Raw genomic sequence first — 72,089 nt, forward strand, 5'->3', positions numbered from 1 at the left:
AAAACTAATTACAGTCTCACTGAGAAATTCTCATGATTACAAGGAGTTTACCTTGGAGAGACTGTATGGCATCCTGAAAATTTATGAGCTTGAAATAGAGCAAGATGAGTGGATGGAGAAAGGAAGGATGAAATGAGGGTCCATAGCACTGGTTGTTGAGTTGGAAAAGGAGAAGATGGTGAAGGTAGAAGCTGTTGAGTCTACTTCAAGGGTCTGTGAAAACAAGAGTAAGGGGCTGCTAGCTGAAAATGAAGACAATTTGAGCCAAGATGACATGAATGATATTGATGAACATTTAGCATTTCTTTCCAGAAGATTTTCCAAGCTCAAGTTTAAAAAGAACTTTGGAGCAGCCAAGCCAAATAGAAACATGGTGGATAAATAAAAATTCAAGTGTTTCAAATGTGGCTTGGCGAGGCATTTTGCCAGTGAGTGTAGAAAGTCAGATTCCAGTAAAAAGAAGTTTGAGCGTGTTGATTATAAAAAGAAGTATTTTGAGTTGCTCAAGCAAAAGGAAAGGGCTTTCATTACACAAGAAAATGACTGGGCAGCTGATGGTTTGGATGAAGATGAAGATGTCAGCTATGTCAATCTAGCCCTAATGGCCAAGTCTGATGAAACAGAAACAAGTTCTTCAAGTAATCAGGAAATCACCACTAACCTAGCATATTTATCTAAAGCTGAGTGTAATGATGCTATTAATGACATGTCTATAGAATTATATCATTTGCGTGTTATACTTAAGTCCCTCACTAAGGAAAATGCTAAAATCAAAGAAAATAGTTTGTTTTTAAGTGAGAGGAATAATGTGCTAGAATCTCAGTTTATTGAATTTGAGAAATTGAGAATTGAGTGTAAGATTGCTGAGGATGAATTAACTGAGTCCTTGAAGAAACAAGAGATTTTGAAGAAGCAACTTGAACAAGAACAAGAGGTGATTAAGGCATGGAAATCATCCAGAGATGTTCATGCTCAAATCACTAAGGTTCAAGGTATTGAGTCCTTTTGTGATGCAGCCTGGAAAAAGAGTAAGGAAAAGCTGGAATCCAATTTGGTTGAAGGATTGCTAACAGATGTAGACTCGACGGATGATGAAAGTCATCCGTCGGATAATCAAAAGGATTATCCGTTGAGTGACATAAATCCTCATCCGTCGGCTGTGAGCAAACCTGTGAGCAAAGCCAAACTTGTCAAGTTAAATGAAAAATATGGATCAGTTTCCAAAAACTTCATTCTAGGAGAATCAAGTCAAGTGAAGAAGGAGAAGAAAGTGAATGTTGGTCATCTGTCCATCAAGCAACTAAAAGGAAAAACAATAGAAATGGGAAAGTAGGGATTAACAAACAGAACAACTACACACCTGATAAGTATGCTCCAAAAAAAATCTGTGTTAAGTGTGGTAGTATTAATCATTTTTCTGTTAATTGCAAACTTGTCATGCCTACTCCTACATCTGTACCATCTTCTTTTCCCTACATGAATGACATGCCTTCTATGCCTTTGAATGCAATGTCTGCTCAGAATATGAATGCACAATTTGCTAATATGCCATTTGCACCTAATCCTTATTATGTTGCATTTAGTATCCCTCAAATGCCATTTAGCATGCCTTACTGGAATAACATGTTTGCAAATAACATGCCTTTTCCTGTTAATCAAAATGTGCATGATAATTCTGTTTTAATGACTGGTTTCAAAGGTCCAACTCAGATGACTAAGGATGAATCAGATATCCCCAAGTCAAATGAGATCAAACCTAAGAAACAAAAGAAGAAAGCTAACAAGGCAGGACCCAAGGAAACTTGGGTACCAAAATTAACTTGATTTGGTTTTGATGTGTGCAGGGAAACAGAAAAAATCTTTGGTACCTGAATAGCGGTTGTTCAAGGCACATGAGTGGAGATTCTACCCTGCTCACAGAGTTCAAGGAGAGAGCTGGCCCAAGTATTACTTTTGGAGATGACAGCAATGGTTATACTGTGGGATATGACTTGATTTCAAAAGACAATGTCATCATTGAGGAGGTTGCCCTAGTGGATGGTCTCAAGCATAATTTGCTAAGTATCAGCCAGCTTTGTGATAAGGGCAATTCATTAACCTTCAATTCAGAAGCCTGTGCTGTGTCTAACAAAAGAAGCAACAAAGTGGTTCTCACTGGTGTGAGAAGAGGAAATGTGTATCTAGCTAATTTCAACTCATCAAATGCAGAATCTATTACTTGTCTTCTCAGTAAAGCAAGTCAAGATGAAAGTTGGTTGTGGCACAAGAAGCTATCACATCTAAATTTCAAGACCATGAATGAGCTTGTCAAGAAAGAACTGGTTAGAGGAATTCCTCAACTTTAGTTTACCAAGGATGGACTGTGGGATGCCTGCCAAAAAGGGAAGCAGATCAAAGCATCATTCAGAAAGAAGCTTGATTCAACAATTGAAGAACCTTTACAATTGCTACACATGGATCTATTTGGACCAGTCAATGTGTTGTCGATCTCAAGGAAAAGATTTTTCCTAGTAATTTTAGATGATTTCTCAAAGTTCTCTTGGACATATTTCCTAAAGTCTAAAGATGAGGCTAGTGAAATCATCATCAATCACATAAGGCAAGTCAACAATTATCCTGATTTCAAAGTAAGAAGAATTAGGAGTGACAATGGAACTGAGTTCAAGAATTCTGTGATAAGATCATTTTGTGAAGAAAATGGGACAATGCATGAGTTTTCTGCAGCAAGAACTCCACACAAAATGGAGTGATAGAAAGGAAAAACAGATCTATTATTGAAGCTGCAAGGACAATGCTTGAAGAATCAAAGTTACCAACATATTTCTGGGCTGAAGGTGTAAATACTGCCTGCGACACTCAGAATATTTATTTGGTTAATCAAGCAAATTGAATGACACCATATCAATAACCAACTCTAAATTTTCTTCATGTCTTTGGCTGCAAATGTTATATATTGAGAAATCAGACTGATCATCATGGGAAGTTTGATGCTAAAGCAGATGAAGGATATTTTATTGGATATGCTGTGGGAAAAGCATATAGAGTCTATAATCTAAGTACCAACATTGTTATGGAATCAATAAATGTTGTGTTTGATGATAAAAAGATTGAAGGACTGCAAGATGAAGATTCTCATGAGAGTCTCAAATTTGATAATGTGGAGATGGTTAGTGATGATAGTGATGGTGAAAGTGATCAGGAAACAATGGAAAAGGATAATGCAGAAAAATCTACTACTAATGAAGCATAAAATTCAACATCTATCGAGTTTTAAAATGCTTCATCCGTCGGGAGATAATCTGCTTTATCCGTCGGGAGATAATCAGCCTCATCCGTCAGAAAACAAAGTGCACCATCCGTCGGGTCTTCAAAAGAAGCCGAAAGTTAGAATAGTTCACTTACAGAAAAATCTCCTTTCTCAAACCAAAGATTCACAAACTCAGGGGGAGTTTCTAGTAATCAAAACTCAGTCACACATCAAGACAACAATGAGGCCTCTGCATCTAGAGCTAATCTACCTCAACAAAGGAAATGTACAAAAGATCACCCCTTTGAGCTCATCATTGGTGATGTATCTTCTAGAGTTCAAACAAGGAGAGCAACTCAAGAAGAATGTCTATATATCAGCTTACTATCTAAGGAAGAACCAAAGAAGGTAGAAGAAGCTTTGTTGGATCCTGATTGGATTTTAGCTATGCAGGAGCAGCTAAACCAATTTGAAAGGAATAAAGTATGGAAGCTATTACCCAAGCCTAAAGGAAAGAATCCAATTGACACCAAATGGGTATTTAGAAACAAGATGGCTGAAAATGACATAGTGGTCAGGAACAACGCTAGATTGGTTGCTAAGGCCTCTTGTCAACAAGAAGGAATAGATTTTGATGAAACTTTTGTTCCTGTTGCAAGACTTGAAGCCATCAGGATTTTCTTAGCCTATGCAGCTCATGCCAATTTCAAGGTCTATCAAATGGATGTCAAAAGTGCAATTCTGAATGGAGATTTGGAGGAGGAAGTCTATGTTATTCAGCCTCCTGGTTTTGAAGATCCAAATTTCCCAAATCATGTCTACTATCTTTTGAAAGCACTTTATGGACTGAAGCAAGCACCTAGAGCCTGGTATGACACTTTATCAAAGTTTCTTTTGAAAAATCACTTCACAAGAGGTGTTGTTGATAAAACTTTATTCTTTAGAAATGTTAATGGCTCTAATATACTTGTTCAAATTTATGTAGATGATATTATATTTGGCTCTACAGATGAAAAACTTTGCAAAAAGTTTGCCAAATTGATGCAAAGTAAGTATGAAATTAGCATGATGGGAGAACTAAATTACTTTCTTGGTTTGCCAGTTAAGCAAGTTAGTGATGGAATATTCATTAGTCAAACTAAATACATTCATGATCTTTTAAAGAAGTTTGATCTAATGGATTGCACATCTGCAAAAACTCCCATGGCCACTGCAACTAAGCTTGAATTAAACACTGCTGAAAAGTCTGTGGATATTTCAAGTTATAGGGGCATGGTTGGTTCACTTGTGTACTTAACAGCTAGTAGGCCAGATATAATGTTTGCTACTTGTCTTTGTGCTAGATTTCAGGCTGATCCTATGGAATCTCATTTAGTAGCTATTAAGAGAATTTTTAGGTATCTCAAGGGAACACCAAAACTTGGCATTTGGTACCCTAACGATTCTGGTTTTGATCTAACTGGTTATTCAGATACAGATTATGCAGGTTGTAAAATAGGCAGAAAAAGTACAACAAGAACCTGTCAATTTCTAGGAAACAAGCTTGTATCCTGGTTCAGTAAAAAGCAAAATTTAGTTTCTACTTCTACAGCTGAAGCTAAAAACATTGCTGCTGGTAGTTGCTGTGCACAGATTTTGTGGAGGAAAAACCAATTGTTGGACTATGGTCTACAAGTGGATTGAATTTCTATTTTCTGTGATAACACAAGTGCAATTGCCATCACTGAAAATCTAGTACAACATTCAAGAACAAAGCACATAGATATCAAGTACCACTTCATTAGGGAACATGTGATGAATGGTATTGTGGAACTTCATTTTGTTCCAAGTGAAAAGCAGCTTGCAGATATATTTACCAAGCCACTTGATGAATCCACCTTTTCAAGGTTGGTAAGTGAATTAGGTATGCTTAATTTTTCTTGAATCATTTCAGATATTTTGCAAGTTATTATGCAACTAGAAATTTAATTAATTTTTCTGTTTTGTATAAAATTTTGGCTAAGTCAAAACTTACATCCCGACGGATGATCATTATCCATCGAGTTTGCTCATCCGTCGGAATACAATTTGTCTATAAAAATTAATTATTTTTCTGGAATATTTTATAACTCGACGGATAACTGTTTTATCTTCATCCATCGAATTATCTCAATCCTAGCCGTTAATTCTCTGAACATTATCCATCGAGTATACTTACAGTTTGTAAGCATGACACGACAGATAAGTGATGGAATTTTTACAGTTTATTTATTTTTAAACGGCTATTTTGGGCAATTTTTATTGGTCCTTTATTTCACTTTATTACTTTTATCAGTTTATCTCTGAGATAGTATAAAGGCCAAATTATTTTTCATTCTTTTCTTTTATCATTCTCAAGATTCAATTGCTCTAACTTCTCTCTTCTCAAAAGAAAATTCTCTCTCTGTAAACTTTCAAATCTTTAGCAATGGCACCTGTAGTGAAAATCATATCTCAAACATGTTACATCTATGAGAAAAATAACTTCTCATCTTTAGTAAATAAGGAGATTCAGCAGTCTGGTGACTACCACAAAATGATGGATTTTGTGAAGAACTCCAAACTCAACTATGCCATGCTGGAATCACCCACCATTTACGGTGAGGTTGTAGAGGAGATGTGGACAACTGCAGTGTAAAACTCAACAGACAAGACCAACACTTTCACTCGAAAAGGTAAGGAGTTTTGCATAAGATAGTGATATTATCAAAGCATGCTTTAGGATTCCTGATAACACTGTAACTTCTCCACACACAGACACTGACATCGTTAACATGCTTAATTCTATGGGCTATACACTCACTACCTCTAAGTTAAGTGAAATTAGAAGGTTTGGTCTTAGGAAAGAATGAAGTTATTTGTGTGATGTGATAACTAAAGTGTTTTCTGGTAAGATTAGCAACTTTGATTCTATCAATATATCCATGCTCAACATGCTTTACATGTTAGTTACTGATAAGTATTTCAATTTCTTTGACTTGGTTTTGTTTGAGTTAGGCTTTAAGTTAGGAGAACTCAATAAGAGAGGTAAAAGTGTCTATTATGCTAGATTCTTTATGATGCTTGCTAACCATCTTGTTGAGAATATTGAGATTGAGAACCCAACCAACAAGCTGAATTGTTGGGTTCAAGAACAGAGGATAATTGCAGATTTAAATAGAGCAAATCATCACAAGGAGGTGCCCTTGTACGATTTTCCAGTAATGGAGGGACCTCAGGTAAGTTAGGTAAATTCTACTCTCTCTACTCTTCCAACCTCACACATTTCTTTGCCTTCTAGTGTAGCTATAGTATTTGTGCCAATGACCAAACAGATGCCTACCCAAGCTACCAAACCAACAAAAGTTTCTAAATCCAAAGCTAAGAAAGCCCCCTCTGATTTCTTTTAAAAGAAATCAGTTGTAAAATCTACTAAACCTAAAGAGGGGAGTGTGAAGGAGGGTAAGAAAGGTGAGGGACAGGGTGAAAATCAAAGAAGCCCTAAGGATAAGGCTGGTGAGAAGAGTGTACTCAAAGCTAGCCACACCACAGTTTCCCAACAAACTGTGGTTGTTAATAAGGATATTAGCTCATTACTGGTTTCATCCTCCCAAAAGGATGTTACCATCGAAACAAGCTCCCAACTAGGAGCACAGGCCAATAGGGGGTAGGGACACTAGTTCACCACAAACTTATGCTAGAAAGAAAAGATCAAAAACCCTTGGGGATGCATAGGGCTCACACACTGTGTAAACTAGTGCAAAAGAACCAGTCACTGCACCTTCTAAAAGTCAGGTTGACGTGGCTCCAATAAATATGGAGTCACAGCCGAAATCTCTCATAATTGAAGCACCTGGTACACCAAATTCTCCCACACACTCACTGGATGTTGACATGATACATCACTTCCAAATTATCCATCTTTAACTCTCTTGGAGAAGCCAAAAATCCAAGTGAGCATAATCTTTTAGATGATTTGTTGGCTCATTTACCATTTCTTTTTGAGGCCGTTGAGACCTCTATGCCTAAATTCTCATCAATCTGCACAGATTCTACAATAGTCTCTACTCCAAACTCAATTATTTCTTCTATCCCGATGGATATTTATCATCCGTCGAGTAGTGATTATATCCCAACGGATAAGCTTAATAGCAGTCATCTGTTGGATAGTCAAACTGCTAACCCGATGGATTTTCTAAATCCGCCGGGTGTCTCTGCACAACTTCAAATTTCATCAATTCTTACAAGTGCAGAGGACTTAGTAGTAGTGCAACCACTCTTAGGACTGAGGGAAGGGAGTGAATTGAGTGAGAGTCAGGGTTGCTCCCAGGAAAAAAGAGAGAAAAAGAATGAACAAATGCAGCCCATTTCTTCAGGACTGGCAAAAGTGAGTGAGAGGAGTCCCACCTTAGATGGTGAAGGTGAGGGTGTGAGGGTGGGGAGCCAAGGGGAGCCCTTGATGCAAAAAGAGAGAGAGAAAATGAGAGAAAAACAGGTACATGAGTGATAAGGATGGAAATCATTGCAAGTGAGTCTATGAGTGTCAATGAAGCAGAAAGGAAAAGTCTATTTCAGCAAGACTATCAAGATGCTATAGACTCTATTTCCCTAGATGCAGAGACATTTACTCACCCTTCTACAGCTTACCAAACTCTAGTTGTACAGGGAAATGAGGAGGATGAAAGGATGCTACAATTGGTGCACACTACACAATCTCTGCAAAGAGCAAAAGATGCAATCACTGCTATGCCTTCCAACACTGGCAGTGATTTTGCATTAGCTGAAGATTCATTTGGAGATGTTGGTGGGGATGATGAGGAAGACATCATAAGCATAGGGGGAGATGCAGACACTCCAGCCTGGATGCTAACAAAAGATTGTTCCTACTCCCATCTCCAATTAACCCTATTCAAGCTGATCCATGACACCCAAGTAGCAATTCAATCATCTCATAATGCTAGCACAAAGAAGCTACTTACAGCTCACCTTGAAGCACTTCAACTACACAAAATCCAAGCTCTTAATCACAGTCAAAGTGTATATGAAATCAAACAAGAAATTTCTGAAGTAAAATAGGATTTCATAGCAAGGTTGGATGCTAGAATGCCTGGAACTATCATGACTGAAATAGCTCATAAGCTAAGGAAGGAAACTGATCTCAATGGAAAAGTTGAGGCCATGGACTCAAGATTATCTGATGTAGAGAAGTCAATGGCCAAGATACTTACCAATCAAGAAACTCAAACTGCTCTACTCCAACAGTTGGTGGCTGCTCAACTCCCTTCCACTCAACAACTTAATGCTAACAAAAAGGGGGAGAAAAGCTCAAGTAAGGGGGAGAATGGTGAAAGTGAGGGGGAGATACAACTAAACATACAAGTCAACAAAGTGATTATTCCAACAATTGCTCTCACAAAGCCACCAGCCCTGGACAACATTGATATCATAAATTTGGCAGCAGCGAAACTGAACATAGATGACAAACTGCTAAAGATTGATATAGCAGCAGCTAAGAAGGAATTGAAAGAAAAGTGGAGAAAGATAGATGCAGAGATTCAACAAAAGTTTGGGCCAATTCAGAAACCAGATAAAGTCTTTAGTCATCACTCTCAAGTCATGAAAATCTCTGTGAATGACATAAGTATGAACTATCTGGAAAAGGGTCAAACTTCCTGCATCAAATCTCTAAAAGCAGATTTAATCATGAAGACTAAAAGAAACTATCCATGGTTTTCATACAAGAATCCTATGGATACTATGTATGAGACACCTAGGCCAGATGAGAAGAAGCTGTTGGCAAGGTCAATTACATTTTACAAGGATCCAGCAGATTCAGCACTTAAAAAGAGAATTGCTAAAATTTACAGAAATGGTAAGGAGATTTGTGTGGTGGTTGGACACCCACTGTTTGTGGAAGCTAAGAAGGAAGAGAAATAATCAAGCTAGAAAAGAAGCAAGCTGCCTTGGATGCTAAGAAGCACAGACAAAAGAAGGAGCAAGCTGCTATCTTGGGCAAACTTCAAGCTGTACAAACCATAACAAAAACTTTTGCACAACCATCTGAAATTGCTGAATCTCAAGATCTAAAGGTGTAAGCTGAACCTCAACAGACAAAGAAACCAAGATACAAGCAAAGAATCAAGAGAAAATTAGACTTCAGTGATGAGGAAAAGGAAGAATCTATTCCCAGGAAGCTTACAACTACAACTCAAACATCAAAACTCTCTGTGGTATTTAAAGAATTCAAAGTGGTGGATCCAACAAGGAATATTCATGGTGAGCCCATAATTCCTAAGGATGAACCAGTAGACTGGGATAGTTTGCCAATTCCTGAGCTGAACTTTCCTATCTTCAAGGCAAAGAAGACAAAGTTATGAGCAATCAAGAAAGTGAAACCAGTGTTTCTCAAATCCAAGATCTTAACCAAATCCCAACCCACAGTCAACATGAGAGATCTCATGTACATTTGTGATATTAAAGAGTTTTCAGACTTGAATCTCTACTTGGATGAACTGGAAGAAGTAAGATGAATTGATGCTTACAGACACCTTCCTGAAAGACTGGTATTTAAATACAAGGGAGGGAAAGAGATAACATGGTCTCTTCACAGGATTCTCCAAGAAAGCCAATCTGTTCTGATTAAAGTCTACACATCCTTCAAAAAGAACTTTGGATACAATGTGACTACAAGGAGAATAGTTTTTAAGAAGATTAAGGTGCTAAGGAGTGATAGAGCCAAAGATGCACTTCAAAAAACTCTATCAATTCCCTTCACAGCAAAGAGAGTGCATCTGAGGCCTTATTGGCTGATGAAATTCATGAACAACAAAGGAGTTAGAAGATTCTTCAGATTGGAGGACCAGTTGAGTATCTCTAGCAATGAGACTCTTTTGGAAATACAAGAAATGCCAAATCTCTTAGAAGTTGATAAACTTTAATTCCACAGACAACTCCAGAATCAAATAGAGGAAAATAACAGAAGATTTGGGAAGAAATCCAGACATTTAAGGAGATAGACTTATCTGCTCAGACTAGAGGAGCACCTTGAAAATTGATTGTAAGAACTCTTTGTACACTTTGCTTTGTTCTATTTTCAGTAAAATTTGCAGCACTTATTAGTTTTATCTACTATTTTTCAAACTGTATTTTTAGGATGTTTTGTTATCATCAAGTTTCTCTTAATTTATGGCTACAATTCCAGTAGACATAAATAGGGGGAGATTGTTAGGAATATGTTGTGTACTTGATGATAAGCTAATCAAAACACCTTAGTAGATTTAACTTAGTGAATTTTGTAGCACCCGATGGATGATCAATTATAGTCCTGACGAATGATTCAATATAGTCCTGACGGATGACTAACTGATATCCATCGGGTGAGTAGCTTATGTAACAATAAGTACTGTAGCACATTTCTGCAAACAACTTTGTATAGATTCTGTAGTAGCTTGTGAATCATGTAGACTGCTAGTAGATGTGCATAATAGGTTGATATATAAGATGTCTTGTAATTCTGCACAAATAAAATGGAGTCAAGTGATAAATGGCTACCCGACGGATGATCAACAAAGCTACCCGATGGATGATCAACAAGGCTACCCGACGGATAACAAGCATGTATCCGACAGATGATCAATTCAAATATCTGTTGACAGTGACAATACAGTCACATGCGTCGAGTGTTTTCAAAAGGATTGGCTGCCTGTTCAACATGGTTTTTGAGAATAAAAAAGCATTACCATTTCCATGCTATTATGAAGATATTCAAAGATGCCGGAATAGAGTAGTGAAGCAGCATGGAGTTAGACTTGATAGGTTTTGTTTTATTATCTTGTCTTGTTATCATGTAAACTTGGTAATATATAAACCAAGTGTAGCAAGTTGAACAACAACAAGACTAAGCGAATACATTCTCAGAGAAATATTTGTAAGCTGAATCATGTGGCATTTCTCTGTAAGTTTAATTGTTCATATTTGTAAGCAGCTATGAGCTATTCAAGCTTCACAGGGTTCTCACTCGATTATATATATATATATATATCTGGTGGATACATTCAAATCCACTAGAAAGTTTTAAAGACCTGAGTTTTTATTACTTTGTGTTTGATTTACTTAACTCTTTATTCCACACATTGCAAATCAAACAGTTAGATATAAATCGAGTTAGAACCATTTTTCATAAATCTTAAAAGGAGCCAGAATTACATTCAACCCCCCCTTCTGTAATTCTTGTTGTATTGTTAGGGAATAACAATTATTTTTTAAATTAATTCTAACAAGCTTGTGGGCCCAAGATGATAACTTACAACATACTGGTCGCCGTAAATTAAAGATAAAACAACGGAATATACCATCGAAAGTGTAGTTATTAGCTCACTAAAAGTTGGCTCCAGTTCCTTAACTTGCGACGTTTTTCTTAACTTTGTGATGAAATGAATACTTATGACGAAATGGTTACTTATGACGAAATATGTAGTTGTGACAAAATTGGGGCTTGCGACATAATTGATACTTATGATGAAATGGTTACTTGTGACCAAAATATGAACTTAAGACTTGAGCAAAAACGTCGAATATGTTTCATCGCAATTGGGTCAATTGTGACTAATTTTAGTGTAAAAATTCTGTCGCAAATGGGAATATTTCTTGTAGTGGTAAATCAGTATGCGTTTCGTTAATTCCAACTCATATCATATTTGATGTTTGATTGAAATATTTATTATTCCAAATCAATTACTCAAACTCCGGAGATATCATATTTTTGTACGTTCAGGGGAGGTTGGTATGATAAAGGGTATACGAATCAACTTTATTTTATCATTTCATCTTTATTTAAGAAACTAAACGTGCATGTTTAAAAAATTAAACAAAGACTCTATTAATGTAATAAATAAATTAATTAAAATTAAAGACTCGTAAATATTTTAACTCAAATATACTTATTATAGAAAATATATCAACATGAACAAAATCATTTAATTCTTTCTTTAATAATTTGAACCAAATTTCACTTTTGGGGCGCAACAAGAATTTACATATTTTAATGATATTGCGGTCAGTATAAATTTCCTTTATATCTTTAGTTATTTTATTCGCTAGTAAGGAAAGAAATAGTTAAATCACATAATTTATTATCAGTTTATTCGATATTTCCTTATGTTGAAGACAAATTTTCACATTTAATTAATGCGTTAGAGATACTACTATCCTATCCGGTCCATCTCGAAATATTAATTTAAACTCTTCTCCATAGGGTGAAAGATACTTCCTTTTTACATTTATTAAGATTCTTTTTCCACGAGTATTTAATTAGAATACTCCAAATAAAGCAAGTTCTTATTCTTATATATATATATAGGTTTTTACTGAAATAAGAACTTATGATGAGTGACATGGGTCAAAAATAAATTCTAGAGACATAATATATATTACATTAATTACAGTTGATTTTCATGTCAAAAATTTTAACATGAAAAATGTAGTTCGAGGCCCCTCATGGACAAAAATGTAGTTCTAGGCCCACAACGTCCATGAACGAGAATGTTCGTGGTCAAAATCCAATACGACATAAATCCAAGACACATCGTCCAATATAGAAACTAACTCTTCCAAGTACGGATCAAGAATTCACCGCCTTACAAAAGTCCTTATTGCCTTCTAAGTTGAAGACTTGTCCACCAAATCTCTCGACCGAAGTCTAAACCGTAGACTCAACATTTATATAAAGGGCTCTGCCCCTTAATCTAAAACTACCTTTTTGGCTTAATTCTCTAGAATACATAGATACATAGGCATCTTGCGAATACCGATAGTTACGAATGCAAAATAGGCATTAAAACTCGAAACTCACAAACCCTGGCATTAAATACAAATGACACCCTAATTTTTATTCCACAATATTTGACGGTGTCTGTGGGAATAGAACTCTCGTGCACAATTGAGATCCCAGTTTACTTAACCTAGACCACCCAAAGAGGAGAAGGAGCTTATGTGGCAAAAACTGAGACATAAACTCAAGGGACGAATCCCCCAACTAAAGATCATCATATAGAGATGAACCCCTAGATCTGCTTATGGAGACGAAACCCCAACTTCAACCATTGCATGCGCCGTTGAAAATCCGACTTATTAGATATAAGATGTTTACAATTATGAAATCAGGAAACTAATCCCCCTTACGAAATGCCCTTGTATCCTGAGGTTGGAGATAGTGACCTCTCGCTCCAAGGAGGAGGAAAAATGTCCTAATATATCCATGGATTGGCCCCCATCCATGGAGAACATGACTTTTATGGACCTTACTCAGAAAATAATTTAGATTCATCAGAAGAAGAGAACGCTCTAAGCAAGAGGCGTGCTAGCAAGGAGTCTAAGCTAAGAAGCTACCGTCAATCTCGAAGGACTTAAGCTATGATTCCCTAAGATATCCAAGAGATGATAAATGCTCACAAATCATAGATCCAAAGGATGAAGCATGACATGAAGATGCATCATTCACCAAGGCCCATACCGATCAGAAGATCAAGGAATTCCCCCCATCATATACTTAGAAGGTCCTACACCAATGCAAAGGGTTGTCACTCCAAGGGCCGATCCAACTGACTTAATGCTTCTAAGAGATCCTGATGATCCAAAACCCTCGTTCAAAGAAGAGATTTTAAATGCACATATCTCAAGGAAGTTCAAGTTGTCCACTATAGAGATGTATGATGGTACTAACGACCCGTCAAATTATATTAGGACATTTTTCAATGCCTTGTTGCTGCAGCCTATGAACGAAATTATTAAGTGTTTGGCATTCTCTCAAACCCTAGCTGTTATGGATCAAAGATGGTACAACTGTCTACCCCCCAACATGATTGGGTCTTTCTAAGATTTGAGTTATGCCTTCATTAGATAATTCATCAATGGAAGAGTGTATGAAAAAATTTTGACTTCTTTTATGAACCTTCAATAAGGAATAAAAGAATCCTTTAGAGACCACCTAAAATTGGTTCACGAAGGAAGTCTTGAAGGTGTCAAATTTTGATGATAAAGTGGTCATGATATCCGTACAACAAGGAATAAAGAATGAATACTTCAAGATGTTCTTAGCCAAGCGTTATAACGACTCATGTATTTTTATTTTATTTGGAAGTGTATGAAAGGTTTAAGTAAATAAATAAAATGTGTGTATTGGTTTTTGGCAGCAGTATTGACTTTTATTTAATTATTTATGATTTATGATTGTTGTTAGTGGATTGAATTGTGTTATTTACTAATGAGTTATATGATTTAATTTGACTTGTGATAGTGATTTTATTGTAGTTTTAATTCCATAAATATTTGAATTGTCTTTAAAATTTATTTTCTAATTTTATAATTTCAATAATTATTTTTAGGACTTTATAAAATTGAGAAATCAATATTTCGTTGATTATTTATTTTTAAATAATTTTTTGAGTGTGCTTATTGGTAAAATCCATATTTAATTCAGAAATTCTTTAAAAGTCACGAAAATTTTATTTTATCAAGTTCGTATTATTCTGAGAATTTTAAAATTATTTTGGAAATTTTCGGAAATCGTTTTACCCGCGCGTTGTTTCGTTATTCGTTAAAAAAGCGGGTATAAAGCGTACCTTAAAATTGTTTTAAAATTTCGAAACTTATGATTTAAATAACTTCGGGATATTTGTATCATATTAAGCCTATTTTGGCGATGTTCTGATTAATACTTATTTATGAATTGTACCCTTAAAAATAGATTAATACAGCGTGTCGGGCTTGCAGTCAGTTAAAACGAAAATAAAATGACACGTATCCAACGTAGTTGGACACGTGCCGTGCGTTGGTTAATTCAGGAGGGTGAGTAATCAAATTGGGGGAGGGGATAAACATCATTTTTCTTTGTCTCTCTCTCTCGACTGTATCTCGATTCTCTCTGTTCTCTCTCGAATACTTCGAGTTTTGCTCAGTTTTTTCTTCTCGGCTATCATCTTCTTCCTTTTTGCTTCCCTGGGCTTCGTTCCTCTTACAGTTTCTTTTCGTCTTGTTTTTCCGGTGAGCCTCCGCTGTTCTTCAGTTTGGCTTGGTTCAATTTTGCTCAGTTGGTATACATATATATATATACATACATGTGTGTGCTCTGTGTGTGCATATGTGATGTGTTGTGTGTGTTGTGCTGTGTGCGGTGTGTGTGTGTGTGGGCGGCGCATGGCCGTGTGTGCTGCGGTTGCTGCTCTGTGGTTTCTCTGTTGGGCCTGTGCATTCGGGCCTTGGTCTTTGTTGTTGGGCCTTACGGTTATGTTGACTGTTGGGATGGTGGTTTGGATTTTGGGGGCTATTCATGTTCTGTTGGGTTGGATTATTGCAAATTTTAATTTTTTTAAATTCCTTTTATTGCAGGGAATTATTGAGTAATATTCGTAATATTATTTATTCGTATTGGAAATGGTTTTAAAATATTTGGTAGAATTTACGATGGAAACCCCAAATTAATCTGGTACCCGTAAAATTTTACCGCCGTTGATGATGAACTTCGGTGAGGCAACGGTGGACGGTGATGATGATGTTCTGAATCCTAAATTTTATAAATAAATAAAATAAAATAATTATGTAAAATATGTTCGGATTTAAATAATTAATTTTGATTGGTGTTGGGATGTACATTGTATAAATGGTGGAATAATATTGTGGATTGTTGTGATTTTTGACGTCGCTCGTAATCGACGGGTAGTCTTATAAACAAATAAGATGCTGCCAAAATTTTCAAAAAATATGTTGTAAATGTACATAACTATATTCTATGTGTTACCCCTATTTATGTTCGGAATATTGTGATTACGTGATTATGTGTATAATATTAATAATACGAGTCGGGTTATCAGATTGAGTTGTTAGAATTTGAGGATATCAAGCATGTCGGTGTAACTGATTAGGGTATTCTTTATCTGTAGATTCCGACCGAGTTTTCCCAGGATTAAAGTTAGCGTGAAAGCTACTTAGGGTTTTGTAAAGCGTTGCAAGGCAAGTACCCCTGACCATTCTTTTATGGTTCAGTACATATGAATAGCTAAATGTTTTATTCTCGTAATGGAACAGAAACGTTTTAAGTTACGTACACCTATAGTTATAAATCACTGTTTTCAAATGATTTAAGGGAAAAGTAACTTTGAAAGGTACCTATCTCGAATGAAATGATTTGCGAAAGGGATTTTATATGTGTGCTGGTTAAATAAATGATTTTGAAAATGAGATAGGTACAAGTGTTTTGAAAAATGGATAAAACGGTCAGATATGGGATACATTGGGGCCATAGTAGGCCTATTGAGGTGGCGTAAGAGGCTAATTCGGTTGCGCGCACTATAAAACCGATTAGTCCAGCAGGTCAGAGACCTAGCTAGTCTCTGAGTTCCGGAACAGGTAAATGGGATGGCAGTTAGAGCTGTCCGGTGTTGATAGCCTGATCAGCTGTCTTCACATATCCGCTATGTATCTGATTGGGATTTGTGATTTACATAAGAGCATAAGTAGTTGATATAGCGGTTTTACAAAATGATTAGCATGCTAAAATTGGACTCTGGTATTTACACAGCACACTACTATGTTGTTTTAATCAAGCATGCTAGTTAGTGATATCCAGTTATCCCTGATTTTCATTATGAAATGTTGATATCATGATTACAGCTCTGTTCCTATTATTGTTACATTATTGTTTTATTCTGTTATTCATATTTTGGTACTGCTGAGCGATTATGCTCATCCTTGCAAACTGTTATGTATATCTCGTAGATGCCTAGAAGACCAGTCAGACCGACCCATGTTCCCGCCCCTACTGGAGCCGGCTCCTCTGAGGTAGTTTGTATCAGGCCATGAGGTCTAAGGAGTTGCTGAATAAAGTCAGTGTGTGTTAGATGTTGAATAAATAGTTTGTATTAGTGAGAACCTGAATTATACTTGAACCTGGATCAGATCTTGGTTTGGGGTCAAATTAGTATATCTTAATAATAATTCTGTTGTTTATATTTTTGATAATGGTGTATAGTGACGTCAACTCCTGACCCTGGGGTTGAGGCCGTCACAAGCGTGACCCTAAGAATATGCTATAGCTTTAAGAAAGGGCCGGAAAGTATATCAAGGTTGAGGAATGCATGTAGAGGACAGTTGCAAGTAATGAGGCCATGTGCAACAAGAAGCGAAAGATGGAACAAGTATATGATGCCGATGACAAAGATCCTCGAACCGGAAAGAGCTCTGATTCCACTTCCAAGAAGAATCAAAGACTGAGATCAACTGAATACAGAAGGTTAAACAGTTCATGGAGTCAAATCTTGTTAAAGATCGAAGAAAGATAAAGAATTCAGATGGTCGAAGCCACTAAGCGGAGTCCCCGAGAAATGAGAGAAGGGCCAATATTGTAGGTTTTACAAGGATGTTGGTCATGATACTAACGACTACAGATAACTCAAGGATGAGATTTGAAGGGCGTATCTAATCCGAAGAAGAAATTTAGGAAATTCACCGAGGGTGAATATGTTGGAGGCTTGAAGAGAAATAATGATCGAATGTGGTATTCATCGAGATCGTAACCCACAACCTTGAGGTTCAGTAATCAACATGAACTCAAGATGGCCAACGACCGCTGCAATAACAAAGAACTCTCGAAATGCCTATTCTAGAGAGGTGATGAGCATAGTTGGAGACACACCTAAACATGCTATGAAAGATGATATTTGAATTCGTCAACCCCGACTACGAGGCTCTGAAATTTTCCCATGATGATCCTCTAGTTATCACACCGATAATGGGAAATTGTCCTGTCAAGAGAGTCCATGTAAAAAATTGAGCTTTCTTGGACGTTCTGTTTCATGACACATTTCTAAGGATGAGGTAGAATGACTCCCAACTGACCCCTTCGGATGCACCCATCTACGGGTTTAATAGAGTGGAGTCCAAAGTCGAAGAAGCGATACAACTTCCCATGCCTATTGGAGAAGAGCGAGGAGAGGCCATGTAAATGTTAATTTCTAGGTTGGTAAGATAATCTCTATCTACAATGCAATCCTTGGAAGGACATGAATTCATGCATTTAAGGTCGTTCCCTCAACCTACCAAATGGTGCTCAAGTTCCCAACTAGACAAAGTGTCGGAGAAGAAAGAGGAGATCAGAAAATGCCTCAAAGTAGCTATGTGATCGTAAAATAGAAGACATGTATGTCCGAGAGAATGACGAATATCTAGGGAAACCAACTGAGGAGTTGGTCCCAATTCCTCTAGACTCCTTAGACCTGGATAAGGTCACCTACTTTGGAGCGTCCTTGGAGAAGCCCATAATGCGCCGATTGACAAAGTTCTTGTAAGAGAATAGTGATGTGCTTTTTTGGACGGAAGCTGACATGCCTGGGATTGACCCCAACCTTAGGACTCATACTTGAATGTCGAGTTAACTGGAAAGGCTCTTAAGAAGAAAAAGAGAACATATGCCCCTGATAGGCTGAAAACTATTAAATAGAAGGTTTAGAAGCTTCTATGAACTGGATACATTAAAGAAGTTCAGTTCCACGAATGGTTGTATAGCCTAATGATGGTCAAGAAATTTAATGGAAAATGGAGGATGTGTATCAATTTCACTAATCTGAACGATGTAAGTCTTAAGGATTGCTAACTCATACCAAATATTACACCCTGATCGATGCCACTACTAGGCATGGTAAGCTAAGCTTCATGAATGGCTTCAGCTGTTACAATTTTATAAAAATACACAAAGACGAGACCGAAAATATATCTTTTATAACTAGCTTTGGTATCTTTTGCTATCTTTTTATTACTTTTTGGCTAAATAATGCAGAAGCTACATATCGCAGATTGGTGAATAAGATATTTTCCCATAATTGGAAAATCCATGGAAGTCAAGTTTGACGACATGGTAGTTAAAATCCTAGTTAAGGCCGATCATAATAACCACCTTAGAGAGGTATTCGAAGTGCCGAGGCACCACAAGATGATGTTAAACCCCACCAAGTGTGCCTTTGGCATTGGGTTTGGAAACATTTTGGGTCACATGGTCTCGAAAAGAGGAATCGAAGAATACCCCAGAAAGATTAAAGCCATACTAGACATAGATCCACCACATCCCATAAAGGAAGTACAAAAACTAACAGGAAGAATTGTAGCGTTTCAAAGATTTATCTCCATGTCAGGGGATATATGTCTCCCCTTTTTCAAGATCTTGAAGAAGGTGAAGAACTTTTAGTTGACAGCTGAGAGCCTTGAGGCCTTTAAACATCTAAATAAATACATGAATAAAGTCCCGTTATTGGCCAATCCAAGTTCAGAGGACATCTTGTACTTGTACCTATACCTTGTAATTTTCTGAGCAAAAGTTAGTGATGTCCTAGTAAACAAAGAAAAGAACGTTCAAAAGCCTATCTATTACCTGAGAAAGGTGCTTCATAAATCCTAATTGAACTACTGTACCACTGAGAAATTTTCACTTGCCTTGATAACAGTATCGAGAAAGTTACGACCCTACTTCCAGCATACATAATTGAAGTCCTGAAGGACCAACCTTTGAGTAACATCCTTCATAGCCCAAAATCCATTAGAAGGCTCATCAAATGGGAAATTGAATTGGGGAAAATTCGACATCAAGTACTAGTCTCAGAAGCCATCAAGGCTCAGGCAATAGCAGACTTCATGTTCGAATGCACCATTAACGATGAAAAATTCGGGGGCAAGAGATAGTAACCCCAGAAGAAGTATAGAAAGAGAAAGACAAAGACTTGACTCTAAAAGACTATTGGGTTCTCCATTTTGACGTAGCATTCAAAACAAAATCTAGTGGCGTAGGTGATAAGTGGATTTTATATCTACTTGGAACGCTTCATTACAAGCTTAAGTTGGTGTTTTGGACTCAAGTTATTGTTATTTGTGATATGTTTTTGTGTTATTGCATTTCAGGCATAAGTTAAATGAAGAAAGGAGATTTTCAAAGAAATATGCTGAAAAGAGATCAGAATTGGAAGCCTATGCAATTCTCAACTTGTAGAGAATCTCGTTAGCTTAACATGGGCAATTGAATCGCCTAATTCTGACGAGCAGAACTCAAGATACGGCCAAAAGATTAATTGTCAGAAAATTTCCAGAAGGCCAACACGGCCGCGCCAGAACCAGCGCGCCCGCGCTCCTGAAATCACTATTCCAGCGCGGCCGCGCCCGAAAGTAGCGCGCCCGCGCCCTGTTTCTGTACAAGAATCCTGATTTTAGTCGAAATTGAAGATTTTGAGAGTCCTGATCATCCTGGAGCTTATATATATACCAACAAAAAGACGTTTTTAACAACAAGGAGACCAGGGAGAGCAATAAAAAGACCTAGAGAGCACGAGACGGATAGAGAAAAGAAGACTTTTATATTCTTCATTATAGTTGATACTTGGATGCTTGTTTTTGATTTATTCTTGAACCCTAGTACTCTTATATTATTTATTATCATGCTTTCATTGGAACCCATGGCGACGATGAGTTCGGTTATAAACTAATCATTATCGTGGTGTTCTAACGGATTTACTTATGGATTTCTATAATTAATTTGTTTCAATATCTTGGTGCATGGTGATAATTGATATCCTAGTATTGGTTGTGCTTATTCGTCTTATGTGCGTAGCTAACATATAAGATATCGTGTTAATCTCTATTGAAGCGACAGTGAATATAGAGATTTAGAACTTGTCATGCTAGCATAAGTTCATGTATTTATTATGCATGATTCGTAGGTAATTTTAACCATCATACTTTCTCTATGTAATCACGATAGATAACTTATTCATTAAACCTTTATGTTGTCAAATTCTATAGACATATAGGGTCTCAACATAATTGGTGTCTATTCAGCTTCTATCTCTTTTGTGGATGTCTGGTAGTATGGTATTTGTACAACGACAGTTGGCGTTTACTAGTTTCGTGTTATCTGATTAGTTGTCATCACCTTCACATGCTAAGGTTAAGAACAATATCTTTGAATGAAGTATTTAATGAAGTTAGAATCCCATATTTGTCTCATATAGTAAATTCAATCACTTTTATTCTTAGTTAATTGCATGTTAGTTTAAACTTAGTTATAAACAATTCAACTTGTTATTGTCTTAACATTAAACGATAACCATACATTGTGCATAAGTGCATAATCTGAACTTAACCTAAACCAGTCTCTATGGGAACGAATCTGACTCATATCTTATACTACTTGCGAACGCGTATACTTGCGTGTAATTTTAGCGCGTGTTTTCGCCATAACAAATTTTTGGCACCGCTACCGGGGACTTGGTATTAATTTTAGTTTATGTGCTTGACATCAGTGGCCGTTAAAGTTCACTGACTCGGATTCTTTTACTTTCAAGATTTACTTGTTTGTGTTTCAGGTACTCATTGTAATGGGAGAACGAGTAGCAAATCTGAAGCTTTGGTGGATTATTCTCAACCGAAGATCAATGACATTCAGTCTAGCATTGTCAGACCAGCCATCACGGCTAATACTTTTGAAATCGTGGCTAGCACGATTCAGATGGTACATAATTCAGTCCAGTTTGGGGGTTCTCCAACGGAAGATCCCAATATGCACATTAGGGATTTCATCGATATCTATGACACCTTCAAGTTTAATAATATTTTTGAAGATGTTATAAAGCTGTGGCTTTTCCCATTCTCTCTGAGGAACAAGGCTAAGAGCTGGTTACACTCTCTACCAGCTAGTTCTATCACTACTTAGGAGGATCTTGCTCATAAGTTTCTTACTAAATTCTTCCCTATGGAGATGACAACTGCCACTACTAAAAAACGTGCATTAGACATCGCCCTTTACACATCAGTTTCCAATGACACCGATGTTAAAAGGGCTCTTTTACATCGGCTGTATTAGAACTAATGTCTTTTACTAAACTGTGCATCGGTTTATCCTTCAACCGATGTTTAAAACTTGTCTTTAAAATTTTTAAGCGCGATCGCATTCTCTCCCCCCGCCTTAGACAAATTTTTATCAAATAAGTTTCCCCCAATACTTCCCGCTTCTCTGAAATAAAAACTTTGTTTTGCATCTGTCTTCCCCCCTTCTTTAAAAAAAACTTATTTCAGACAATAATTTAAAAACAAATAAAAAACACTAACATTTTATTTCTTTTTTGGTTTAACCTAACTTCTTTTCCTTTTTTTCTCATTTTGTTTTGTTCGATTACGCATGGATTTTAGGGATTAAAGGTTGGAGCTTTCAGTTTTAGGGATTAAAGGTTCGATTTACAACTTGGAGTTCATTTGGGTCGAGTCTGGGTTCGATTGGTTCGAGTTTTTCTTTGGATTGGTTCGATTTTGGTTTCAAATCGTTATTTACTAAGGTACATGCTTCCGATTTTTTATTCGATTGAGTGTTTATACTTGCATGTTGGTTTTTGTTCGAGTTTGGATTTGTTCTTTGTTTTTATACTTACATGTTGCTTTTGATTTTTTGTTCTTTGTTTTTATACTTGCATGTTTTTTTTGTTGGAGTTTGAATTTGTCATGCACAACTGTTATTTTAAAAAATTTATACTTGCAATTTAAATTTGAAATTTGAATGCTTGCAATTTGATTACTCACTGAAAGTTAAATTTTTGTTCGATTAAGAATGTACACTGTTTGGATGTTGTATAATGCTTGCAATTTGTTATACTTGAATGTTTTGAATGATTCATTACAGTGTATTATTACCTCATTATAGTGTAATCAACAATTTATGGTAGCATATTTTTACATTTTTAGGCAGTTAAATTAATGTATGTTATCATAACATGAGCTTATATATATATATGAAACCTGTATTTAATTATATTTTCGTAATGAAAATTAGGTAGGTCCTGTATAGATGGAACAACATATGGATAAAACATGGATCGGGAAAGACATGGACACATTAGAGTACGAAATTGGGGTTGAAATTTTTTTAATTTATGCCGAAGATAATAGTAAAGATCCTAAGAGCATACCTTGTCCATGTTCACGCTGCGGTAATTTCAAAAAGTTCTCAGTAAAAGTTATCAGGGATCATCTGTATGAAAATGGGTTTAGCTTGGGTTACATTAAATGGATTTGGCATGGGGAATCTAAGACTACTTCTAGGTCAACTGATGCTTCTAACACCAATCAGGCTCCTAATCCTAATCCTGATCCCACGGAAGCCTTTGGTGTTTGCGAAACAGCATATAATAATTCGGGGGCTGATGATTACGATAAAGATTCATATGAATTCAACCAGTTTGTAGATGATTCTCAACAACCTTTATATGAGGGTAGTGAATGCAATAAACTAGATTCAATGTTAAAATTGCATAACTGGAGGGCGCGATTTAATATTAGCGACAATGCATTTACTGACCTACTAACTTCCGTGGGTTCCTTACTTCCTGAGGATCATGTCTTGCCCGTTAATGCGTACGAAGCAAAGAAAACCTTATCTAATTTAGGCCTCGAATATATCAAATTCCACACATGTCCGAATGAGTGTGTTCTGTACAAGGGTGTAAACGAGAATGCTTCTGAGTGTCCCAAGTGTTGTTTATCTCGTTGAAAGCTGGGGAAGGATGGGAAATCTAGGGTTAATATTCCAGTGAAAATAATGTGGTACTTTTCAATTATTCCCAGATTTAAACGGATATTTAAATCTGCTTCAACCGCTAAACTTTTGACTTGGCACTCCGATAAAAGAATTCAAGATGGCCAACTGCGTTATCCAGCAGATTCACCTTCTTAGCGGAATGTTGATTATAGTTGGCCAACCTTTAGTAATGAGCTAAGGAACCTCCGCTTAGCTTTGGTGGCAGATGGTATCAACCCACATAATAACGGTCTAACTAATAGGTACAGTTCTTGGCCAGTAGTTATGGTAACTTATAATCTTCCTCCATGGTTATGCATGAAGAGGAAGTTTATGATGTTAAACATACTAGTCTCTGGTCCACATGAGCCTGGTAATAACATTGATGTATTTCTACAACCATTGATTGATGATTTGCTGAAGCTATGGGAAGAAGGTGAGACAAATGTATACGATGCTAGTACCAATTCTTTTTCACTTTAAGAGCAATGTTGTTATGGACGATAAATGACTTCCCGTCATACGAAAATTTATCAGGTTACGTGAATCAGAGATATATGTCTTATCCTATATGTGGTGATGACACTGTTGCTAAATATTTATCCCATAGTAGAAAGATGTGTTATCAAGGTCACCGTCGCTATTTGCCTAGGCATCATCCTTATAGAAGGAAAAAAGTGGCTTTTAATGGCGAACAAGAATTTGGACAACCACGTCAACCCCTTTCTGGAGAACAGGTTTTAAAGCAACAAGAGCAAATTAAATTTACTTTTGGAAAAGAAGTAAAGAAGGCAAAGAAGGTAGACTATCCATGGAAAGAAAAGTCAATTTTTTTGACTTAGAATATTGGAGATTTCATCATGTACGTCACTGTCTCGATGTTATGCATATTGAGAAAAATATGTGCGACAATTTGATTGGGACACTGCACAAGTCTAAAGACAGTGAAGCATCTCATAATGACATGATGGAAATGGGGATTAGACTTGATTTAGCTCCGCAAGTAGGTGTAAAGAAAACTTACCTACCTCCTTCTATTTTTACTCTTACAAAGGCTGAAAAACAGAAATCACTATTATCAATGAAACTTCCGTGTGGACACACATCGAATATTAAAAACTGTGTATCAATGGCTGATGCGAAGTTGTTTGGGCTCAAGTCCCATGACTGCCACATACACCTTCAATAGTTGCTTCCGGTCGCAATCCGGTCCGTACTCCCCAAAAATGTTAGGGTTAGCATTATCAGGTTATGTTTTTTTTACTCTATGTGTAACAAGGTTGTAGATGTATCAAAACTGGAAAAATTGCAAACGGATGTGGTACTAACTGTGGGAGCTAGAAAAGATTTTTCCTCCATCATTTTTTGATGTAATGATACATCTCACCATTCATTTAGTCAGAGAATTGCGACTATATGGACCTGTTTTCTATCGATGGATGTTTCCTTTCGAACGGTTTAATAAATTGCCCAAAAGCTATGTGAAAAACTGTTTGTATCTGGAATGTTGTATAACGGAAAGATATCTTGGAGAAGAATCCGTTAAATTTTGTGCAAAGTTTGCTAAACAGAGTTGCAAAACTGTCGGTCTTCCGAAGGACCATGGCAGCAAGCTTTCTGGTCCATTATCTACTGCAATAATAAAGTCGGTGGAAGAAAGAGAACGGGACGAGGCACATTTACATGTGTTTCCAAACAATCCTGCAGTTTATCCATATATTATGTAAGTCTGTTTTTTAATAAAAAAAATTAGCCGACATTTTTGTTGTTTTTAATTTAGCTTGTGCATTTTGTAAGGATGCATAAGGAATATCTTGAACATATCTATGAAGGGAGAAAGAAAACCATTCAGTGGCTGATTGGTGAGCACAATCGGCTTTTTGCAGACTGGTTTCAAATAAAGGTTTATGATGAAATAGAGAATGGTGAAATTGTTTCTAAAACGATAAGATGGCTTGCATGCAAACCGTCATTCACTGTTTTGTCTTTTGTAGGCTATCTGGTAGATGGGGTGCGTTACTTCACAAAAGACAGAGATAATGCAAGGGTTGTACAAAACAGTGGTGTCTCCTTAGTAGCTAAGATGGTCAAGGTTTCCTGTGTTAAAGATTTAAATCTCATGGAGTTTGATATGACCTTTTATGGAAGGATTGAATAAATATGGGAGTTGGATTATCGTGCATTTAAAGCCCCATTATTTTTGTGTAGATGGAAAGACAGCGACAAAGGAGTGAAGATAGATGATCTTGGCTTCACACTCGTGGACCTTAGTCGACAAGGACACAAAAATGATAAATATGTGTCGTTTGACCAAGTGAAGCAAATTTTCTATGTTGAAGATCCAGATGATTCTACATGGTCAGTCGTATTAACCTCAACGAGTCGCGACTATCATGAAGTGTATAATAATGATGAATTAGGAGACACGATCTTGGAAAATCCACCTTTTTGCTCTAAAATCCCTGCATTTGATATTAAATGCTTCCTTATTTTAATCTAAATAGAAGCAGATGACTTGTAGTAAGGAGATTTAATTAGAAATTAATATTAACTGCTAATTCTAGTAAGGAGATTTAATTTCATGTTTTAATCTTGCCTTGTGATTTAATCTTGCCTTGTGATTTAATTTCTACATCAAATAATATGTATCTTTTTAGCCAATTAAGAAGTTATTACCGAAAACTAAGAAACTAAATTTAATTCTAGTTAGGAGATTTTCCATTAAGTGATAAAAAAATTAAAAATTTAATATTAACTGCTAATTCTAGCAAGGAGATTTAATTTCATGTTTTAATCTTGCCTTGTGATTTAATATTGCCTTGTGATTTAATATTGCCTTGTGATTTAATATTTCCTTGTGATTTAATATTTCCTTATGATTTAATATATGTATAAAATATTGCCTTATGCTAAGCTAATTACATTTTATAGATATATTGAAAAATGGCAAAGAAGAGCATTGCGCGTAAAGTCAAATTTGTGCAAGATCGGAATAAGCATGAAGAGGTAAAAGAATCAGTAATACAAGAACATGAATCTAATGCTCCACAACATGAAGCATCGCATGAAGCACAAACAACAGAACCCCCCCTGGAGGAAACTTCTAAAGCTAAAGAACCAACACCAATAATAACTAGTACACACTACACAAAGAATTCATCTTATGGATCAAAAAGAAGTGTTTGTGCTATGCACAAAGTAGTCATGAAAAGAGCTCAAGGAAAGAAGTTCAAAGTGCGATGCAATGGCATTGAAATTCCAGATGGAGATACCAGACACACATTATAGTCCTACATTGGCATGCTAGCGAGGACAATGGTTCCAATTGATATTCCTAGTTGGCTCACAGTAGCAACGGAATTGAAATAAAATATTTGGAATGATATTGAGGTATGATCATCTTTATATTTTTGAAATTGCATTCCAATTTATTGTTAATGCATATAAACACACAATCAGATGGTTGAATCATGTCATATAGCAATTGATTAATTAAGATAATAATTATTGTAACTTGTTTGTTTGCCATTTAATTATATAGGATACCTTCAAGGTGCCTCCAGAACTTGAGAAAACATGTCTACAGTCAGCCGGTATGAAATGGAGGCAATTCAAGACCAAATTAACTACCGAGTATGTGATGCCGTATATTGGAAAAAGGAAGAAGCTGTATAAGCCTCCTAAGAAGTATGCATTCATCGGTAAGGAGTCCTGGAGACGGTTTGTTGCAGAAAGGACCAAAAAAAAATGGCAGGCATGTGCTAGTTTTTTTATTTTGCAGATCTTTAGTCTTGACATATTTTTTAAAAATCTAATGCATTTCTACGATTTATTTGGATGCAGAAAATAAATAAAAAGAAAAGTGAAAGAGTTCATAAGAGAAAGTATCCTCATAGACTGTCAAGAAAAGGATATATTGGTCTAGAAGAAGAAGAAGTAAGATTTTATTAGCATTATGTAATTTCGGCACGACATCATCTTCATTTTCTACTCACGATTAGTCAATTACTTTCTATACTTGACATCGTGAATGGGAGATATTTTTTAATATTAATTTACATTTACATTTTTAATATTTAATTTTTAATCAGGTGAAATCAGGGCGATTGAAGCTGGGAAAAAAACCTAATCGGGCAATTTTTTAGAAAAAGGCTCGTATGCCAAAGGACCCGGCGGTTGTGATTGATGAGGATCTTGCGAAGAAATTTGATAAAATTGTAAGGCCATCTGCAATGCTTCTTGTACTCTGTAGACATTGACAAACCTACTCTTCACAACCTGATAAATTGTTAGCGTGTTAACATGATTCTTTAGTCGAGATGCAAGAAAAAGGTGAATTCAAACCATCCGGAAGCAATAATATTCTCTCTACCGTACTAGAAACCCCTGAGCATTCAAGTAGGTTTCATGGGATTGGAAGTTTTGTAACCACAACAACTTATTTCAATTTACCGAGAGGGGGAAATAACTGAATTAGAAAAGATGAATTGATCGCCCGTGATAAAAAAAGGGAGGAGGAATTTGAGAAAAGAACGGAGGAATTTGACAAAAAATAGAAACTTTGATGTCAGAGATTGCAAAATTAAGGGCACTGATTGGGGCATCAAATCTTCACTTGTCACCAAAGTTTTCTGAGGGAGATATTTATCGAGGTGCAAAAAAAACGGCAGATGATTTGACTGCAGAGCGAGTAGCTGCAGAAGAGTTGATAGAAAATGAAGGTGCCAATGATTGTATTGCTGTTGATACAATTGACCCTCCACCTCCAGCACATGAAAAGGTAAAAAAATATATGCAAGTTTTATGTCCGGAGCATGCTCTTGTTTCAGTGGACAGAATTATTCAAGGAGTTGCCCAGGTTCCGGTACCAATAGATGGTGAGATAGTGACGGTCGAACAAACAGTTGGCTCTCTTCTAGCCTGGCCTCGAGATTTGATAATCTACGCTCCCTATGGTCCTACTCATGTTCAGATATATATTTTCTTAATGCTTCTTTATAATATTGATTTAAGGAACCTTGAAATTAAAGGAACCTTTAATCATAATTTTATATTTTTAATCGAGAAAGAGAAAAGTAAAGGAACCTGCAAAGAAGGGTGAGCTGCAAATTGTGCAAGACCTTTTTGGTAAGGTGGTGTAGAGTGATAACGTGCCTGAACGATACAAGATGTTGTATAAACATGCAAGCTATTTTATGAAAGCAACTGGAGCCTCCGTTCCAATTTCTTGTGATTTTGATGTGTTTGAAGTAGAAAGAACCATATTCTTATTGCATGAAAATATAATTGCACTCTCGGAATTTAAAATGTTAGGACAAGCAGTTATATCAACATATATGTCATAAGTTTCTTTTGTTTTTTATTGTCAATCTTGTCTCATTTTACATTTTTAAGGATAATTATATATATTATAAATGTATAAAACTTTTTTGGCAGGTTCTTGTGTACCATGGTTCATGACAGGAAGAGTTTGGACATGTACGCATTTGTTGATCCATCGAGATATAAGTTTAATGCTTAGTTTGAAACTTATATTGTTAGCAGACTAAATGATAGTGTTCTTCACTTCATGCCTTTTAATTAGAAGTATGTCAAGTGTTTCAATATATTTGTTTAATTTTTTTATTAATTTTTAATCCTCATATTGACCTTGATCTAATGACAACAGTATGCACTGGATGTTGGTCGTAATTTGGGAATCAGAAATTTTTTTCCTCAATTTATTGTCACATGCGACCCGTTTTCCAGGACTAGAAACTGCATTAACGGGGTAATTAATATTTTTTTAGCATAGGTATTTGATATTATTCTATCTCTACATCTTTTTAGTTTTTAATTTGACAATATTCTTAATTTTTGTCTATAGAGCAGTTAGGTCTTACAATGCTCAAAAGGGAAGGGTGATAAAAATCCCAAAATTGTAAATCTCGCTGTAAGTAATTTTGAACTTTAATTTAATAGGTTCTTTGTACTTTATTTTTTTTACTTTGTTGATTGATTATATATTTGGTATTATCGGAATAGGGCTGCCCTATACAGCCTGGTGGCACTGAATGTGGATATTATGTTATGCGATATATGAAAGATATCATGGAAGACAAATAAATGAACTTCTTTAAATTGGTAATATTTATTCATTTAATTTTTGTTACTTAACAGAGAAATGAATTGTTAAGTACCTATTTCTTTTACTAGAACAATTTGTTTACTATTGTTTTTTCTTTTTGTTAAATGTGCACAGTGGGCCAGCAAGAATCAGAAATCCTACAGCAGGAAGGATCTTGATGTTGTTCGTATGTAGACTCTTGGCTATATCGAAGGATTCATGTAGCTACCTTCTTTGCTTCTCTAAATTTCAAGAAATGAAACCGATGCTTATTAATTATATCGAAACATTTGTAAACTTATCATGATTGTTGTCGATATTATGGTCGTATAATTATGGTACTTTGAGGTTGTACACGCGTAGCGCAAGCTGTTGATATTGTTGTTATGCTGATGGCTACTGGTAATGAAACAATTTGATACTTTAAGGTTGCTATATGGATTTGGTGTTAGATTTAGATAGTATTGTTTTGGTTTGATCTTGTGTTGGCTTGCTGGTGATTTGGTTAACTTAGGTAGGCAGTTTTGTATGTTTTGGTTTAGAAACCATTTGTTAATTTTTTCCATTTGGAATGTTATGTGTTAGATATATTTGATAATGTCATGTGTAATATGATTTGTGTTTAGTTTTCAGATATTACCTAACAGGACAAATCAATACTTAACTGGAAATCAGCACTTATACTGAAGACAAAACTTAAGATATCAGAACTGAAGTTATCAGAACTTAAGTTATCAGAAGATATTTATCAGGAGATAATATCAGGACTTAAGATGACTTTCAGATAAGGCAGGCGGCTGATTGAAAAGAAAGAAGATCGAGACTAAGACAGAAAGAATTATGCATGAAGAAAGAATTCTATGAAGAATAGAATACTTGGAAGAAATGATAATTAGTTGATATATTTTAGGAAGTAGAATTATATTCTATATCAATTAGAATTTATCTTATAACTGTGTAGTATATAAACACAGACATAGGGTTTACACTATAAGTGTTATCATTATCGAAGTTATTATTCTTTGTAACCCTAGCAGCTCTCGTGATAATTTGTTCATCACTGAGAGAGGACAGTTCCATATTGTAACAGAGTTTATTGTGTTGAATAAAATCTGTTTTCTGTTACTTGAGTTCTTATATTCGATTTGATTGTGCTAAACACTGTATTCAACCCCCTTCTACAGTGTGTGTGACCTAACAAGTGGTATCATAGCGATCTGTTAACACACAAACAGTTTAAGAGCCAAAAACAATCATGTCTGAAGAAGAAACTCCAACCAAGCCCACCAAAACTAAAGAACCTCCAAAGAACATAACCCATAGTCGATATGAGACTATAAGAGTTCCTGTGTTGAAACCTTTGAGTATTCCATATGGAAAGTGAAGATGACTATATTTCTGGAAGCTACAGATCCAGAATATCTCGACATGATTAATGAAGGACCACATATGCCAGCCAAACTCTCTGTGGAAGTTGCAGGTCAGCCATCAAAGTCTGTACCAAAGGAGAAAAGTGATTACACTGCTGAAGATATCTCATCGATTGCGAAGGATGCAAAGGTAAGACACTTGCTGCATAGTGCCATTGATAATGTCATGTCAAATAGGGTAATTCAATGCAAGACTACAAAAGAGATATGGGATGCTTTGGAAACAAGGTGTCAGGGAACTGATTTCAATCAAGAAGAACAGGAAGACTATACTCACTCAAGAGTATGAGCACTTTGACTCAAAGCCTGATGAGTCATTAACTGATTTATATGACAGATTTGTCAAACTCTTAAATGATTTGTCACTAGTTGACAAAGAGTATGATATTGAAGATTCAAATCTTAAATTTCTGTTAGCTCTTCCTGAAAGATGAGATTTGAAGGCCACAATAATAAGAGACAACTATAATCTTGGTGAAACAACTCTTGATGAAATTTATGGGATGCTCAAGACTCATGAACTTGAGATGGAACAAAGAAGCAAGAGGAATGGAAGAAAGTCAAGGACTGTTGCTTTTATGGCTGAGGAGGAAAGTCCCAAAGTTTCGGCCTCAAAGAAAGGCAAGGGAAAGGCTCTCATCACAAAGTTTGATACCGAGTCATCAAGTTCTGATAGTGATGATGACTCAGAAACTGAAAGTATACCTGAGATGGACCCTGATGAGGAGATGATGAAGCTGTGTGCTCTTATGGTGAAAGGAATCACAAAGATTGCATACAGGAAATTCAGGAGAGGAAAGAAGTTTTCCAGGAAAGGTGCAAGTTATGATAAGAAAGGTTTCAGAAAATTTGAAGGCAAAGGAGGAAAGTCTGACAGAGGAGATTACTCAAATGTTAAATGCTACAACTATGGTAAGAAAGGCCACATATCTCCAGATTGCAGAAAAAGGAAGAGTGACAAAGGCAAGGCTCTTGTCACAAAGAAGAAAAGCTGGTCAGATGCTTCAGATTCTGAGGATGAGGAAAACTATGCCTTGATGGCAAATGCTGATAGCAGTTCTGATACTGCTGACTTAAAGGTACCTCAAACTACTTATGCCTTTCATACTGATGATATTACTGAGTTGAGAAGATATCTTAAAACCATGTTCATTAGTTATAAAGATCAAACTTTAACATGTGAAAGATTAACTTCTGAAAATCTTGCTTATAAAAAGAGGAATGATTATTTAGAAAAAGAGTTAGTCATGTTCCATCAAACTCAGAAAGATAGAGATGATGCCTTTTATGTTAGGGATGAAGTGCTAAAAATGAATGAATCTCTAAAAACTGAGTTAGAAAAGGAAAGAGAGATTATCAGGACTTGGACTAACTCTGGTATAACAACTCAGGATATTCTTAGTAGTGGAAACTGGAAAGAGGGCTTAGGTAATGGAGATGATAAGAACAGTAAGGGAACTGTAGAAACTAAGCCTATAGTTGTTAAACAAAACCAAAGGTATATCCTGTTAAGTTTGTAACTGCAAAGTCTGATATTGAGAAATCAGAAGTTAAGGAGAAAGTAACTTCTGACAAATCTAAACAGGATAAGCCAACTGAAGTTAACATAGGCTTAATGACTAAGAAGCAGCTTAAACATAAGCTGAAAGATGTTAAGAATGTAAACAAGGTAAAGCCACCTAGGAAAAATAGGAATGGAAAGGAAGGTGTGAACAAAAGTAACAATTATAAGCCTGTTCCTAATGCTCCTAGAAAAATATGTCATAACTGTGGAAACTCTAACCATCTGGCTTCTTTTTGCAGGAAGAATAAGAACATAAACTCCTTACCTTCAAAGTCAGGAGTTAAGAGTCAGTCTGTTAGATATAAGCCACAAAATCCTTATTTTCATTGTGGTAGTTTATGGCATTCCATTTATACTTGTAAGGAATATCATAGTTTGTAGTATGATTATTATCAAATAAAACCTTCTATAAAGAAAGTTAGCATTATTCCTTCTACTGTAAGTTCTGATGCAAAGTCTGATATTGCAAATTCTGATAAGAAAACTGTTAACATAACCTCTGATGCTAAATCCGCTACAAATGTTAACAAACTTAAAAAGGCCAAAGGATCCAAGCAAGTTTGGGTCCTTAAAACTAATTATTAGTCGTCTTTGTGATTGCAGGGCAACAGGAAAAACATCCTAGTTCTGGACAGTGGATGTTCAGGACATATGACTGGAAATAAAGCCCTGCTATCCGACTTTGTGGAGAAAGCTGGCCCAGGTGTTTCTTATGGAGATGGCAACATTGGAAAAACTCTGGGATATGGCAATATCAATCTTGGGAATGTCATCATTCAAAAAGTAGCTCTGGTCTCAGGACTTAAACACAATCTGCTGAGTGTGAGTCAAATCTGTGACAAAGGTTATCATGTGGATTTCTTTGAAGAACACTGTGAAGTTATAAGCAAATCTACAGGCAAAGTTGTTCTGAAAGGATACAGGCATGGTAACATTTATGAAGCCAAGCTTTCAACAAGTACTGATGGTTCTACAATCTATCTGTTAAGTAGAGCATCAATTGAAGAAAGCTGGGATTGGTACAAGAAACTCTCTCATTTAAATTTCAACAATATAAATGAACTAGTCAAGAAAGATCTTGTGAGAGGACTGTAAAAATCAGTATTTGCTCCTGATGGCCTTTGTGATTCTTGTCAGAAGGCAAAACAAAGAAAATCTTCATTCAAGAGCAAGACTGAATCATCAATTCTTGAGCCTTATCACCTACTATATGTTGATCTATTTGGTCCAGTTAATGTCATGTCTATTGTAAAGAAGAAATATGCTATGACATAGTGGATGAGTTCACCAGATACACATGGGTGTCTTTCTTGCACACAAAAAGTGAAACTGCATCTATCTTGATTGATCATGTCAAGCAACTGGATAAATTGGTCAAAGATTCTGTGAAGATCATAAGAAGTGATAATGGCACTGAGTTCAAGAATTTGATCATGGAAGAGTTCTGCAAAAACCATGGAATAAAGCATAAATTTTCTGCTCCTGGAACTCCATAGCAAAATGGAGTTGTTGAAAGAAGGAATAGAACTCTTATTGAAGCTGCACGAACTATGCTTGATGAATCAAAGTTGCCAGCCTACTTTTGGGATGAAGCTGTGCAGACTGCCTGTTTTACTCAGAATGCAACACTTATCAACAAGCATGGAAAAATACCATATGAGATGGTGAAGAAAAAGAAGCCAAATCTGAAGTATTTTCATGTATTTGGATGCAAGTGTTTTGTTCTTAAGACTCATCCCGAACAACTATCCAAATTTAATCTGAAAGCTGATGAAGGAATTTTTGTTGGATATCCACTTTCCATAAAAGCTTTCAGAGTCTACAATTTAAGAACAAGGGTTGTCATGGAATCTATCAACGTCTCTTTTGATGATAAGAAGATTACTGGAATTGAAGATTTCAATGATCATGATCAGCTGAGATTTGAAAATGAATTTTTAAATTCTGATTCTGTAACTCCTGATAGTCTAAATCCTGAAACTGCAAACTTTGATGGATTAAACTCTGATGTCATTGAAACTGTGGTGACTATGCCTAAGGAAGATGCACCTGTGCAGGGGGGGCATACTAAAGATCCAACCACATCTCAAGAAGCATCAGAATCTACAACAAACTCTTCAAGTTCTGATTCGTCAAGTTCTGATGGGTCAAGTTCTGATAATTCTGGAAACTCATGTTCTGATAATTCTGGAAACTCATGTTCTGATATTTCTAGAAACTCAAATTCTGAAGGATCCAACTCAGAGAGCATAATTTCAGGGGGAGCATCAAAGAATGTTGATGGAGACAACATGGATCATGGGGGAACATCCAGTTCTAGAGAAAACCTTCCATCTGCAAGGAAGTGGACTAAAGCACATACACTATAACACCCCCAAATCCGGGGTCGGGGATTCGGGTTATCACGAGTTCCATTTCCCTTATCAATACTTAATCTTAACAGTCAACCAACTACTGCGTACTGTGACCCCACAATATACACACACACACCACAAGTTATAGTCTCAGAGATGAATACCAAAAATAATACAAGTCATTTCATTCCACAATTATAGGCCATTTCACCTTAAAAAGGGTTTCTGATTAATTTACATATTCCTTGCCATTATTACAATTCATATAGATGCATAAGTCTAGAACACCAAAAGTTGAAAGCCTAGCCTATTGGTAATTCCTACCTCAGCTATTGCGGCATCAACGCCTCCAGAAAACTGCGGAACGTTTCCTAACCGATTGCGAATTGGGAGCTTGGTCCTGTTCATCTTTTCTATCTGTTGTTGTGTGATGAAAGAAGAAAGCAAGGGTGAGCAACAAGCCCACGGAAATAATATGTATTACAATTAATAATATATGAGAATTCTCATAGTACTCATGAAAGTCTTGGTCAGAAAGAAATGAACCAAGTTTGATATCTTAACGCGACCAAGTCGCAAAATATTCAGTATATATGTATATATACTCTTCAAAATCTTAGAATCCTCTTCCATGCATAATATACATAGAGTTCCAGTTTATAACTTGTATAAAAATATCGTTGCAAGGTGATCTCATATATCTAACCTTGTCTCAACGTTTTTCTGAAAATCTTTGTCATGCATAAGATAATCATTAACTAGATATAAGTTGAAAAGATGAAGTTACAAGATACTCCAATATACTTATATCTTTTCCGAATACTACTTAAACTACCACCGTTCAAGGTATAATCAGTTTCAAAAGTTCATCACATAGATGAGACTACAAGATAAGATTTGAATAGATTCAATCTATGAAATATCATTCAAAAGAAATGAAGTTACGAGATACTTCATTTAAGTCCCGATATATATATATATATACACCTATATATATATCTCATACATTCCCTGAAAACCTCTATCATGAAAAGTATGAGCAGATTTGTAATATCCAATGAATTTGGAAAGAAAAGAATTTTGGCATAAACCCGATATCTTGCTGATCACGCAAAGATACCAATAAGTAACCTTTTCTACTAGTAGATGGATAAATCCCCCACCGGTCATCACGCTGGCCTCATTAGGACCTTGTGCTGGACCGCCACCCGGCCTCTTACGCGTTGATGGGCTGCCACCCAGCCACTTACACTTTGATAGACCGTACCCCGGCCTGTCGCTTATGCCGACTCAATTAGATGGACTTACTTCCCGAACGTTGGGTAAGTAATCAATTCATTTATCAAAACAGCAACCTCGTTGCGAATATAAAATACACCACAGAGCCGGATCCCTAAATTTAAAAGCGAGTATTTAAATCCCCTTCGAAAGGAAGATCATAAATTTGAAAACGAGTTTTAGGATCCGCTCTAACTTTTAAAATCATTTTGAAGACTCGAAAACATTTTTAAGAATGTTTGGAGTAATGTTGATTTAATGAAATAAATTAGTCCCGATATATTAGAAAATATCTGAATATTATTATTTAAATAATATTCCCATAAGGATAATCCTTATAAAAATAATTGAAGTAGAAGTTTTAAAACTTATACTTGAAATGAATAATAAATAACCAAAGATATACTTATACGAAAGTACGATCTTTATTTGAATAATCAAAAATAAGTTTGATTATCAAAACATTATTCTTTAATAAAATAAAGAATATTATTTAATAAAAGAAGCGGAGTCATAAGTTCTCGAATGAATATTCAAAATAATATTCATTTAATACAATAAGCGGAGTCACAAGTCCTCGAATTAATATTCAAAATAATATTCCTTAAATAAAATAAAGTTATCGAATAAACCTTATTCGATTAATAGTTTTGAAAACTATATCTATATATATATATATAAATATATATATTATACTCGGGAACATCGACTCCCGGTTTAGAAAATGTTCACCTTTGGGTCCCCTATACTAAGGGTATACGCAACTACTGCTTATCTCTAGCATAGGTATGATGCAACTTATAAGCATTTGAATCAACAATTAGATATCAAGATTACAAAACATGCATGCATATATACCATATCAACATGCTCTAATATATCACAAAATTTGATAATAACAATCATACATTTATCACAAGATAATGCATATACATATATACATCACAACAATAATATAACGGGTAGAAAACTTGCCTGAGCGACTGGGGGTGATAAAAGGCCTGGGACGAGTCTGGTAACCTATAAACATCATATAAGTTGGAATTAAACCAAAGTCGCATAAGAATCTATACTTTAACCAATTAGACCCAAACGTTCGCTTTTGCGCTTAACGATTCACTTAAGTCGCTCGAGTACCCTCGGCTCCACCAGTTTTAATAAATTAACCATTAAGAATTTTAAGGCGATTCTTTTGCGAGTACTCTACCAACTGCCTAATACACTTTACATAATTGGTTCATACTCCAATTAGTCATTTAAGGGTCTTAACCAAGGTTTCAAAGTAAGGTGAGGGGTAATGGTTTGTTCGCTAAACACCGTTACTTAAAACGGTCGTTTCTCCTAAACCGTACATCGGATTCAAGCGAACCACATACCAAAATGAAGCTCGTAACATGAACTATCTAATCATGGCAATGGTCAAAACCTAACATTGAGTGCACGGGTCCTGAAGTTAAGAACAAAAGCAGTCTAAGGTAAATCGGGCATTACGACGGCTATGTTTACGCGATTTCCCAAATTTTACCATTCCAAATCATATCAATCCAACTACCAATCAACACCAACTCAAGATACACATCAATGCTACTGATTTTATTCATAATAAGCCCAAGAATATTAATTTAATCCAATGTCATACTATCTTCAAATTCAACCAAACTACTAAATCAAACAAGGTTCAATTCATGCTTAAATATTTAAACTAGTACTCCTCCATTAACAATCATCAACACCTCAATTAACATCCAATCACTACAAACCCAACCAAACTTTAAACACAAAAGTATCATGCTTCTCATGAACTATATTAATCAAAACCACTCCTAAATATTCAAAGTAAAACTAGGGTTTGAAATTTTATACCTTCCTTGAAGCTTTTAATCAATGAAAGATCCTTGGAATGCCCATGGAAGCCTCAATCTATGCTTAAGCTACCTTGACCTTACAAATAAAATCAAGAATCAAAAATTTGTTTTTGAAAGTTACTATTCAACCTAAACTAAAATGATTTATTTGAGCTAGCAAACCTTGGATTCAAGCACTCAAACTACTTACTCTTCTTAGTTATAAAATATAGAATCCAAGGAAACGAACCTCTTGAATTATGATTGAGTGGAGCTTGGGTTTGGAAATTTTTCTTCTTGTTTTTCTTCAAAAAACCGTGAGCAAGGAGATGGGGGGGGGGGGAGAAAAATGAATGTGTTTGCTTGGTTGCTTTCTTTTTGTTTGTTAATTAACCTTTTACCATGGTAAAAATTGTGTGGCTCACAATCAACCAACCAACCCTTCCCATTTGGTCATGCTTATGTCATCTACTTATGTCATCTTGTTACACTTGTCTTCCTCTTGTTGGTGTGATGACATCATCATCCACTAACCCCTTTGATTAACTCCTAATTACTTGGCTAATGATCGCTGATCTGTTATACGGTTCGCTTAACTTTCGTTCTCGTTTATCGTTTGAGGGATCATACCCGGGATCTTATTACTTGGGTTCCCATAAACCTTTCTCAATATTTTATATTCCTTTTATGATCCTCTCTTATGATCCTTGAATTAAAATCCTTTTAATCATGTTACCTTATACTCAATTCTTTCGGTCTCTGGTGGATTTTTAGGAAAAATCAAAGTGTTCGTATTTGGATTCTGACGATCTTTACATACACTTATATATCATAAAGAGCACTAATAAGATCTCAGAATATCCATAAAAGAACCCCTACATAGTGTGGCATGAAAATTTTTCTTATTCAGCATAATCGACAAAATCACTATTGATAAGGGTTACAAAAAGTCTAAAATATTTGGGGTTATTACAGTCTCCCCTCCTTAAAAGGATTCCGTCCCGGAATCAGATAGAAAACAGTTGGGGATGCTTTTCTAGCATTGTGCCTTCTAACTCTCAAGTCAATTTTCCCACATTGTGGTTCTGCCACAAAACTCTGCCTAGTTTGATAACCCTTCTCCTAAGCACTTGTTCCTTTTTCGATCTATAACCCTTCCCGGTTGCTCCATATAGGTTACGTCTGGTTGCATGTCTATGCGCTCATATGCCCCTATTTGTCTGGCATCCGGATTACACTTCCTTAATATTGATACGTGGAACTCATTGTAAACTTATTGCAGGTTCATGGGTAGGGAAAGTTCGTTTGATAACTTCCCAATATGACTTAATATATCTAACGGTCCAACAATTCGTGGGCTTAGCTTTCCTTTCTTTCCGAACCACATCCATCCTTTCCAAAGGAATACCTATAACAACACTAGGTCCCCTACTTCCTACTCATTGTCATTTCGTGTCAAATCAACATACTTTGTGTGTCCATCTTGGGCTACTACCAGCCGTCCTCTGATTAGACCTATTGTATCCTTGGTCCTTTGGACTACTGCGGGTCCGAGCATCTTGTGCTAGAGCAACTTCAGTCTAACATAAGGGAGATCGACATTGACTTCCCTCAAGGATCTCATAAGGAGATATCTCGATACCTGACATACGATCTATTGTCGTGAGAAAACTCAATCCGCGTTAAGTGATCATTCCAAACTCTTTCAAATCTATTGCAAAGAATCTCATCATAGCTTCTAGCACTATAGCTTTTGCTTCTCAATACCCATTCTTTTCCAGTTCATAATCGTTACTATCTTCCGTACAGGATACTATTCTAGATATACCTTTACTCGCTAGAGTTTCATAACCTCTTAATAATCGCGTCAACCTTAGTATCACGAACGCATTAGAATCAGAATACCACCGTACTTGGTACCACTTCATCTCTAGCTGCCTCCATCTTCGAAAGCTTGGTCCTTCGTATAGAAGTAAAAGAATTTATTGAGAGATCACTATGATCATGAACACTTGTTCTATTGCATAGTTAGTACAGAAGGTGGCCAGCCTTTAGTACTTGAAAAGCAATTAAACAACTTGTGGTATCCTACTAGGCTTCTATCACACAGATAGATAGTCATTCGGCAATACCTCCCCTTCTGGAAGGGTTGTTCTTCTCAGCTTATACAAAATGAAAAGGAGAGAAAAGAACGAATTGAAGAGAATTGTATATGAAAAAATACTGCCACAAATATCTGGCTTGGAATCTATCTCTGAACTATATAGGTTTGTCATAGGAGAACAAAACATATGTATCTATATCAATATCCAGTATTATGGCATCGCATTTCACATGCTTAAATATTTTTGCTATTCCGTCCATCATTCTATGGACCCATGCTTTTCCTCGAGCTTATACACAATCACCTTTGAAACTCCCTCGACATCAAAAATCGAATCTGGGATCTCATTCTAGACATCATCGTTACTAGAATTCTATGCTTGCACCGCAACCTTCCTCGTATAGTAATACGACTCTCTATTGATAAGAAGGTATAAGTATTCAATAGGTAGATAATCTACTTAATTAGTCTATCAATGATAACTTATACACCACCACGACCCGCTTAGTGGTACTCAATCTCAACATCCATTCCAATACAACTCTCACGGTTGTAAGTAATCGGCTCATTACTCGTAGAATCATTCCTGCATTACTATGGTCCACCGTTGACCTACTGTAGTCATTCGTTTCCATGAAATCTTAATAGCTAACCATCCGGATTCCATACATATCGTATCGAATCCTTCTAAGGAGGTAACATAATCACCATTCATGATCCATGAAGAACACTCCTGATCCTGACGTACATACATGACATGAAGCAGATAAAATTGCAGAAGAGTTTCAATGAAAGCAACGATAGCAGGTTAATACCATTATTAACCATATGTCTTTATTAGGAGACATGAAGCTCAAAGGTTCATTTAGTCCTTTCATAACATGGTCCTGGCTTATCTCAAGATATGACCTTATAAGATAGATAGCCTGCTCACGGTGATTACATAATTTAAATCTTTACCAAACTACTATCACGGTTGAGTATCACACAATCATCTGAAGGAATGTCAATCTTTCAAACCATAATACAATCTTCACGGCTTTAACTATTATCACTGTATTCCTCTGGCACGAGCGCCTATAATTGTCCTCTTACACTTAAAGTGTCAGCCATCTCTTTGGCCTTTCCTGATAGTAAAATTTCCTTACAATCAATGTCATTTTAACCACCTTCACTAAATTTTCTACCTCATTTCAAATCACTGCTTATGTGAAAATGCTTTTCCTTATGCTTTGGTGAGAGAAAAAATATATCACCATTTTCCAAAAGTTATTGCCTCGGTCTTTAGAGGTTAACATTGTCACGACTGACTCTCGATCATACTTAGGACGTCTCTTTCCTTGGGTCCTTCTTGTTTTCACCAATCTCGACCCTCATTGGGTCGATTTATACTTTCTTATGGTTCAACACGTTCCCCACCTGGCATTATTATAATTACGTCATATTTCCTTTATCAAAATTTCTATTCTTGAGAACTTTGAATATAACCTTTCTCCTTGTAAAACCTCTAAAGTTATCCTTAAATCCTTCATCAGGTACACCCTTGGTACATGGCATATCTGGATACCATTTACTAATACTAGAATCATTGTCTATATAGTTCTGAAAAATTTCTCCACTGATCCTTAAAGATTGTTGTTGCCTTAATCCTTCATTCCGTATTACCCAAACTCATAATGTCCCTATTAAGGGTGAAATGCCAACCTTTATGCATTCCTCTATGGTTCATCTCAAGTTATCGAGGTTCCATCCTTAATTCCACTTTTTTTAAAAAGGTACTTGCATCCTTCCATAGATAAATCAAGTCATGTATCCCTGATAAGGGTGTCTTATTCAATCATTCCCACCTCGATAGTCTATACCAAGTTTCACAATAGCATCCTTATTCAAGTTGAGGTCAATCCATATGGCTTCCAAAAGATAAAAATGGTTATCCAATTTTCTTTCCTGATTTGGTAATGATCACATGGATATTCTGAAAGATACTGGTCGTGTTCAACGTGAATTTACTTTTGTTGTTTATCTCAACAGTCATCTCAATGTTGGGATATCTTTCATACCTGGCGTCTCCCTTTCTGGGTATCATGCCCCCGGTCTTACACTTCACATTCTTGAAGGTCACTTCCTTCATCCAATTTTCCTAATTTCTTACTTTCTTGTCTCCTCAGTCCATCCATGTTTCCTTATTAATCAATCGATCTATCTCAAATTTTCATCGAATACTATCAACTTCAAGGGAATTAACTATACATATTGCTTACGCCTTCAAACCTTAAATTTATCTCATGATCAGTCACCATTGCGCTGATGATGACACACTTCTCTATATTTATTGCTAGGGTTTCTTAGGGTTTCCCATACCTAACTCCCTTATTACTTCTCAACTCTATTTCCTTTATATCCCTTTATACTCCTTCCCTTCTCAGTCTTTTATTTTCATTTCCATTACAACCATTACATGAACCAACACAACATAAGCATTGATTTCAAACATCCCGTCATTCTGGGATTCTAGTCCTCAGAACAAATCTTGACAACTTTTACAATCTTAGATTCATAATTTATCATACTCATCCGCCTTTGTTTCGGCTCTAAAGCTTTTACACTATCTCCATAACCTTGGGAATTACTTTCCCGAAAACAATTGACTGAACTTTAATAAGTTTATTCTAACCTCTGGCTCCGTGACTTTCTTGGTCTTTCACCAGCGTGTGGCCTCTCTCTTAGGAGGGTAAGTGACAAAAACAGTCTTTTGTGATTCGTCCATCATTTAGAATCTCAAATGATTCCTATATTTCCTTTAGCCAGGCTCTCGCCTCTACTGGGTTCGCTTGTTCCTTGGAACTCTGAGAGCTTAGCGACTTAAAGGTCCTGAAAGAATTTCCCACCGCACTGTCTCCTCAGGGTGGCAGTTGGGGATAATAGTCTAAGTTCTCTTTAGACAGGTCCATGAATTGCCGTATAGGAGTACCGTCTCGAGTCTCCTTCCCTTACTCAACTTTCTGTTTCCTTAGTATGAAATGTTTCATCCTTCTCCCATACTTGGGGTTATCTTATACGTTAAAATCCTTGTTTTCCACTTCATTATGTTATGGGCTCCTTCTTTCTTAATGGCAACCTCCCTGACTATCACATTCGGGATTTGCCGTAAATCTTATTCCGCGAGCTATGGATTTCATCTAAGATCCAGTCCTTAAGCTCTTAAACGTTTGGAACCCAAATTTTGTAGGAATACCTCGTTATTCCCTTATCATATTTCTTGGTATTAATCTCTTCTCCAGTCATTGACTCTCTGCCTTCATTCATCACTTTTTCTTGGCACAATATGATCTTTTTCGATAATTCGGGCTGTATTGCAATCTCAAACAGCGTTTCGGTACCAGCTCCGGTTACCTTCACTTCTATTTCCATTTTCTCAAAATCTCTTATCAACTCTCCCAAAGACATTTTCATCTTGAGTCTCTCCTTTATACTAAGGGCATTAGCCATCATTTTGGCTTTCCCTGGATGATAAAGAATCTCATAATCGTAATCCTTGATTAGCTCTAACCACCTCCTCGGGCGCATGTTGAGCTCTTTCTGCGTGAAAATGCACTAGAGCACTTATGGCTTGTGTAAATCTCGCACTTCTCTCCATACAAGTAGTGCCTCCAATCTTTAGGGAAAAACTATTGCCACGAGCCCAAGCTGATGGGTGGGGATATCGAATTTTACATTCCCTTAATTATCTTGACGCGTACACGATTACCTTGTGTTGTATAAGAAGCACCCTAATTCCTTATGCGAAGCGTCACTACAAATCACAAAATCTCCTTTTCCCTCTGGAAACGCCAACATAGGAGCCGTCACCAACCTTTGCTTCAGTTCTTGAAAGCTGTTCTCGCATTTCTCTGTCCATTCGAACTTCTCAGTCTTATGAGTAAGCCACGTTAAAGGGGCTACTATCTTTACGAACTTGAACGAACCTCCGGTAGTGACCGACCAATCCTACCTCTGGTAGTTTCCCAAATCATGGTTAACAATTCCTCAGTGGTCCTTTATTCATTCTTGTCAGGATTCCCCACGGGATCCTCCTCAGCAACAATCCCTTCTAGGATAACATCCTCAACCACTACATCCTCAATATGAACATCATCCAGTCCCTCGTTAGGATGCTCTATCGGATCCACAATCTGATCCCCAATATGTAGTAAAAAATCATCGCGCTGTTGCTCCTCAACCTCAGGGTTCAGAGTCCCGCTACCATATACGATAACAAACTACGCTTTTATCACGATATTTATAAGGGTTCCCATAAGGGTTTTAACTGTCATTACTACGTTAGGTAGTCCGACTAAGAACTTGGCAAGAGTTCTTATTATCTTAGTGAACTTATTATTTTAACGTCACATCATCTCTGAGGTTTATAACGCTTAGCTCTGATACCATTTCTGTAACACCCCCAAATCCGGGGTCGGGGATTCAGGTTGTCACGAGTTCTTTTTCCCTTATCAATACTTAATCTTAACAGTCAACCAACTACTGCATACTGTGACCCCACAATACACACACACACACCACAAGTTATAGTCTTAGAGATGAATACCAAAAATAACACAAGTCATTTTATTCCACAATTATAGGCCATTTCACCTTAAAAAGGGTTTCTGATTAATTTACATATTCCTTGCCATTATTACAATTCATATAGATACATAAGTCTATAACACCAAAAGTTGAAAGCCTAGCCTATTGGTAATTCCTACCTCAGCTACTGCGGCATCAACGCCTCCAGAAAACTGCGGAACGTTTCCTAACCGCTTGCGAATTGGGAGCTTGGTCCTGTTCATCTTTTCTATCTGTTGTTGTGTGATGAAAGAAGAAAGCAAGGGTGAGCAACAAGCCCACGGAAATAATATGTATTATAATGAACAATATATGAGAATTCTCATAGTACTCATGAAAGTCTTGGTCAGAAAGAAATGAGCCAAGATTGATATCTTAACGCAACCAAGTCGCAAAATATTCAGTATATATGTATATATACTCTTCAAAATCTTAGAATCCTCTTCCATGCATAATATACATAGAGTTCCAGTTTATAACTTGTATAAAAATATCGTTGCAAGGTGATCTCATATATCTAATCTTGTCTCAACGTTTTTCTGAAAATCTTTGTCATGCATAAGATAATCATTAACTAGATATAAGTTGAAAAGATGAAGTTACACGATACTCCAATATACTTATATCTTTCCGAATACTACTTGAATTACCACCGTTCAAGGTATAATCAGTTTCAAAAGTTCATCACATAGATGAGACTACAAGATAAGATTTGAATAGATTCAATCTATGAAATATCATTGAAAAGAAATGAAGTTACGAGATACTTCATTTAAGTCCCGATATATATATATATACACCTATATATATATCTCATACATTCCCTGAAAACCTCTTTCATGAAAAGTATGAGCAGAGTTGTAATATCCAATGAATTTGGAAAAAAAAGAATTTTGGCATAAACCCGATATCTTGCTGATCAGGCAAAGATACCAATAAGTAACCTTTTCTACTAGTAGATGGATGAATCCCCACCGGTCATCACCCTGGCCTCATTAGGACCTTGTGCTGGACCGCCACTCGGCCTCTTACACGTTGATAGGCTGCCACCCAGCCACTTACACTTTGATAGACCGTACCCCGGCCTGTCGCTTATGCCGACTCAATTAGATGGACTTACATCCCGAACGTTGGGTAAGTAATCAATTTATTTATCAAAACAACAACCTCGTTGCGAATATAAAATACACCACAGAGCCGGATCCCTTAATTTAAAAGCGAGTATTTAAATTCCCTTCGAAAGGAAGATCTTAAATTTGAAAACGAATTTTGGTATCCGCTCTAACTTTTAAAATCATTTTGAAGACTCGAAAACATTTTTAAGAATGTTTGGAGTAATGATGATTTAATGAAATAAATTAGTCCCGATATATTAGAAAATATCTGAATATTATTATTTAAATAATATTCCCATAAGGATAATCCTTATAAAAATAATTGAAGTAGAAGTTTTAAAACTTATACTTGAAATGAATAATAAATAACCAAAGATATACTTATACGAAAGTACGATCTTTATTTGAATAATCAAAAATAAGTTTAATTATCGAAACATTATTCTTTAATAAAATAAAGAATATTATTTAATAAAAGAAGCCGAGTCATAAGTCCTCGAATGAATATTCAAAATAATATTCATTTAATAAAATAAGCGGTGTCATAAGTCCTCGAATGAATATTCAAAATAATATTCCTTAAATAAAATAAAGTTATCGAATAATCCATATTCGATTAATAGTTTTGAAAACTATATCTATATATATATAAATATATATATATATATATATATATATATTATACTCGGGAACATCGACTCCCGGTTTAGAAAATGTTCACCTTTGGGTCCCCTATACTAAGGATATACGCAACTACTGCTTATCTCTAACATAGGTATGATGCAACTTATAAGCATTTGAATCAATAATTAGATATCAAGATTATGAAACAGGCATGCATATATATCATATCAGCATGCTCCAATATATCACAAAATTTGATAATAACAATCATGCACTTATCACAAGATAATGCATATACATATATACATCACAACAACAGTATAGCGGGTAGAAAACTTGCCTGAGTGACTGAGGGTGATAAAAGGCCTAGGACTAGTCTGGTAACCTATAAACATCATATAAGTTGGAATTAAACCAAAGTCGCTTAAGAATCTATACTTTAACCAATTAGACCCTAACGTTCACTTTTGCGCTTAACGATTCACTTAAGTCGCTCGAGTACCCTTAGCCCTACCATTTTTAATAAATTAACCATTAAGAATTTTAAGGCGATTCTTTCGCGAGTACTCTACCAACTGCCTAATCCACTTTACATAATTGTTTCATACTTCAATTAGTCATTTAAGGGTCTTAACCAAGGTTCCAAAGTAAGGCGAGGGGTAATGGTTCGTTCGCGAAACGCCGTTACTTAAAACGGTCGTTTCTCCTAAACCGTACATCGGATTCAAGCGAACCACATACCAGAATGAAGCTCGTAACATGAACTATCTAATCATGTTAATGGTCAAAACCTAACAGTGAGTTCACGGGTCCTGAAGTTAAGAACAAAAGCAGTCTAAGGTAAATCGGGCATTACGACGGCTATGTTTACGCGATTTCCCAAATTTTACCATTCCAAATCATATCAATCCAACTACCAATCAACAACAACTCAAGATACACATCAATGCTACTGATTTCAGTCATAATAAGCCCAAGAATCTCAACTTAATCCAATGTCATACTATCTTCCAATTCAACCAAACTACTAAATCAAACAAGGTTCAATTCATGCTTAAACATTTAAACTACTACTCCTCCATTAACAATCATCAACACCTCAATTAAAATCCAATCACTACAAACCCAACCAAAATTTAAACACACAAGCATCATGCTTCTCATGAACTATATTAATCAAAACCACTCCTAAATATTCAAAGTAAAACTAGGGTTTGAAGTTTTATACCTTCCTTGAAGCTTTTAATCAATGAAAGATCCTTGAAATGCCCATGGAAGCCTCAATCTATGTTTAAGCTACCTTGACCTTACAAATAAAATCAAGAATCAAATTTTTTTTCTTGAAAGTTACTATTCACCTTAAATCAAAATGATTTATTTGAGCTAGCAAACCTTGGATTCAAGCACTCAAACTACTTGCTCTTCTTAGTTATGAAATATAGAATCCAAGGAAACAAACCTCTTGAATTATGATTGAATGGAGCTTGGGTTTGGAAATTTTTCTTCTTGTTTTTCTTCAAAAAACCGTGAGCAAGGAGATGACGGGGGAGAAATGAATGTGTTTGCTTGGTTGCTTTCTTTTTGTTTGTTAATTAACCTTTTACCATGGTAAAAATTGTGTGGCTCACAATCAACCAACCAACCCTTCCCATTTGGTCATGCTTATGTCATCTTGTTACACTTGTCTTTCTCTTGTTGGTGTGATGACATCATCATCCACAAACCCCTTTGATTAACTCATAATTACTTGGCTAATGATCGCTGATCTGTTATACGGTTCGCTTAACTTTCGTTCTCGTTTATCGTTTGAGGGATCATACCCGGGATCGTATTACTTGGGTTCTCCTAAACCTTTCTCAATATTTTATATTCCTTTTATGATCCTCTCTTATGATCCTTGTATTAAAATCCTTTTAATAATGTTACCTTATACTCAATTCTTTCAGTATCTGGTGGATTTTCGGGAAAAATCAAAGTGTTCGTATTTGGATTCTGACGATCTTTATATACACTTATATATCATAAAGAGTACTAATAAGATCTCAGAATATCCATAAAAGAACCCCTACATAGTGTGGCATGAAAAGTTTTCTTATTCAGCATAATCGGCAAAATCACTATTCATAAGGGTTACAAAAAGTCCAAAATTTTTGGGGTTATTACATACACCTGACTTAATTATTGGAAATACTGATGCAGGTGTCAGAACTAGAACAGATACATCAAATGAATATCTCTATCATTCTTTCTTTCTCAGACTGAACCAAAGAAACTGGAAGCTGCCAATTTCTTGGAGGCAGATTAGTTTCTTGGTTTAGCAAGAAGCAGAAGTCAATTTTCACATCAGCTGCAGAAGCAGAATACATTGCTGCAGGAAGCTGTTGTGCACAGATTCTTTGGATGAAGAATCAGTTACTGGATTATGGGTTAGAATTTCTAAAATCCCTATTTACTATAATAATCAAAGTGCTATTTCTATGACAGATAATCCAGTTCAACACTCAATGACAAAGCACATCAACATTAGGTACCACTTTATAAGGGAACATATGGATGAAGTTACAGTGGAATTGCATTTTGTTCCAACAGATCAACAACTAGCAGATATCTTCACAAAACCACTGCGTGAAGCTACTTTTACAAGATTGGTAAATGAACTTGGAATGGTTTCAGGTTATTTCTCTAAATCTGCTTAGTTTATGTTATGATACATCAGACTTTATGATCAGTATTTATAGATATTACTATCTTTGTATATTCTGTGCTTAAATTGAAAATTGCTTAAGTGCTGATTATTTTCTGATGTGAATTTCTAAACTCTGATAGTGATATGAATATTTCTGTGACTATTCAATCCAATGAGGATAACTGTGCTAGATGCTGACCTAATAGTCTTTAATAAACTAAAGATCCCATGTTTGAAGTAATTGTTTATGTGGAAATCTTTTAACATAAGCAAATTCTGATATTGAGCTTAGTTAAGTTTACTTTGTCTATCTTATTACTAAGTTAAAAACTAGAATAATGCTTCTTATCTGTTAAGTTCTGATGTTAGTAAATCTGATGGATGTACTAACTGCTGATAAGCCTCACTTATCAAAAGAAAAAGAAAAGAAAAGAAATAAAAATCAGGTACTCCTTTGAGATCTAGAGTAAAAATGTGGAAGGAAAGACCCAAGTGCATTGCTGGTATTAAGTAATATGCATTAGAAAAGCAAAATAAAATTTTCTTGGTGACTTTTCACACTCTATGATTACTGGAGAAATACTCTAATAGCAGCATAAATTCTGATAAGCAGTCGTGACTCACTTATACTGAGAAGCCACTGTAAAATAGAATTTCAAAAGATGCATAAAATGAGCACAAAACAGTTGAGGTGGACTCATGCATGAACTCATTCTAAAGTAGACTTTAGAATAATGACAAATTTTGAGCAAAATTCTTAGTTATGCCTTATTTCTAAGATGTACTGAAGTGAATCAGACTTTACTCTTTGTCTGATATTTAGCTTAATGCACACACATACACTCCATATGAATGATGAAAATTACTGTGGTGATAAATGTTATTTTAGATGAACAGTTTATGTGTCAGATTGCATAAATTCTGAGGACAAGTTCTGATGGAAGTTCTGATGATTAAGTTCTGATGAAACTATATCAGTATTTATGTGAAGAATTACAGGAATAAATATTCACTTTTCGAGTTAAGGAGCCATATTCTAATGACTTTTAAATCCTAATAATAATCAAGTTTTGATGCTGACATGGCAGTATTTATTTACTTGGTTTATTTTTGGTCATTACTTGAACGATAATATTTTTTTACAGAATATTGGTCAATGTGAGATAAAACAGTCATAATCATTATGGGTTAGTGGTTAGCGTGTATGTATTGAAAAACCGCAGGCGCACAGTAATTACTATTATATCCCGTGCCCATTAACTCTGGCTTTAGGTCTTTTACTGACTGTTATTATTACACATCAGTCTAGGGAGTCGAGGGGTCATTATTTTTACTTATAATTTTTAACCAGTCCTCGCGTCCCTTGGTCTTCTATTGGCTATTTAAACCAACCATTCTTTCCAGCCAAAACATCTTTCATTTTCTCACAAACTCACTCTCTTTTTATTCATATAAACAAAAATGGTTTGTTTCAACATGTTCCTGAACTATGAAACATTTAACATCGAGTTGAGTTGTGATGGATGGCAACATGAGTGGCATGTCACCGCCATTCCTGATGAGCTTTGGAATACAGTTCCACAAGAGGTTCACACAGAACTCTTGTTCTTATCAATGGAGTATCACCTCCATCTTGATAGGTTGGAAGAGGAAAGGAGACAAGCTCTCCGTTAGCAAGAACGGATCATCCGTCTTGCAGTGCTCTTCATCAGCAGCAGAATAAGTAGTCGTTAGGTCTTCTTAGACTAGGACTAAGTCTGTTGATGTTAAAAATCGTAGAATATGACTATCTTGTATTTTTTGCATGTAATTGATAAATTTTATCAAATGTAATCATCTGATATATCAATGAAATTTTCTTTAAATTACAAGATTTGTTCTTTGTTTCTCAAATTATGTGACTGTGCATGTTTAATTGCAATTTATTAATCTTTACTTCATCGACTTTTAATTTTATTTTGTGATGAATATTTTGATTAAATTCTGTTGATTTGAGGAAACAACCGAGGAACAGGTTCCAGTATCAGAACCTGTTGTTGTAGAAGCTGAGAAGGTTTCTTCTCAGAAAGATATTATAGCTGGGAGTTCTAGGCCCCTGAAAAGGCTTAGAAAGTTAAATTCTGATGATAAAGCTCCTACAGTGTCTCCATCTTTGAAGAAGTTAAAGAAACAGAGAGCTCACAGGGACATAGTTGAGTCAGATTCAGAGGATGTAGTGGAAGCAGCTAAGGAAGGGGATCAGGAATCTCTGATCTCAACAGAAACAATTGTTATTGAATCACTTCCTTTTGCACAACATGAAAATGCTCACGACAAAATATCTACACCTTCTATGTCACCAATAGTTGATCCAGTACATACTGAAGAACCAGGTACAAGTGCTGAAATTGATATTCATAACTTGATTGTGCCTGAGGTTTTGTACTTGGAAGCTCCACCAATTCAACTCACTCCACCAACAATAACAATTTTGGATGTTGATCAGAACCTAGTTGCAGATCAGAATTTAGAGGATGATGTTGAAGACTCTATAGCCTCACATACTGCTATTTTATCAGAGGATGCTGATACTGCAGGATCTACAAGTTCTGATGCTGCCAATGAAGAAAATACCGGTGAAGCTGCTACTAATTTAGATGCTGATGCAGCTGGTCCATCAGGACATGTACCTCAACAAACAGTTAATAAAGCCGATTTAGTCAAGAAGTTTGTTACAGGGGAAGCACCAGTACCTTGGAGTGAAACTCCTAGAGGAAAGGAGTGGACTAAGGAATGGAACACAGTTAGTTTTGTTCCTTATGAAAAGATTCTTGCTGAGCATCTGGCAAAAGCTGATGAAATGTTGATAAATGATGATTTCAAGGCACAGCTGAGAGTTACTGCATTGAGTACTAGGCACCCTCAGGGTCAACACTCAACAACTCATGCCAAGGTGAATAAAATTCAAGAAACTTTGATCTAACAAGATATGAATGTGAAACTTGAAAAGAACAGATTTTTCAAGCCAGCCTTTGACAGAATTGCCTACATTGAGAAAACTCAGGAGATGCAATAAACTCAAATTGAAGAAATTCTGAAGAATCAAGCTTCTCACCAAAATCAACTCAATGAGATCCAATCCTCAGTGGAATTGCTTGTCTCTCTTCTTTTACCTGCTGATGCCAAAAAGGGGGAGAAAGTAATTAAGTCCAAATACAAATCCATTCAGACACTGAAAGGAAATGATGATGGAAATGATGACGAGGGAAACTCTAACAAGGGTAGAGGTCAAGGTCAAGGCAATGAATTTTCATCAAGTAAAGCTAGAGTTACAAGTCATGGAACAAGTTCTGATACTGGGAGAAGAATAAGTTCTGATACTGGTAAAAGGATAAGTTCTGATGAACATCTGGAACTTGATGAAGAGATTTCAAAGAAGTTATTTCTTAAAGAAAATCCAGGAATGGACTTTGAGAGTCTAAAGGAAGAAAAAGCTAGACTCAAAGCAGAAGGTGTCAAGACAAAATCTAAAGCTTATGTTGTTGAAAAGAAATTTCCAAAGCCTAAGGGTATTGTTATAAAGGAAAGAACAAGTTCCGAGGCAACCAAAGCCAAATCACAAGTGGAAATTGATCCAAGGTCCAAGGGCAAAGAAAAAGTTGATGAACTCGTAAAGGTTTATATGCCAGTCATGGATGAAGAAATAACTGTTGATGAAGAAGATGCTAATCTTACTCTAATGCAAAAGAAGATTTTTCAAACAACCTCTGACATGGCTCATGTTGTTCAGAGTCAAGATGTAGTAAGTTCTGATATGACAGTGAAGCAAGCAACCTCTGACATAGCTCAAGTTGGCTTCATATCAGAAGATAAGGAAAAGGAAACCTCTGACATTGCTCATGTTAAACCTTCAAAGATACTCCTACCAGGATTTACCAAAGCTAAACAGGCTCAACCTTTGAAGACTGGAACAAGTGATTTTGAAGCAAGAGTTATTACAGGAAAGGAAGCAAGAGATAAATCTGGATTGGGTAGTTCTGATGAAAGAAGAGTACATAACACTACAAATGATCCAACTTCCTTAAGTGAACCAGGTGTTGGAGCAACTTCTGAAAGATTGAATCGACTTGAATCTGTACAAATGGTTTACCATACCTTTTTGAAAGAACATATCTTGTTATATTTTATGACAGATGGAAGGGTATACCAGATTAGGCAAGATGCTATACCACTGAAGTATTTTGAGGAACCGGAACATATTCTATTCTTACTTCAAGTGAAAGACAGATTAACAGATAGTGCTGCAGGTTATTTAAAGTCACAAATTCAAAGAAAGAAGAAGCTTTATTCTGTAAAGTTTGACAGCACATACTGTCCCAAGTACAGAGATCACAAAGGTGATATTGTCAAAATGAAGCCTAACTCTGCTAAGATTATAACTACTTTTCTGGGTTATAAGGCTGTGGAATTCAATCTAGAGTCTGACAAGGCATATCTGATCAGACTAGATCAGGAGATAAGAAAAACTAAGATAAATGATCTCAGAGCAACTATTTTTTAAACTGGTGAAGATACAGCTGAATTGATAAATGCTAAAAGGATGATGATCAATGAACTTGAATATGCTGAGAGATGTTTGTTGAAGAACTATCTCAGAACAACTCCTGATATCAAAGAGATCAGAAATTGAAGCCAAGTTAAAGATCTACAACTCCTTAAATTCTGAAGTATATACAGACTGAAGCTGTTATCAGACCTTAAGATGGTAAAGCTGAAAGGACTGTAAGTTGTAGTTATCTAGTCAAATTCTCATGCATTTGTACTTAATGTTTTTGACATCATCAAATATCTGTTGAACTTGTATATTATGCTAATTTACAAGTTGGGGGAGATTTTTAGATATATTTGATAATGTCATGTGTAATATGATTTGTGTTTAGTTTTCAGATCTTACCTAACAGGACAAATCAGTACTTAACTGGAAATCACCACTTATACTGAAGACAAAACTTAAGATATTAGAACTTAAGTTATTAGAAGATATTTATCAGGAGATATTATCAGGACTTGAGATGACTTTCAGATAAGGCAGGCGGCTGATTGAAAGGAAAGAAGATCGAGACTAAGACAGAAAGAATTATGCATGAAGAAAGAATTCTATGAAGAATAGAATACTTGAAAGAAATGATAACTAGTTGATATATTTTAGGAAGCAGAATTATATTACATATCAATTATAATTTATCTTGAAACTGTGTAGTATATAAACACAAACATAGGGTTTACACTATAAGTGTTATCATTATCGAAGTTATTATTCTTTGTAACCCTAGCAGCTCTCGTAATAATTTGTTCATCACTGAGAGAGGAAAGTTCCATATTGTAACAGAGTTTATTGTGTTGAATAAAATCTATTTTCTGTTACTTGAGTTCTTATATTCGATTTGATTGTGCTAAACACTGTATTCAACCCCCTTCTACAATGTGTGTGACCTAACATTATGGCGGTGCATATAAAATAATTAGTGTCTATCCAATTTTTAGGCATATAGACATCAATTTCTGCACACATTCTTAAAAACTGTTGTTAAACTGCTACATGAACATCAGTTCTTAAACAAATTTGCAAAGCACCTGATGTAAATATCAAACAAATACATCGGCACATTTTTAAAAACTAATGTTAAAGAAGGTGAAAGTGTAGTACCTTTTACATCGGCTACAAAATGATGAGGCAGACATAGACAGACTACGGTTACGATAAGGAAACCAATGCTAAAAATCCATAACACATCGGGACAGAACCTAAAATCGATGTCAAAAAGAGGATTTTACATCGGTTTAAGTTCAAAAGTGATGTTAAAACCAAAATTGACATCAGTTCTATTTTTATAACCGATGTAAAACCTGATATATACTTTTTAAATTAATAGTTAAGCTACATAATTAGATCAAATTAAAGTTATTTAGAAAAGATTGTAATGCAGTTTCTGTTAAAAAATTGAGAATATACATCAGTTTTTAAGCTTAAACCGATGTTAAAGATGTTCCCAAACATCAGTTTATAAATGATGTCATATAGGGTACCTTTCTCTACATCTGCATAGACATCGATCAGGAAAATCTTTAACATCAGTTTTTGGCCGATGTCTATTGAAGGTTTTCTAGCGCGCGCTCTTACTCAATTTGTGCAGCAATAGAGAGAAACTCTATGTGAAGCTTGGGAGTGCTACAAGGAGATGCTTTGGAAGTGTCCTCATCATGGCATGCCTGATTGGATAATCATCAATTAGTTTTATAATGGGTTGGGAGCACAGTCTAGACCCATGCTTGATGCAGCATCAGGTGGAGCATTATGGGCAAAGAGCTATGAGGAAGCTTATGGTCTAATTGAACTGATGTCTTCTAATGAATATCAGTATCTAACCCAGAGATTGCCACAGGGCAAGGTAGCAGAAATTATGGAAGTGGATACAGCTACATCTATCACTGCTCAAATAAAGTCGTTGTCTATGAAGATCGATTCTCTGGCCAAATTTGGTGTTAATCAGATAACCAGTGTTTGTGAGCTGTGTGCAGGTTTGCATACGATGGGTCAATGCACTATATCTAGTGAATCAGCTCAGTTTGTGAGCAACTTTCAAAGATCGCAGCAACCATTTACAGAAACTTATCATCCTGAAAATTGGAATCATCCTAACTTCAGCTGGAGCAAAAATCAGAGTGCGAAGCAACAGCCTTATCAGCAGTATGCAGCAAAGCAATTCAACCCTCCTAGTTTTCAACAACCGCAATATGCATCAAGACAACAACTCCAACTTCAACAATAAACTCATGGAGGTGCAGGTCAATCTTTGAATGAAAAATCTGAATTGGAGGAGTAGCGGCTCATGTGCAAAAACCAGGCTTTTATATGCCAAAACGAGGCTGTTATTATTAAGAATCTAGAGAACCAAATTGGGCAAATTGTAACGCCTTATTGAATCGACTACCAGTAACGCTTCCTAGTGATACAGAAGCCAATCCAGGCAAGAGTGAAGTTAAATAACAGGTGAACACCATCACCTTGAGGTCTGGAAAGGTCGCAAGCCCACGAATTCAGCAAGACGAAGATTCTGAAGATTCTGTTCAGAATGCAAGTGCATCTGCACTTTTGCCAATTCCAGAAAATGAGATTGTTGTTGAAGAAGAGGTTCTGAAGGATGCTGAGGTGGAACCAAGGAAGAAAGCTGTTATCACTCCTCCTGATGGTAATACAGGGGAAATACATGTCTATCCTCCACCTCCTTTTCCTAAAAGGTTACAGAAGCAGAAGTTGAATAAACAATTTGCTAAGTTCTGGGAAGTTTTTAAGAAACTTCACATCAACATACCTTTCGCTGAAGCTCTCGAATAGATGCCTAGCTATGCGAAGTTCATGAAAGGTTTTCTCTCTAGGAAAGTGAAGCTCGATGACTTAGAGACCATTGCTCGTACGGAGGAATGCAGTGCTGTACTGCAACAGAAGTTCCCTCTGAAGCTAAAAGATCCTGGAAGCTTCATTATTCCTTGCACCATAGGAAACTTGTCATTCGACAAGTGTTTATGTGATTTGGGAGCTAGAATCAATCTAATGCCCTTGTCTATCTTCAAGAAGCTTGGTCTACCTGATCTAAAACTGACATACATCTCATTATAACTAGCTGATTGTTCCATCGCTTATCCGCGAGGTATAGTGGAGGATGTCTTGGTTAAGGTGGACAAACTCATCTTCCCTGCTGATTTTGTAATTCTAGATTTTAAGGAAGATAAGAAGATCTCCATTATTTTGGGAAGACCATTCTTGGCTATAGACTGAACTATAATCGATGTGCAAAAAGGAGAGCTTACGATGAAGGTTCAAGATCAGGAAGTCACTTTTAATGTGTTCAACAAAATAAAGTTACCCACGGATAAAGAGTAGTGCTTTAAAGTAGATTGGGTCGACTCTGTCATGAATTCAGAGCTTGAGCAATTGCCAAAGTCAGATACTTTAGAGAGATCCTTCATAGAGGAATCAGTTATTGACGATGAAGAAGGAGCAGAGCAACTGTAGGTTTTGAATGCACCTCCGTGGAAGAGGAAGTTGGATATGCCATTCGATTCTCTTGGGTTAGCAGAGCTGAAAATTTCTCAAGAGCGTCTCGAACCATTGATTGAAGAAGCTCCCACACTTGAGCTCAACCCACTGCCAGATCACTTGAGTTATGCATTTTTAGGTGCACCCCCCTGAAAAGGGGTTGGAATATATATATATTTATATATGATAATCTAAAAGGTGACCATCTGGTTCCTCCCGTACTTACAAATGATCCCTCTGGTGCACCACAGGCAGTTGATAGGTTTGGTCTTGGTGATGCGTAGTATAGAAGGTTGATTCGGCGTATTGAGGCCATGCATGACATCCACCGACATTTTGCTGAAGATTTGACACACGCTTTCAGTATTGTTTTCCGAAAAACTGGTGTTGAGGTTGATTGGCCACCTGATCCTCCACCCGAAGAGGGTGATCCTCCTGCTAACTTGGTATGCCTGAAATCCTTATTATTACCTTCAATGAGGACATTGAAAATTTTAAGTTTGGGGGTGATAATGTAAGGATTAGTTTGTGTGTGTCCATATAGTTCATATAGATTCATGTAGCATATTAAGGATTAGTTTATGTGTATCAATATAGTTCATATAGATTTATGTAGCACATTTAGTTGTAGTTCATTCATATTTTTGCATGATTGTTAATTTAGGACATATTTGTTTGCATAATTGTTGGTGTTTTATGTGAGTTCATGTAGTTGCACTTGCATGCATATAATATGATCCCTTAGGTTGAGCTATTTCCGATTGATTAGTCAATGTTAATTTGAGTGTGGTGATGACAAATAGAGGGTTGTTTAAGTCTAGTAAATTGATTTGCAGGCCCATGAAAAAAAAATCACAAGTCTTATAGGATTGCTTTTGAGCTAGATCATGATCATACTTGTTTATTTTTTGAGATTTAATCACATGTATATATCTAGAATTTTTGGTATTCTCTTAATGGAAAAGAACACTGAATTTTAATAGAGAAAAACTTGGATTTCATTATTAGTATGAATAAGGCTAGGCGTCAAATGGCTAGTAGCTGGTTCATAATTTATAAGTATTCTAGGGTTCAATGAGATGGAGCGAAACACACTCATTCAGATGTCATTGAAAAAAAGAAAGAAAAAAAGAAAGAAAAAAAATGTGTTTATACATAATTGATCAAGAGTGAGCTCTTTAATACTCGAGCAATTAAATTCTTAGGGGACTTTATGCCTAGTGACCTAAGGTTTTGATAGTCTGGGATCCGCTAACCTAATGCTCATTACATGGGTTATTGTATAAGTATTTTGGGAAGTCATTCATTGCACGATCAAATAAGCATCTTTGTTATGTGTTCAATAATAGCGTGAATCCTTGTATAACTCTAGTACAAGGAGGTGTTGTGAGTCATTATGCGTTTAACGTCTATTATGTTTATAAACTCGTGGTTGTTTTGATGAAAGATAAGTTATGGTTATTGATCTAGTGTCGAACGTATATCTGTTAAGCATCGACACACGCACGTTTCTGGTTGTGAGTTGGTTTGTGAAATTTATTCAAACTCTATTTAGAGTCATTGCATTCTGAGAGGCATTCACTTGTTGGTTGGTTATGGTTCTTCTGAGGAATCGATTGCATTATAATTTAGTTACATTCACGTAGTTGCATTCATGCATTAGGTTTATTTTATAGCTTTTGAGTCTGTTTATGTTTGAGGACAAAAATCGATTCAAGTTTGTGGGTGTGATAAGTGGATTTTATATCTACTTGGAACGCTTCCTTACAAGCTTAAGTTGGTTTTTTGGACTCAAGTTGTTGGTATTTGTGATATGTTTTTGTGTTATTACATTTGAGGCATAAGTTAAATGAAGAAAGGAGCTTTTTCAATGAAATATGCTGAAGAAAGATCAGAATTGGAAGCCTCTGTAATTCTCAAGTTGTAGAGAATCTCGTTAGCTTCATGTAGGCAGTTGAATCGCCTAATTCTGACGAGTAGAACTCAAGATACAACCAAAAGAAGAATTCTCAGAAAATTTTGAGAAGGCCAGCGCGGCCGCGCTAGAACCAGCGCGCTAGCGCTCCAGAAATCACTATTCCAGCGCTGCTGCGGCCGAAAGTAGCGCGCCTGCACCCTGTTTCTGCACTAGAATCCTGATTTTAGTCGAAATTGAAGATTTTGAGAGTCCTGGTCATCCTGGAGCCTATATATATCAATAAAAAGATGTTTTTAACAACAAGGAGCCCAAGGAGAGCAATAAGAAGATATAGAGAGCATGAGACGGATATGGAGAGGAAGACTTTTGTATTCTTCATTATAGTTGATACTCGGATGCTTATTTTTGATTTGTTCTTTAACCCTAGTACTATTATATTATTTATTATCATGCTTTCATTGGAACCCATGATGACGATGAGTTCGGTTATGAAATAATCGTTATCATGGGGTTCTAACGGATTTACTTATGGATTTCTACTAGTTAATTTGTTTCTATATCTTGGTGCGTGGTGATTGATTGATATCCTAGTATTGGTTGTGCTTATTCGTCTTATATGCATAGCTAACATATAAGATAATGTGTTAATCTCTATTGAAATGACAGTGACTATAGAGATTTAGAACTTGCCATGCTAGCATAGGTTAATGTATTTATTATGCATGATTCATAGGTAATTTTAACAATCTTACTTGCCCTATATAATCACGATAGATAAGTTGTTCATTAAACTTTATGTTGTCAAATTCTCTAGGCATATAGGTCTCAACGTAATTGATGTGTCTATTCAGCTTCTATCTCTTTTGTAGATGTCTGGTAGTGGGGTATTCGTACAACGATAGTTGGCGTTTACTAGTTTCGTGTTATCTGATTAGTTGTCATCACCATCACATGCTAAGGTTAAGAACAATGACTTTGAATGAAGTATTTAATGAAGTTAGAATCCAATGTTTGTCTCATATACTTAATTCAATCACTTTTATTCTTAGTTAATTGCATGTTTGTTTAATCTTAGTTATAAACATCTCAACTTGTTATTGTCTTAATATTAAACGATAACCATACATTTTTGCATAAGTGCATAATCTGAACTTAACCTAAACCAATCTCTGTGGGAACGAATCTGATTTATATCTTATACTACTTGTGAACACGTATAATTGCGTGTAATTTTAGCGCGTGTTTTCGTCCTAACAGCGGGCCTAGTCATGCAATATAATAACCCTAAAATTTTGGACTTTTTGTAACCCTTATGAATAGTGATTTTGCTGATTATGCTGAATAAAAAAACTTTTCATGCCTCACCTTGTAGAGGTTCTTTTATTGTTATTTTGAGATCGTATTAGTATTCCATAAAGTAAATACGTGTATGTAAAGATCGTCAGAATCCAAATTCGAACACTTTGATTTTTCCCGAAAATCCACCAGATACCGAAAGAATTTAGTATAAGGTAACATGATTAGAAGGATTTAAATTCAAGGATTTTAAGAGAGGATCATAAAAGGAATATAAAATATTGAGAAAGGTTTAGGGGAACCCAAGTAATAAGATCCCGGATATGATCCCTCGAACGATCATCGAGAACGAGAGTTAAGCGAACCGTAAAATAAATAAGCGACCAAGGATCAAGCTTATATAAGTAACCAAAGGATTAACCCAATAATTAAGCACTAATCAAAGAGATTAGAGGAGGATGACATCATCAAACCATAAGGGAAGGACATGTGGCAAAGGAATGATGCAAGCAATGAGATGTGTTAGTGATGTCATCACTTTATCATGATATTTGTTCAAAAATCTCCTCCACCAAGCATTTCTTTCTCATTTCCCAAGGAAAACCAAGCAAGGAAAAGCTCTCCCCCATTTCTTTCTTCTTCCATTCGGCCTTTTCAAGAAATTAAGAATTAGATTTTCAAAACTCAAGTTCTAGGCCATGGAAAATTATAAGGTTTGTTTCCTTAATTCCTATATTTCATAACTTAGTTATACCATGAGTTTAAGATCAAGATTCCATGGTTTTCTTAGCTAATCCACTCATCAAAGATGATGATGAATAGTAGTGAATAGTAACTTACTTTGATTTTATTGATTTTCATGAAATCTTACGGTTGATTAAGCATAGATCAAGGTTCCTAGAGGCTTGTTAGTGACTATCCACTCTTTAAGGAAGGTATAAACTCTTGGACCCTTAGTTTTAAGTTTGGTTTGTTTGGATGATAATGGTGCTTAGATGAATGGGTTTAGTTTGATGTTGATGGATGTTGGATTATTGTTGAATTGGTGATGATTTGTTGTAGTTTAAACTTTGGAAATCTTTAGGTTATAGCCGTCGTAATGCCCGATATTCTATAAACTGTTTTTTGATTAACTGTTGGACCCAAACACCCACTTCTATAAACTAACCACTTCCATTCTTAGATAGGTTATGTTTCAAGATTCATTTTGATATGTGGTTCGCTTGAATCCGATGTACGGTTTACGAGAAACGACCGTTTTAAGTAACGGCATTTCGCGAACAAACCATTACCCCTCGCCTTACTTTGAAACCTTGGTTATGGCCCTTAAATGACTAATTGGAGTATGACACAATTATGTAAAGTGGGTTAGGCAGTTGGTAGGGGACTCGCGAAAGAATCGCCTTAAAATTCTTAATGGTTAATTTATAAAAAATGGTGGAGCCGAGGGTACTCGAACGACTATGTGATTCGTTAAGCGTAGAAGTGACAATAAGCGAACATTAGGGTTCAACTGGTTAAAGTCTAGTTTATTAAGCGACCGGGGTTTAATTCCGACTTATGTTGTTGTTCATAGGTTATCGGACCCACTCTAAGCTTAAGTCTATCCGGGAACACTCAGGCAAGTTTTATACCCGTTATACAGGTGTTGTGATGTAAATATATGTATATGCATTATCTTGTGATAAGTGCATGATGTTATTAGCAAATCTTGTGATATATTGGAGCATGCTGATATGGTATATATGCATTTCTGTTTCATAATCTTGATATCTAATTGTTGATTCAATTGCTTATAAGTTGCATAATACCTATGCTAGAGATAAGCAGTAGTTGCGTATACCCTTGGTATAGGGGACCCAAAGGTGAACATTTTTCTAAACCGGGAGTCGATGTTCCCGAGTATAATATATATATATATATATATATAGTTTTCAAAACTATTAACCGAATAAGGTTTATTCAATAACTTTATTTTATTTAATGAATATTATTCTGAATATTCATTCGAGGATTTAAGACTCCGCTTATTTTATTTAATGAATATTATTCTGAATATTCATTCGAGGATTTAAGACTCCGTTTATTTTATTTAATGAATATTATTTTGAATATTCATTTGAGGACTTATGAATCCGCTTATTTATTAAATAACCTTCTTTATTCTATTAAAGAATAGTGTTTCGATAATCAAACTTATTTTCGATTATTCAAATAAAGATCATACTTTCGTATAAGTATATCTTTGGTTACTTATTATTATTCATTTCAGGTATGAGTTTTAAAACTTCTACTTCAACTATTTTTTATAAAGATCATCCTTTATGGGAATATTATTTAAACAATAATATTCAGATATTTTCTAATATATTGGGACTGATTTATTACATTAAATCAGCATTACTCCAAACATTCTTAAAAATGTTTTCGAGTCTTCAAAATGATTTTTAAAAGTTAGGGCGGATCCCAAAACAAATTTTTATATTTAAGATCTTCCTTTCGAAGGGGATTTAAATACTCGCTCAAAACCTGAGGGATCCGGCTCTGTGGTGTATTTTATATTTGCAACAAGGTTGCTGTGTTGATAAAAGAGTTTTTGATTACTTACCCAACACTCGGGAAGTAAAATTCTTGGAATAAGTTAATCCATTAACAGGCATCGCCTGGGAAATATCGGTGAGTTTTCCTTTCCAACTAGACACGACTTCTTGGTGGAGCCGTATCAACAAGTTTCTACTTGGGGAAGGGGGGACGAGCTTTACGTTTCAGAGTCATGGATTTCATCTGAACTAGGAATGGCGTAAGTGGTCGAGTGGCACCGGCCCAGCCTTGTTTATTGGCCCAAATGGCCGGAAGTTCCACTAAGACGGTCCATTCCTTAGGAGTCCAGTGTTCGGTTGACAAGTAAATCCGACAGGTTCTCCTCTACATGTAGAAAATGGTGGGGTTGCACTACTGCGACTGATCATCGTAAGTGGTCTTCCTGGCGCGGCAAACTCCCGTAATGAGTTCATCATCCAATTGGATATTTCTGCAACACTATCCAGATCACTTCGATAGAAAGGCTACGATTGGGCGATTGTTGAGTGTTGGCAGGGTCAAGTTTTCAAAATGATGTTTTCATCAAATGAAGTATCTCGTAACTTAATTTCATTTTGATGATATTTCAAAGATTGATTCTGTACATGTTTTGTCTTATAACTTCATTTGTGGGATGAACTATTTATACCTTGAACGATGGTAGTTCAAGTAGTATTCATAAAAGATATAAGTATATTGGAGTATCTTGTAACTTCATATTTTCAACTTATATCTAGTAAATGATTATCTTATGCATGACAAAGATTTTCAGAAAAACGTTGAGACAAGGTTAGATATATGAGATCACCTTGCAACAATATTTTTATACAGTTATAAACTGGAACTCTGTGTATAGTATACATGTCAGAGGATTTCAAAGGTTGTGAAAAGTATATATGTATATATATACTGAATATTTTGCGACTTGGTCGCGTTCAGATATCAACTTGGTTCATTTATTCTTGACCAAGACTTTCATGAGTACTATGAGAATGCTCATATATTGTTAATTATTATACATATTATTTCGGTGGGCTTGTTGCTCACCCTTGCTTTCTTCTTTCATCACACAACAACAGATAGACAAGATGAACAGGACCAAGCTCCCAATTTGCGAGCGGATAGCAACGTTCTGCAGTTTTCTGTAGGCGTTGATGCCTCTGTAGCTGAGGTAGGAATTACCAATAGGCTAGGCTTTCAACTTCTGATGTACCAGACTTATGTATCTATATGAATTGTAATAATGGCAAAGAAATGTAAATTTATTCAGAACCCTTTTGAGGTGTAATGACTTATAATTGTGGAATAAAATGACTTGTGTTATTTTTGGTATTCATCTCTGAGACTATAACTTGTGGTGTGTGTGTATATATTGTGGGTTCACAGTACGCAGTAGTTGATTGTTTATTAAGATTAAGTGTTATTAAGGGAAATGGAACTCGTGACAACCCGGATCCCCGACCCCAGATTTGGGGGTGTTATAGAAATGGTATTAGAGCTAAGCGTTATAAACCTCAGAGATGATGTGGCTTTAAGATAATAAGTTCACTAAGTAATAAGAACTCTTGCCAAGTTCATAGTCGGGCTACCTAACGTTGTACTGACAGTTAAAACCCTTATGGGAACCCTTATAAATATCGTGATAGAAGCGTAATTCGTTATCGTAGATGGTAGCGGGACTCTGAACCCTGAGGTATCGCGATGATGTTTTATTACTAATTGGAGATCGGATTGTGGATCCGATAGAGCGTCCTAACGTAGGACCGGATGATGTTCATATTGAGGATGTAGTGGTTGAGGATGTTGTCCTAGATGGGATTGTTGCTGAGGAGGATCCCGTGGAGGATCCTGACAACAATGAATAAAGGACCACTGAGGAATTGATGACCATGGTTAGGGAAACTACCAGAGGTAGGATTGGCCGGTCACTGCCGGAGGTTCGTTCAAGTTTGTAAAGATAGTAGCCCCTTTAACGCGGCTTACTCGTAAGACTGAGAAGTTTGAATGGACAGAGAAATGCGAGAAAAGCTTTTAAGAACTGAAGCAAAGGTTGGTGACGACCCCTATGTTGGCGTTGCCGGATGGAAAAGGAGATTTTATGATTTGTAGTGATGCTTCGTATAAGGAATTAGGGTGCTTCTTATACAGCACAACAAGGTAATCGCGTACGCGTCAAGACAATTAAGGGAATATAAAATTCGATATCCCCACCCATGAGCTTGGGCTCTTGGCAATAGTTTTGCCCTAAAGATTTGAGGCACTACTTGTATGGAGAGATTGCGAGATTTACATAAGCCGTAGGTGCTCTAGTACATTTTCACGCAGAAAGAGCTTAACATGCCCCAGAGGAGGTGGTTAGAGCTAATTAAGGATTACGATTATGACATGCTTTATCATCCCGGGAAAGCCAATATGGTGGCTAATTCCTTAGTAGAAAGGAGAGACTCAAAATGATAATGTCTTCGGGAGAGTAGATAAAAGATTTCGAGAAAATGGAAATAGAAGTGAAGGTAACCGGAGCCGGTACTGAAAGGCTATTTGAGGTTGTAATGCAACCTGAATTATGGGAAAAGATCATATTGTGCCAATAAAAAAATTGATGAATAAAGGCAGAGAGCCAATGACTGGAGAAGAGATTAATACCGAGAAAGATGATAAGGTAATAATGAGGTGTTCCTACAGAATTTGGGTTCCAAATGTTCAAGAGCTTAAAGATGAGATCTTAGATGAAAGCCCAAGTTTGAGGAATAAGATTTACAACGAACCCTGAACGTGATAGTCAGGGAGGTCGCCATCAAGATAGAAGGAACCCAAAACATAATGAAATGGAAAATGAGGATTTAAAACATGTTGGATGACCCCGATAATGGGGAGGAGGAGGGAACATTCAGACTAAGGAAACAGAAGTCGAGTAAGGGTATGGAGAACCCGGATGGTACTCCTATGGGGAAATTTCATGGACCTGCCAAAACAAAACTTATACTTTTACCCCAACCACCACCCTGAGGAAACAATGTAGTGAGAAATTCTTTCAGGACCTTTAAGTCGCTAAGCTCTCAGAGTTCCAAGGAACAAGTTGACCCGATCGAGGCAAGAGCCTGGTTAAAGGAAATAGTGGAATAATTTGAGATTCTAAATGATTGACGAAGCGCAAAAGAATATTTTGCCACTTACCTTCCCAAGAGAGAGGCCACCCGTTGGTGAAAGGCCAAGGAAGGCACGGAGCTAGAGGTTATAATAAACTGATTAAAGTTCAGTCAATTGTTTTCAGGAAAGTACTTCCCAAGGTTATGGAGGTAGTGTAAAAGCTTTAGAGCCAGAACAAAGGCCGACGAGTATGATGAATTATGAAGCTAAGTTATAAAAGTTGTCAAGATTCGTTCTGATGACAAGAATCCCAGAACGACGTGATGTTTGAAGTCAATGATTAATGGGTCCGTGAAATGATTGTAAGAGAGAGGTAAATAAAAAAACGGGATGGAAAGGAATGTAAAGGCAATAGAGTTTGAGGAATGATAAGGGAGTTGGGTATGAGGAAACCCTAAATACTCGTAACAATTGAAATAGAAAAGTATGTGATCTTCAGGATGAGGGTGATTCACCATGAGTTAAAGTTGATGATTGAAGGAATAAGAGATACATATATTTTATCCCCTTTAAGTTGGGAGGATTCGAGGAAACCTTGAGATAGTTCGAAGGATAAATAATGAGACGCGGATAGGCGGAAGAGACAAGAAAGTAAGAAATTAGGAAATTGGATGAAGGAAGTAACCTTAAAAAATGGAAAGTGTATGTAACACCTGTGACTTGATACCTAAAAGGGAGACACCAAGTACAAAAGATATCCCAACATTGAGATGACTGTTGAGATAAACAACAAAAGTAAATAAGGATTTATTAAGAAGAAGTTCATGTTGAACACGACCAATATCTTCCAGAACATCCATGTGATCAATACCAAATCAGGAAAGAAAAGCAGAAAACCATTATTATCTTTTGGAGGCCATATGGATTGACCTCAATTTGAATAAGGATGCTATTATGAAATTAGGCATAGACTATCGAGGTGGGAATGATTGAATAAGACACCCTTATCAGGGATACATGACTTGATTTTTCTATGGAAGGATGCAAGTACCTTTTAAAAGGTGGAATTAAGGATGGAACCTCAATAACTTGAGATGAACCATAGAGGAATGCATAAAGGATGGCATTTCACCCTTAATAGGGACATTATGAGTTTGGGTAATACGGAATGAAGGATTAAGGCAACAACAACCTTTAAAGATCAGTAGAATTTTTTTCAGAAGTACATAGACAATGGTTCTAGTATTAGTAAATGGTATTTTGATATGCCCTGTATCTAGGGAATACAGGAGGAGCGATTCAAGGATAACCTTAGAGGTTTTACAAGGAAAAAGGTAATATTCAAAGTTCTCAAGAATAGAAATTTTGATAAAGGAAATGTGACGTAATTATAATAATGCCAGGTAGGGCACGTGTTAAACCATAAGAAAGTATAGATCGACCCAATAAGGTTGAGATTGGTGAAAATAAGAAGGACCCAAGATAAGAGATGTCCTAAGTATGATCGAGAGTCAGTCGTGGCAATGTTCACATCTAAAGATCGAGTTAATAACTTATGGAAAAATGGTGATATTTTTTTTCTCACCAGAGCTTAAGGAAGAGCATTTCCACACAAGCAGTGGATGGAAATGAGGTAGAAAATTTAGTTAGAGATCGTTCAAAAGACATTGATTATAAGGAACTATTACTATCAGGAAAGGCCAATGAGGTGGCCGACACTTTAAATGTAAGAAGATAATTATAGGCGCTCGTGCCAGAGGAATACAGTGATGATGGTTGAAGCCGTGAAGGTTGTATTATGGTTTGGAAGATTGACATTCCTTCTGATGACTGCGCAATACCCAACCGTAATAGTAGTTTGGTAAAGGTTTAATTCGTGTAATCGCCATGAGCGGGCTATCTATCTTAGAAGGTACTATCTTGAGAATAAGCCAGGACCATGTTTCAAAAGGACTAAACGAACCTTTTAGTTAAGTCTTCTATCAAAGGCATATGATTAAGAATGGTATTAACCTGCTATCGTTGCTTTGATTGAAACTCTTCTGCAATTTTATCTGCTTTATGTCATGTATGTACATCAGGATCTAGAGTGTTCTTCATGAATCATTAATGGTAATTATGTTACCTCCTCAGAAGAATCTGATACGGCAGGTATGGACTCCGTATGGTTAGCTATTAAGACTTCATGGAAAACAAACGACTACAGTAGGTCAACGGTGGACCATAGTAATGCAGGAATGATTCTACGAGTAATGAGCCGATTACTTACAACCGTGAGAGTTGTATTGGAATGGATGTTGAGATTGAGTACCACTAATCGGGTCGTGGTGGTGTATAAGTTATCATTGATAGACTAATTAAGTAGATTATCTAACTATTGAATACTTATTCCTTCTTATCAATAGAGAGTCGTATTACTATACGAGGAAGGTTGCGGTGCAAGCATAGGATTCTAGTAACAATGATGTCTAGAATGAGATCCCAGATTCGATTTTCGATGTCGAGGGAGTTTCAAAGGTGATTGAGTATAAGCTGAAGGAAGAGCATGGGTCCATAGAATGATGGACAGAATAGCAAAAATATTTAGGCATGTGAAATGCGATGCAATTATAATTGATGTTGATTTATATACATATATGTTTTGTTCTCCTATGATAAACCTCTATAGTTCAGAGGTAGATTTCAAGCCAGATATTTTGTGGAAGTATATTTTATATATATATAATTCTCTTCAAATCATTTTTTTCTCTCCTTTTCATTTTGTATAAGCTGAGAAGAACAACCCTTCTAGAAGGGGAGTTATTGCCGAATGACTATCTATCTTTGTGATAGAAGCCTAGTAGGATACCATCTATTGTTTAATTGCTTGTCAAGTACTAAAGGCTGGCCACCTTCTGTACTAACTATGCAATAGAACAAGTGTTCATGATCATAGTGATCTCTCAATAAATTATTTTACTTCTAAACGAAGGACCAAGCTTTTGAAGATGGAGGCAGCTAGAGATGAAGTGGTACCAAGTATGGTGGTATTCCGATTCTAATGCGTTCATGATAATAAGGTTGACGTGGTTATTAAAAGGTTATAGAATGCTAACGAGCAAGAGTATAACCAGTATAATATTGGGAACGGAAGATAGTAGCGATTACGAACTGGAAAAGAATGGGTATTGAGAAGCAAAAGCTATAATGCTAGAAGCTATGATGAGATTCTGTGCAATAGACTTGAAAGAATTTGGAAGGATCACGTAACGCGGATTGAGTTATCTCACGACAATAGATCGTATGTCAGGTATCGAGGTATCGCCTTATGAGATCCTTGAGGGAAGACAATGTCGATCTCCCTTATGTTAGGATGAAGTTGTAGAGCGCAAGTTGCTCGGACTTGCAGTAGTCCAAAGGACCAAGGATATAATAGATCTAATCTAAGGACGATTGGTAGTAGCCCAAGATGGACACCAGAAGTATGTTGATTTGACACGAAAGGACAAAGAATAGGAAGTAGGGGACCTAGTGCTATTATAGGTATTCCCTTGGAAAGGATGGATGAGGTTAGGAAAGAAAGGAAAGCTAAGCCCATGAATTGTTGGACCCTTGGATATATTAAGACGTATTTGGAAATTAGCATATGAGCTAGCCCTACCCCCGACATGTAGCAAGTTTATAACGTGTTCCACGTATCAATGTTAAGGAAGTGTAATTCGGATGTCAGATAAATAGGGGCATATAAGCGCATAGACATGCAACCAGACGTAACCTATATGAAAGGTTATAGATCGAAAAGGAACAAGTGCTTAGGAGAAGGGTTATCAAACTAGTCAGAGTTTGATGATAGAACCACAATATGGGAAAATTTACTGGATAGTTAGAAAGTGCAATGCTAAGAGAGTATCCCTATTCTTTTTCTATCTGATTCCGGGACGGAATCCTTTTAAGGAGTGGAGACTGTAATAACCCCAAAATTTTGGACTTTTTGTAACCCTTATGAATAGTGATTTTGCTGATTATCTTGAATAAGAAAACATTTCATGCCTCACCTTGTAGAGGTTCTTTTATTGTTATTCTGAGATCGTATTAGTATTCCATAAAGTAAATAAGTGTATGTAAAGATCGTCAGAATCCAAATTCGAACACTTTGATTTTTCCTGAAAATCCACCAGATACCGAAAGAATTGAGTATAAGGTAACATGATTAAAAGGATTTAAATTCAAGGATTTTAAGAGAGGATCATAAAAGGAATATAAAATATTGAGAAAGATTTAGGGGAACCCAAGTAATAAGATCCCGGATATGATCCCTCGAACGATCATCGAGAACGAGAGTGAAGCGAACCGTAAAACAAATAAGCGACCAAGGATCAAGCTTATATAAGTAACCAAAGGATTAACCAAATAATTAAGCACTAATCAAAGAGATTAGAGGAGGATGACATCATCAAACCATAAGGGAAGGACGTGTGGCAAAGGAATGATGCAAGCAATGACATGTGTGAGTGATGTCATCACTTTATCAAGATATTTGTTCAAAAATCTCCTCCACCAAGCATTTCTTTCTCATTTCCCAAGGAAAACCAAGCAAGGAAAAGCTCTCCCCCATTTCTTTCTTCTTCAATTCGGCCTTTTCAAGAATTTAAGAATTAGATTTTCAAAACTCAAGTTCTAGGCCATGGAAAATTACAAGGTTTGTTTCCTTAATTCCTATATTTCATAACTTAGTTATACCATGAGTTTAAGATGAAGATTCCATGGTTTTCTTAGCTAATACACTCATCAAAGATGATGAAGAATAGTAGTGAATAGTAACTTACCTTGATTTTATTGATTTTCATGAAAGCTTAAGGTTGATTAAGCATAGATCAAGGTTCCTAGAGGCTTGTTAGTGACTATCCACTCTCCAAGGAAGGTATAAACTCTTGAACCCTTAGTTTTAAGTTTGGTTTGTTTGGATGATAATGGTGCTTAGATGAATGGGTTTAGTTTGATGTTGATGGATGTTGGATTGTTGTTGAATTGGTGATGATTTGCTGTAGTTTAAACTTTGGAAATCTTTAGGTTATAGCCGTCGTAATGCCCGATTTTCTATAAACTGTTTTTTGATTAACTGTTGGACCCGAACACCCACTTCTATAAACTAACCACTTCCATTCTTAGATAGGTTATGTTTCAAGATTCATTTTGATATGTGGTTCGCTTGAATCCGATGTACGGTTTAGGAGAAACGACTGTTTTAAGTAACGACATTTCTCGAACAAACCATTACCCCTCGCCTTACTTTGAAACCTTGGTTATGGCCCTTAAATGACTAAGTGGAGTATGAAACAATTATGTAAAGTGGGTTAGGCAGTTGGTAGGGGACTCGCGAAAGAATCTCCTTAAAATTCTTAATGGTTAATTTATAAAATATGGTGGAGCCGAGGGTACTCGAACGACTTATGTGATTCGTTAAGCGTAGAAGTGACAATAAGCGAACATTAAGGTTCAATTGGTTAAAGTCTAGTTTCTTAAGCGACCGGGGTTCAATTGGTTGTTGTGTTGATAAAAGAGTTTTTGATTACTTACCCAACACTCGGGAAGTAAAATTCTT

At 36.1% G+C, this 72,089-nt stretch overlaps 1 protein-coding gene across 1 annotated transcript; it reads left to right on the top strand.

The window, feature by feature from the left end:
- Positions 1 to 24,158: 24,158 nt before the first annotated feature.
- On the top strand, positions 24,159 to 27,985 carry LOC141714687 (uncharacterized). The gene is made up of 9 exons (XM_074518191.1): positions 24,159 to 24,276; positions 24,378 to 24,640; positions 24,736 to 24,983; positions 25,363 to 25,563; positions 25,638 to 25,964; positions 26,049 to 26,205; positions 27,382 to 27,594; positions 27,684 to 27,776; positions 27,932 to 27,985. Exons 1-9 carry the CDS (start codon positions 24,159 to 24,161, stop codon positions 27,983 to 27,985), a joined length of 1,674 nt encoding a protein of 557 aa, XP_074374292.1.
- The last annotated feature ends 44,104 nt before the right edge of the window (positions 27,986 to 72,089 follow it).

The sequence above is a fragment of the Apium graveolens genome, chromosome 3 (assembly GCF_009905375.1).
Source record: "Apium graveolens cultivar Ventura chromosome 3, ASM990537v1, whole genome shotgun sequence".
NCBI classification, from domain to species: domain Eukaryota; kingdom Viridiplantae; phylum Streptophyta; class Magnoliopsida; order Apiales; family Apiaceae; genus Apium; species Apium graveolens.

Excerpts from the sequence above, each read along its gene's own strand:
- LOC141714687 (XM_074518191.1), top strand. The coding sequence starts at position 24,159 with ATGAAGAGGAAGTTTATGATGTTAAACATACTAGTCTCTGGTCCACAT. Across the intron at positions 24,641-24,735 it reads AAGTAAAGAAGGCAAAGAAG|AAAAATATGTGCGACAATTT; the intron begins GTAGACTATCCA and ends ATGCATATTGAG. Across the intron at positions 27,595-27,683 it reads GGACCAAAAAAAAATGGCAG|AAAATAAATAAAAAGAAAAG; the intron begins GCATGTGCTAGT and ends ATTTGGATGCAG.